We start from the raw sequence: 61858 nt of genomic DNA, 5'->3' as shown, positions 1-61858 counted from the left end.
ACATTTTGTTGTTTCCTGCACCCCAGGTCCCCAGGATGGAGGACAGCAGCATTGCTCAGCCCTTGCTGGGACTTGGGGTGGCTGTAATGAACATCCAGCACTGGGGATGGGAAAAGACTTTGCTTGAACCTGCTGGAGTCAGGAGTGTGGCTGGTTTGCTGGTGACCAGAAAGAGTCTGCTGGATTACTTGAGTTTGATCCTGATTTTAGGGATGTTACATGGACCTACCTGCAATGGCTGTGAGAGATTCACTCACGAGCAGGGCAAGGATGATGTGGAAAAGGCTCAGGCTGCAGGTCCTGGGAGGATGCACACACAGAGCTGAGCTCTGGGGTGATGGCTCCTGTACTGGGTTAGCTGGTGATGGTGATGGTGGGAAGCAGCTGCACAGATGAATTTGACAGCTTGTGCTTCCCTCCTGCCTCAAGAGCTGTGCAGGGCACTTCAGCTCAAGGTTTTACCTTTTCTGTAGATGTGAGACACCTCAGCCATCTCATGCTGTAGTGGAGGCAGAGCACAGATGAATCCTGCCTGTCCTTGGTGTGTCCTTCTCCTGTCATCCAGTTCAGGATCTGCCCCTAAGCTGTGTCCCAAATGGGGACAGGCAGAAAAGCAAGGGGCTTCTGGGGTGTGCAAGCTCCAATTCCCTTCAGCTCCAGTCAAAATTGATCCACCAGTGACTGCTGCCCAGTTAAATGGGCCCGACAGTGTCTTCTTCACTTTTAATAACATGCTGCTGCAGGTGCCAAAGAGTTCCTATTGCACCTGCACCAAACCAAGCTCACAGAGAGAGGGAGGAAAGCAGAGCAAGTGCCTTGCAGGGCTGGACTGAGCTCCTTCGTGGCTGGCTCGTCTGGGAGGCTGCTGGATGCATTTACTTTTAAAGACTGCCTCTGAATATTGTGCCCCAAGAGCAAACCCTGGCATCACCTGCAGCTGAGAAGCTGTGTTCTGGGAAAGGAGTATGGATCCTGCAGAGATGCATCCTGCTGCCAGGGAATCAAACCCTCATCCTAAACCCTCCAACTTTATGCAAACGTGCCCATCAGCCACACCCTCCTTGCCCTGTGCCCCACTCCCCAGCTCGCCTAGACCCGAGTTTAACACATGTGTAAGAAAGGCCAGAAGCGTTTCCCTCACTGGGGCTGTCCCGCTGCCAAACAATCGCAGACGTTTCAGCGAGGCCAGAGCATCACACATCTCATCCCCGGGGAGCGACACGTCACCGTGCCCGGAAGGGAACCGCGGTGTCAGGGCCACGCTGTGCCTGTCCCTGCCGCGACACCCGCGGGGTGCCCAGCGCCGCTCCTGCCCCACCCGGGACTCCGACCCCACGGCAGATCCCGGCTCCTGCCAAGCCATCCCACGCTGCCTGGCCGCTCCTGCCGGCGCCGAGCGTGCTGGCTCGGGCTTGCCTTTGCCGAGCAGCATTTAAATACCGCAGCGCGCTTCACAACTCACCCCACCTCCGACAGAAAGGGAAAGTAAGTGCTCTGTGCAGAGAAAGTTTTTCTCTTTCTTTCTTTTCCCCTCTCCGGCATTTCTGTTTTGGATGGCATCCAGCTTGGCCTGGCATGGAAACCCCCGGCTGTTTGTGTGTGTGTGTGCAGAGCGGGGAAGGATGAAGGGAGAGGGATTGTGAAAAGATGGGGGGAGGAGGGGAAAACACTCCGAGATTTCATCTCCTTTCCCCAGCTCCGTGCTGTCCGGTGAAAGCCGGAGCCAGCCGGGGCACGGCGCTGCCCGCCAAGAAGGATCTCAGCGCCCAGGAATGGAGCGTGGGCGCGGCTGGGAGTGAGCGCCCACCCGGGAGCCTGCGAGCCCACGGCGGCGGATGCTGGGGCTGGCAGGCCCGCTTCCAAGCGGGTTTTCCAGGGACAGCTGGAGCTGCCGGCAGGGTCAGGATGTGACATCACTGACCGGAGAAAAACCCTCGGCCCCGGCTTCTCTAACGAAACCCCCGTGAGCGCTGGGGCGAGGCGGTTCTGCCTGCCGCTGCTGCTGCTGCGATCCCCAAACCGCCAGCAGTCCCGACAGAGAGCCTGCCTTGGACTTTGTATCTTTTAATTTTTTTTTTTTCCTTTTCCTGAATAAGAGCACAAAGTGCAACGGAGGGATTTGAGAGTGGAAGCCGCCGTGCCGGGGGATGAGGTGAGTCCTGGGAGGCAAAAAGCCAGCACCGCACTCCTGAGGATGCTCCTGGGGGGCTTTGGCGAGACCTGGGTCGGCAAAGAGCAATTCTTCACCCAGCCGGGCCATGGACGCCTGCAGAAGGCTCTCCCCCTTCCTCCGGGTGTCCCAGCTCGGCAGCCAGTGTGTAAATACCCACTGTGTGTAAATACCCACTGTGTGTAAATACCAACGGGGATCCCCTGTTTGGGGGATGCTGGGCAGGGATCCGTGCGAATGACCGGCGGTGCGCAGGGAAAGGGGTCCCTGGGGGCAGGGGACAGGCAGGGGAAGGCGGCACACGCCTTTCCCGACCGGGACAGCCCCCGCAGCGGCTTTGCCGGTGTCGGTGTCGGAGCGAGGGTGGAAAGTTGTGGGCGGGGGAACTGGTGAGAGCAAGCGGCGGAGATGGGTTTTCCGCAGCTGGCTTATCTTCTCTCGTCTTCTTCCTTGAGCTCGCAGGCCTGGAGCTCCCCGTTCTTGGAATTACGTCTCTGACAACGGAATAATCACCCTTGGGACTGAACCAGAGCTGTTGGACACCCTGAGGCCATTGGACACTTCTTTTCAGGGCTCACAGCAAGTTACTGCTAGTAGCAGTGAGATCTCAGCTCCCAGGAATGAGGTACTCCCAAAAAGCCCCCAGCCCCACTGGGTATCATGCCTAAAATGAACGGGACATGCTGCCTCTAACCTGGAGAGATGCTGCTGCTTTGCTTTTCTGCTTGGAGGTGTCTTGTGTGATCTGGGAAAAACTTTTTTGGTGCCTTTGTGCCAGAGAGCTGCTGCTCTGTTGGTGGTGCGGCAGGGAGGCAGGCATGGAGCAGGACAGAGCAGGGGGACAGCAGGGGACGTCTGTAGGGCGGGTGTAAGCAGCCCCGCTCCTGGAAGCCATCCAGGTCTGTTTCTCACGAGCTGGGGATTTCCAAGCACCATGTGAGTTGGGGGAAGCACCAGCACAGCTTCCCGCTGGCAGCTGTCCCCAGCTGGAGCGTGGGGCCTGGGTCCTGCTCTGCTCCAGGGATTTGGGCTCATGGATGCTCTCATGGGTCTCTGCAGCACCAGGGGAGTTTGCACAAAGAAGGTTTGGCAGCAGGGAGATGCTGCTGAGAGCCCGGGCCTTCTCTGAAGCTCCCCCAGCCCATGTGCTGGGCCTTGATCCCCCTCCCGGCGTTTTGCCTTGGCTCATTTCCTGGAATGTTCTATCGTTTAGGTTATATTTGGGAGCAGCAGCCAATAACCCCGTTCTCACGGACAGCCCAGCTGGGGCTTGGCTCCAGCAGGAAGCACAAGAGGGAGTGGGACCAGTGCCCCAGGACTCTGCTCCCCAGCACCCTCCTCCTGCAGCCCCCCTGCCTTAGATGATGACAAGGCTGGAAAGGTTTATAGAAAGAGGGAATGTGCTCCCTTCCCTGGAAGTACCATTTGCCCACAGTCCCCCCCTGGATCAGGGATGCAGTGTCTGCAGTTCAGGGTTGCCTGGGAGAAGTCTTTGGGACATGAGTCCCAAGGAGCAGCCCTGGTTGCAGAGACGCTCTAGGACAGGCTGAAGGCCAAACTGCATCTGGACTTCTTTGGGGCTTGAGGGGAAGCTCAGAGACAGGGCTGCTGACTCCTCAGCCAGGTAGTGAGGCTTCCTAGAGCAGTGAAAAGCCAGCTGGGGCCTGCAGGTTTCTGGGCAGACTGTCCATCTGGAGGCTGGTTGTCTGTCTCAGGACTCTGGCACATGGCTGAGCTGATGCTCTCCTTCTCCTCTATCTGGGATGGGGCTGGGTGGGACTTTGACACTGCCTGTGGTGGGGAGAAGGGAATCCCCTAAAGCAGAGAAGCAGTAGGTATCTGGGTGCCCCAAAAGCAAGATCCCCTGGGGAAGCCCGAGGGGGATGTGCAGAGCTGGTGGTAATTAACCTACACTTTGCTCTGAGGTGCCTGGAGCTGGACAGGTCTGTGCTCTGCCTCCTGGGCCTCTTCCCAAAGCAGTGGGAGCTGGAGTCTCCCTGCAGGCTGCCTACAGTGCTGGACTCCTCATTGTGCTCCCCAGTGGTGGCACTGCCCACGAGGGTTGGAGTGTGCTGCTAACACAGCAGTTTCCAGGCAGATGCTTCTGCCAGGGTGCCACTGTCTCAGGATGGATCCAGGGAGGATGCACTTGGCTCTGGAGCATGGGAGGTGCTGGTGTCAGAGCTTTCCTCTCTCCTTACCCTTTGTGGTTGTTAGGGCTTCCCAGAGATACTTGCAAAGCGCTCTTTCCCCTGAAGCCTCTGCTGTTGCAGCCCTTAATATAAAGGGAGCCTGGGGAGGGAGATCAGTTTTGAAACTGGGGACACTGAGGCAGGGAGCAGCACTGTGACCATCCTGGAGTCTGACAGTGCATCTGTCTGATCCTCCCTGCTGGTTTTCTGACTAAAGCTTATTTAGGGTCAAACCCAGAGGTTTTCTTTGGCGACCTTGCCCCCATGCCTGCGGGACTGTGAGGAGGAAGCCACACTCCCACAGCTCTGCCTGCTCTTCCTTTTTGTTTTGTCGTTTCTAAACTGATCCTTCAGAGCTGTTTTTAACTTACAACAAAGCCCTCGCCTTGGTGTGTTCCTCTGTGGTTTTGAAATGATAAAAAAGTAAGAAAGAAAGCAAGCTAGTTTAGATAAAAAACAAAACCAACCCTCAGACCTGAAATTAGCGCCTGAGTCTGCCCCTGAACTTGCATCCCTCCCATCCAGTTAATTTCCTTTCATCTCTGGACTTGCCAGCAATCTAGGACATCAGTTTTTCACGTCTGTGCCTGCAACCTCCCCAGCAGTGGTTCTGCCTTGTCCTTGCACAGCTGAACCCTGTGCTTTTCTGGTTCTTGCTAAACCCCACTGAGTTTTGCTTCTGCTGCTGCTTTTAAAACCAGCAGGACTGAAGCCAGCAGCAAACCAGGGGTAGGACTGAAGCCCAGCAGCCCTCATGGACGGGGATGGGATTTGTGGCCACTCAGCTGGGTTTGTAGCCAAGCTCCTCAAAGCCAAGGCTATTTTGGGAGCGTGGATGGGGGGTGAGCACTAAGGACACCACAGCGTGGATGTCCCATGGGAAATGCCAGTCTCTGTCCTCCCAGAAACTTCACTCATCCTCTTCCAACCATCCTCTGTGGGGACACAGGGTGACAGCAGGGCAAGGCTCCAGCTCCACCTGCTTCACTCCTTGTCCACTCCCAAGTGTATGAGGTTTGATTTGGGGATTTGCAGATGCTTCAGAAAGGGATTTGTGGACCCCTGGCGTGCCAGCAGCAGCCTGTGATGGGAACTGTGGTGTGGGGAAGAGGGTTTGCAGCCTTTGCCAAGGTTCCTCTTGGGAAGCCTTGATTTTGCAGTGGGAACTGAAGGTGGGGAGCTGCAGGCTGCTGCCATGGCACCGGCCAGGGTGGGACCTGTATGATCTTGTTGTAGGAAGTTGCTGCCTAAGCTTGCTGGATAACACTTTGCCCTTAGGATTTCCCAAAACAGGCAGGGTGAGCAGAGATTAGCACTTGGACAGATCTCCTGCCCCACCCCAAGCCCCAGTGCACCACAGCATGATTTCTAGGAACAGACAGCCCTGAACATCAAACTTAGCTGAACTTTGCACCATAAACCTTGGAAGATTTCCCATTTTCCATCTCTTTACATGGATCTGTCCCAAACACTTGGTCAATGATGGAAGAGCACCAGTCAGGTCGTATGCATGAAGGTGGAAACCTGGAAAATCTGATTTTGCATTGGCTGGAGCCCTTTTCCACTAGTTAGATTCAGGATGTGTCTGGGTCCATTTACAAAGGATTTTGGTTTTCTTCCCAGAAAACAGGTGGGTGCTGAGTCTCTGCCTGAGGGGAATCTGAGGCATTGGTGACTTTGCAAAGCCTGTTTGCTCCAAGCTGGTGCGTCCCATATCAGTGCCCCATCTGCAAGGGCCAGAGCTGGGCTCTCATCTCCTGGTCCTGGCCACCACTGTTCCCTCTACATTGATCTCTCTGGGCAGTGAAAGCTCTGAAGTGAGGTAGAGAACAAATGTGTTCTTTGGCTCAGTGCCTCTCTCTGCTTCTTCAGGTCATAAATCCCAGGGTGTATTTTTGGCTTTGTGCTAAATGTAATTTCTGGAGAACATTTTTCTCCAGTAAAGATTAACAAGGTCTTTTAACAACTTGGTGATTTGATAGTGGTGGTGGTGGTGGTGAGGATCCTGAAAAGAAAACTGCTGCCTGGGGAGCAGAGAGGCTGTGCTGCCATGCTGGCATCCTGCAGGCTCAGGGACAGGTCAGCTCCAAGCACTTGGGCAGCAATGGGTTTTGCTCTCCATTCCCACTCGAACAGATGCATGGTAGAAAAATACCTGGCAGATGTTTAACAACCTTGTTGCTCCTTTTTTTTTTTTTTTTTGAACTGGTGTTTTATTCAGATGGTGCTGAACCACAAAGCACATTCCCACCTGCCTGATGAGTGAGAGCAGCCTGCAGGGTAGCACAGAGATCCAGCTGTGGATGATGCAGGGATGCAGTTGTAGATGAGTTACAGGTCTGGCTTCAGCAGATGAAATGTTTATTTCCCAGTGGCTCAATATTTGCAGAGGACTTGCAGCGTGGGCACTAAAAGAGAGCTGATTTCACTGCTGTCAGCCCCTGCAAGTGACATGTTTGATAGGATGTCATCTGCCAGGGTGGCTGCTCATCGCCATGGAACAGCCCAGTCTCTGCACGGAGGAGTCTGCAAACAGCAACAGCTCCTGAAGCAGAGCAGATGGAGCCAAGGCCAGCAGAAATGGTGACACAAAGAAATGTTTGTTGGCATGACTTCCCCTGCTGAAACTCCAGGGAAGCCTGGCTGCAGGGCCAGGCACTGCTCAGCCCCATCGTTCCCACTTTGCACTGTGGGCAAAGCCTGCCGAGTGCCTCATCCTGAGGGGATCCCAGCACTTCCTCCATTACTAAATTAGGAACCTTGTTGCAGTGGTTATGTATAAATATATATGTATGTATGCATACATGCCTTTGAGAGCGTTATGTGTTAGCAAACTCCCCAGAAGGCTTTTTTTAGAGGTGTTATCAACAGGATGCGCTTGAATATGTGGAATCCAGGAAGTCCTGGATAAGGGCTTTTCTTTAGAGCCTCACTGTGCCCAGAGTCCCCTGGCCTCCCATGGGATCCATGGGGACTGCTGTAGCACGGGCCATTCCTGAGGGACAGATAGGAGTCATGACATCATGCTGGCATTTTGGAGAGATTGTGCTCTTTTCTGAAGTGGGAAACAAGCTCTTTGTCATGGTTGGAGCCAGTTGCTTGGAGCAGGGAAGAAAAAGCATCCAAGAAACAGCCCCCAGTCATTGCCCAAAAATAAATGAGGGTGACAGGGATGTGGCTCTTGAAATCCCACCCAGCCACATGAGATGGGGAAGGTCTGCAGATACTTTGGTGTTGAAGTCATACTGCATAACATTGTGTGATGGCTGTGACCCCCTCTGGGGGGCAGAAAGCACCTAAAAACACACAGGTTTTTGTATCTGGGTACAGCAGAACATGGTGGGGCTCACGCTGTGCTGTGAGCTGTGTAAGAGTGGCAAAGCTGTGGCTCCAGCCTGTGGGAAAGGCTGTGGTTGTGCACTAATGGCATTCATGATGGGCTTCCCACCAGCACCAGGGTGTGCATCCATGAGAGGGCTTTGGCAGCGTGTGCTGGCTGCAGTGCAGAAATCCCTGCAGGCTGATGCTGCAGGCATTGGGTTGATCACTAGGTGCTGCTCCCTCCCAGTGATGACCCTGGGGTGAGCCTTAAGGGGAGCAGAGGGTTTCACTTGAGAGATGTTTAGCTGATCACAAAATAGGACCTGCCTTAGACTCAGGACTGAGTTTAGGAAATAGAATTTAAATAACAAGCTTTTGGCTAAAGTTATCTTTTTAATGATGAATGTTCGTCCAAGGTTTGTACCATTCCCTCCTGCTCGTGACTTTGGGTCAGTCACTTCCCTTTTCCATAAATATTTTCCTTCCTTTTTCTTAACTGCTTCTCCATCTCTTCCCATCAGAGGGAGGCTGTTGGAAGACTTTCTCTTCCCTAAGCCTCAGCAAGGCATTTAGCACAAGGAGGCCTTGGTCTCACATTAACACCACTGGTGATTAATGCAGGTAACAAAACACACAATTCCAGCCTGTCCAGGACAGCCTCGGGCGGATGGGATTTCCACTGGATTTCAGGGAGGAAAAGGAAAATACAGCACTCATCTGTGCTGCTACTCTTGGGCAGGAAGGGGTGAGCTCAGCACTTTGCTGAGCCCTGGAGTCACCCAGAGCATCAGCTGCACCACCAAGGGCTGCCGTGTGCATTGTGTGCATGCCGGGAGAGCCGGCGGCATCCTGGCAACGTTGTTCTGCTGTGCTGGGCTGCATTTCCCTCCTTCGGATGTGGGTTTTGTTCTTTTGGACAAACACACCAGGCAGAACAACAGAAATAATCCCCCCTTTTCCCATTGATCCTGGCGCTGGGGCTGTGTGAACCAGCAGCCAGCTGCGGTCGCAGCGCGGTCCCCGGGGCCTCGCTTGCCAGCCGCTGCTGCAGGGTCAGGCGGTGTTTGTACTGACAACTCCCTGGGAAAGAGATGCTTCCCCCTTGCCAGGAGAGGAAAAGGCAGCCAGAGTGGGACTGCCTGAACTGGTGAGCTCTGCTGGTATCATGGCTCTCACTTTATTGCAGCGCTTGTTGGTAAAAGCCTGGAAGGAAGAAGTTGGCTGGAGCCTGGTGAGCTCCTGGGGTTCTCAGGAGGGAGGAGGGCTCTGTCTCTGCCTTGCATGGGGCACATGTGGCAGGAGCTGCTGTGTGAGGTGGCAGCAGCTGCTCCAGCTCACCCTGGTGGGTGTGAAGGGGCCAGAAGCTCACTCCAAATCTGTGTCCCCACGTGCTGTCAGAGCAGTGGGGTCAGCCCTGCGAACCCCTGCAAGTGTGTCCATGCATGCTGCTGTCTTCATGTGTGACTGAAATGTGTCCTTCTCCTCCCAGAAACCTCCATCCCTGAAGACCCCAGCCCTGGGTTTCATGGTGCTCTGAGCCTCTGCCCTCACCCTGGCTGGCCCTGCCCACAATGGCCCTGTGTCTCAAGCAAGTCTTCAACAAAGACAAAACCTTCCGTCCCCGGAAGAAGTTTGAGCCGGGCACGCAGCGCTTTGAGCTGTACAAGAAAGCCCAGGCCTCCCTCAAGTCTGGGCTGGACCTGAAGGCTGTGGTGCAGCTGCCTCCTGGCGAGAGCATCAACGACTGGATCGCCGTGCACGTCGTGGATTTCTTCAACCGCATCAACCTCATCTACGGCACCATGTCCGAGTACTGCACCGAGAGGAGCTGCCCCATCATGTCTGGTGGGCTCAAGTACGAGTACAGGTGGCAGGATGACAGCAAGTACAAGAAGCCCACCAAGCTGTCGGCCCCACAGTACATGTGCATGCTGATGGACTGGATTGAGATGCTCATTAACAATGAGGATGTCTTCCCCACCAGGATAGGTGAGTGGGCTCTGGTTCCCCGCAGGAAATATGGGCTTGTAACCAGTGCAGGTTCCCAAGCTGGTATTGATGAACTTTGTGATTCAAAGTATTTTGCCATTTCCCTTTCCAGGTGTTCCTCACTGTCACACCCTTTTGCTCAAACTGAGTTTGGGATTTCTCACCCTACTACTAGGGGATGTGGAACACAATGTTCTCCCTTTCTGTGCTTGAACTTATTCTGTGTTTGGGAGAAATGAAGGCTGCTAGGTCATTAGCCTCCTTGCCTTTCCTCAAGATGCTGAGCTGCAGAGCTGGTTAGAGGTGGTCATCACATCCCTGCTTTTCTCTCAACTAATCAACTCAGTTTCTTTCTGGTTTTCCATGTAGGTTCATGGTCCCAAGATCCAACCCTTGCTGCTTCACTCCTCAGCCCCTTTCCATCTCAGCCCTGATTAGACCTCACATTTTGCCAGGTAGCTGAGGCACTGCTTGAGCAGAGATGTCCCTAGGATGTGGCCTTGCCGCTGCCAAGGTCCAGGGTGTAAGATACACCTCTTCAAAAAGAGCTGCCTGCAGCAGCTGCCAAAGGTAGCACAGCTTTCAAACTAACCCCTCTGCTGCTGACCTGAATGCTCAGCAGCTGCCAAGGCTGATATTAGCTGCTACTTAGCTGCTTTTTGTCATTTGGAGAGATGAGTTCAAGGGTTGGAGCTGATGGGACTTCCAGAGTCTCAGGTCATGCCTTGGAGAACTTGTTTTTCAGACAGAATGTGAAACTACTTGAGTGTAAAAAAAAAGATTTAAGGAGCTTGGGGTTGGAAAGGCATAGCTTTGCAAGTCTGCTTGACCTTTTTTGTTTGCCAAGCAGACAGAGCTTTATGAAATCAGTGCAGCTTATGGTCAAGATTTTCATTAATGTGCTGGGAAACATTGAGGGAAATGGTCTGTGTGGGATTACTGGCATTACTCACTGTTGTAGCCCCATTTGGCTGGGCTGTACTTGTAGCTGTGTGTCTTTTTAAGGAAAGTCTCTGGCCCTGGGAGCCTGAGAGGGGTTGTGAGTCTCTGCAAGCAAGAGGGCAGGCAGTGCCTGCAGCCTAATTGTGCCAAACTGTTTTGGCTTTGGGATGGGGTGACAGCTCCAGACCCCTGATCTGCTCTGGTTTTGCCTGGAGTGAGGGTAGGACAAGTCCCTGAAACCCAGAGCAGCAGGCACTCACTGCTTCTTCCCCTTGATGGTGATCTGGACAGGCAGGGTGGCACAGTGCCAGCTGCTCATGCTGGAGGACAGGCAGGATGATGCCTTTGGGGTGTGTGGGACAGGCAGTCCCTGGGACTCACCAGGGCATTCCCTGTGGTGTGGAGGCACCTTTCCCTCGTGGGCACAGTGGTCTCCATGCCCTGCAGTGAACAGAGGAGGCTGGAGGTGTGGCTGTCAGTGCAGGATACCCTGGGCCAGCAGTCCCAGCCCTGCTGGGGACAGTCCTTGGTCATTCTGGCTGCTGCTGTGGGGTGAGACAGCAGCCACAGGGAGCAGGGTAGGTGTTCCTCTTCCTGAGGTGGCTTGTCCCCAAGGAGAAGATCTGCGTGCCATTAAAAGCAGAGGCACAGATGTGGATTTACTCTGTTTTCCCTCCAGCCAGAAAGGAGTGTCCTGATCCAATTTCAGGCCTTTCAGGTAGGATTTGGGATGTGATGCTGCTTGACACTGCTCTGGGAAGTAAAGGTGTACAGGGAGTATTAACACCTCAAAAAGCAGCCAGCCATGGGAGGGACATTGCAGCACCCCCTGCTCTCCCACATCTCTCTCTCTGAGGTACAAAAGCCAAATACAGTCATGGTCCTGGTGGTTTTCACTTCATTTCTGGCACTTCTCCCTCTGAGTTGTGCACATGGGAGGGATGGCTTGTTTCCATTTCTCCTTTCATTTCAGTTTAGGGGCAGTTCTGGGTGAGATCCAGGATGACTGTAGATGAACATGGGTCAAATCCATTTTCTTCTCTTCCAAGGCTTTCCTGGGGGCCCTTTTCCAAGCCTTTTTGTTGTGGGGACCCTCATGTCCCCTGACTGACTTCAGGCCCTGTGTCAGCATGTCTTGGTGGTGTTGGCCTCACACAAGTGAAAAGGAGCTCAGGCTGAGGTGGCACTCTAAAACACATGAAAGGCTGTTGGGGGAGGCAGGGGGAGGAGGGAGCTGGTGGCACTTTGTCATCAGTGTGTCCCCAATTATCTGCCTTTCACGGGCCTGCCTTGCTCATTGGTAATTGCTTGACAGCTCTGGCATTTCAGAAGATGGAGTGTTTGGCTGAAAGGAAATGCACTGGATGACAGAGGAGGCTGGCCAGGATGGGGGACTTAGGGACAGTGGCCAGGGTGGCCAAACAGAGGTGCTTAACCTCTCTCCTAAAGAGCAAGCCCTTGGGAAAAGACCCAGGACAAGGAGAATAAGGCACTGAGAGGACACAGAGAAGATGTGAGCTGTTTTAAGGAGAGGAAAAGAGCTTGATGAGGTGATGAGGGGAAATGACAAATGTCATGCTTTGGAGTTGTGGTGAGACTCTTGGATGTTAGCAGCAGAGATGGATTTAGCTTGAAGGTTTGTTTCACTCCTGCCTGTGCTGGAGAGGTTCCTGGGCACAGCTGCCCACTGTCTTAGTGTTTCATGGGCTGTGAGCAGCTCAGCTTCCCCTCCTGGCCCCTCTTTGCCATGTGCAGTAAAGCTGTCCCAGCACAAAGATTTCCCTGGCTAAGGCCACCTGACCGCAGACAAAACAGACTTTTTTCATTTTAAATTTGTTTTTAGAAGCAGCAAGTGTTCCCCAAACTCACAAACATTGCTGGAGGCTAACCTCAGCATCCGCCTGCATCCAAGAGCCTGAAGCAGTTCATGATTGCTGCTAGGCTCCTGACAATTGAGAGGTATCTCATGGGTCAGAGGAGGAAATCTTTCACCCCAGAGTGAGGGGCTCAGCTAGAAATGAGCAGAGATGGTTCATTTGTGGGCTCACAGGGTCCTTAGGCATCACAGGGGACACCTTGGCTGGGGTAAATGGTCACAGCTGCAGCGACCAGAGCAGAGCTGGGCTGATTTGCACATTAAAGCATCTGCTCCTCCAGCACAAGTCAGAGGTGGGAGGGGAGCAGAGTGACAAACACCTTTGGTTTAGCCAAGCTGTGTGATACAGAGCTCTTGGCAGCTCTGCAGTGAGGCCAGAGGGACAGCTGGCACCCCACATGGCAGGAAGGGAGCCTGACACCAGCAGACATTTTGTGACCTGGCAGAGTTAACCAGCACGACTGCAGCCCTGGGATGGCACCAGCAGAAAATCACTGTGGTGGAGATTATTAGCAGGTCTGGGGGGCTGCCAAGCCCCCTGCATTCCACAGCAAGGGTTGGGAGAGATTCTGTGTCTTCCCCATGCCCAGGGAAATCTACCTGCAGGGCTGCATGCCACTGTCTAATCCTTTCTCTGGAGTGGGAACCTGTTTGTCAGCCAGTTAAGATGAGAAAAATCCCTGCATGGCCTGAGCTCTGCCAGCCTGGTGGCTATAAATCTACAGGAGCAGCAGCCTTCCCAGACAACCCATAGCATCTTGTGTGTGCTAGTGCTTTGTTTCCACTCTTCCAACCAATGTAGCTGTCCTGAAAAATACATTTAAACGGACAGTAAGCATTTTCCCCACGCAGGGAGATGAATAAATGATTCTACAGGTGTACTTTCACCAGCTGGCAAAACTATATCAGATTTATTCAGTGAGTGGACATCCATGCACAAATTACCAGCTGGAAAATCTCCTCTCCTCCCAGTAGTCATTGTGCCCCGTGGTGCCTGGTCTCAGGGAGCTGCTGCTGGGCAGTGCCGTGCTGAGGAGGAGGGAGGGATGGCTGGGTGGGTCTCCAGGCTCCATGGCTGTGGCTGCACTGCTCAGGCCAGCACCAGGCCGGCTGCACGAGGCCAGGTGTGCTCCACCAGCACCATGGTGGCTGCTGAAGCCCTGCTGCTGTTGGATGAGTGCAGACACAGGGTTTGGAGCAGCCCCAGTGCTGGAAGCACCCCGCGCTCTCTGCCAGATTTGCCTGTGGCTCGACTGAGCACCGGCCACGGGAGGTTTTGTAACAGTTCTTGGAAAGCTGTTCAAAACTCAAGCCTGTCATTCAAGCACAGTCCCAAAGCAATTATAAAAACCAGAGAAAACCTGGTGCGAAATTATCCGATACTTTCTTGCCATAACAACAGGAGAAAAATGTTCAGAATTCAGCTAATTATTGGTGTTCTCTCAGCTGGCTCTTTTTTACATGATTTGTTGAGTTTTTTTTCCCCTACTTTTTTTCTTCCAAAATTAATACCACACCAGCTTGCAGCTGCCATCATGCCATTAGTTTTAAACAGGGCTTTAAACACTTATTTTTAGGAAAAATGAATCACTGAACACCACGGTGGCCAAAATGAAATTGAGAAATAACAACAACAATTCATCACGAAGTTCACTGAATTACTGCATTTGCAGAGGAAAAAAAATACAATTGCCAAGAAGCAAAATAGCTTCCCAGTACTGATTCACCATGAAAAAATTAAATTGGCTGATGCACAAGTGTTGGGATAGGAGATGGCAGGAAAGATCCAGGACCCTTTGGCACTCCCTTACCCTTTGTTACCTCTCATTTTCATTTCCTTTTACACATGCTTTCCTTATGTTTTGAAGCAATCAGCACAGAGTGGGGAAAACAGATTCCTTGGAGCTTTAAATAATATCTTGGGATTTTCAAGCAAAACGTCCAAGACAAACTAAAGGTGCCAATTCATTTCAGGGCTGTGAGTCACTCTGCTTGGAGTGAAATTGTACCTGCTGTACTTACAGCTTTTTGCCTTGGCTTGGAGCAGAAATTCTTCCTAATATCTAAACCAAACATCATGCAAGAACAGTCAAAGGGTGGCTGCTGCCTGCCAGACTGTGGGCTGCTGCTGCTTTCTCCAAGGTTGATGAAAACTAAATGTAAATGTAATTTCAGTGCTTTTAAATCAGTCCAGGTGGGTTTTGTGATGTTCTGCTCCCCTAGGGCGGTTAGACCACCATCAATGGGATGAGCTGGGATGGTGTTTTTTGGTCTCTGCAGGTGCACAGGGCTGGGGAGGGAGAAGCAAACCCAAGCAGTGTCACCCTGTTGGGGTGATTTGTCCAACATGAAGGTCCATCCTGACTTTTCCCCTGGCCTGCTGTATTTCTGCTAAGAGGACACCTCAGCATGCAGGGCCTGTCCCACCAGACTCATCCCTCTGTCTCATCCATCTGCTACTGTCCCTGGTTTGTGCCACCTTCGAGATGGAGCGAGTTCCCTGAGCAAGGGCCACCAGTCCCCCAGCCCCAAATGTCATTAATGGGTGCATTGGCCACTGGTCAGTCTGTCTGTCCCAGCTGTGAGGCTGATCAGCCTGGCCCAGCCTGGCAGGGAGGTGGGAGCCCTGTGGGGAGCAGCTGCCCCCCTCCATGCATGGGGAAGGGGCCCCATCACTCCATGGTCCCTGTTGCAGTGACCCCTCCCAGGAGCCAGAACAGCCCTGGTGGGAACGGCACCGAGCTCAGTGTGAGGCAGGAAGGGCACGTGTGGCCACAGATCCCTGTGCCATGGCTGTCCCCTGGCTGGGACGTGCTGGCTGCAGGGAGGAGGCACGGCCTGCCCTGGCTGTGTCCCCTCCGTGCTGGGGAGGATGTCACATGTGCTGTCTGCTGGACATCCGCTGGGGCAGCGCTGACCCGGGGCGAGCCGCGTTCATGCCGGATCCTTCTGCTGCTCTCGGATGCAGCCTTTACTGCAGAGCCTCTTCTTTCAGCTCTAGGTGAGGGGATGGGGTGTTTCTCCAGCTCCCCACCAGCATGGCCAGTGCCTGCTGGGGCTGCTGTGAGCTCCTTTCCAAGTCCAAGGCAATCAGCAGCGAGGCACCGCTGCTGGCAGAGGCAATCTGCATGTCGGATATCCGCCCTGCTTCCTTCCCGAGGGGAAGTGCTTTGATCAGCTGGCACGGAGCCCTGTGCCAGATGCAGGGTCCAGTCAAGCATCTCTGGCCTGGATTGAGGATCCTGGCACAGGAGACAGACCTGGCTGCAGCATGGGGACAGGAAACAGGACCCTGCTGTGCCTCCCTGGGCAGGTGTGCAAGAGAGAGTGTTGTGGGGAGAAAGAATCAGAGCCGGACCCGAGCCATCCCAAAGGACCATGGTGAGGGGGATGTCCTGGCATGGGACCTGTAGAAATTAGTGACATTAGTGACAGGCAGCCGCCGCTGCAGCCTGGCCGTGCCTGGAGGGGAGGGACACCTGGTGATGGACACAAAGAAGGGCAGCTCAGCCTCAGCTCCGGGGAGCTTCAGATGATCCTGGTTCATGTGAAACACAGTGGCTGAGTAGTTCAGAAGTGAGCTTGGAGGTCCTGGCAGCCTGATGGTATCTTTCCATACATCACTAGGTTAAGGAGTTCAACAACTCCCATAGTTGCTGGTGACTGTGAGATTTTAATTGGCTAACCTCTAAAGATTCTTTGTAACTCAAACTATTCTCTGATTTTGTGATTTAAGCTAAATCTTTGCTCCCTGATACAAAAGCTGCTTCTGGAGAACCCAGAATGAAGCTGGAGATGTCTCTTCTCTAAGTCTCTCAGCTGCCAGCATGTCCATGAGGACTTGCTGGTGACAGATGTATAAGACAAGACAATTTCTGGCTAACCTCAGGACAAAAGCTGTGGAAAGCCACTTGTCACCATCTGCCATGTCTGGAGGTGGCCCATCTGACAGCAGGATTTGCACCACAGGTGCTGTCAGCCCTGGGAGCCTGAGATCTGTTTGATCTGCTGTTCACTCTCTGAGCTTATTTCCTTCTCAGCTCAGGACTGGGTTGAGGGTTGCTGCTTTCCTTCACTATCACTGTTTGCAGTTTGACAATAAATTCCCAGTGATGGTCAGCTCGGATTTCTCCCTCACTGCCTGCTTTGACTGGGGAGGCAGTTGGTGACTGGGACAGGTGACAAACTGAAGGCAGCAAATGCCTTCCTGCATGCTCCTGGGCATTGCTGAGATCCCGGCTTCATCTGGTCCTAGAGAGATGACAGACTGTCTAGGACAGGGTGTCCAGTTCCCCAGCCACTGCCCAGAAAGGCGCATTCGCCAACAATTATTTGCTGTGATCAGCTTTATTTAAAAAAAAAAGTTTCTTAACCAGTTCTTCAAAGCTGGTCTGCAGGGCCACCCTAATGGCATGTCTGAGTCCCCAGCTGGGTGATTCCAGCTTTTATTTGCTCAGCAAATCCTCACTCAGGGCAGAAAGCTCAAGGGGAGCCATTGATAAAGCGCTGTGTCCCTCCTTCCTGCAGGGGAACCTGCAGAGCTCTCTGACCCCTGCCTGTGTCAGACTAGCAGGCAAGGAGAGCTCTGTAGCCAAGGGTGCTGGGCACAGGCAGATCTGCAGTCACATCCCTGAGGTGTTGGCATAGGGGCAGCCTGGTTGTACTTTGCCAGATGTGAACACCTTTCCTGAAAAGTCCTAATGGGATCTACCAGAGCTGGTGGTGAAACAGGTCATGCTGAGGTCCCTGCTGCAGGAGCAGCCCTGGGGCTGCAGTGTGCTCGTGGTTATGCAGAGCAGTGGCCACAAATCAGTCTCAAAACCACCTCTGTGTGATGCTGATCCAAGGTCTGTGTCCTTCTCCAAGGGGTGGCTGGGACATCCAGATGTGGGATGAGCAGAGATGCTTTAACCTTACCCTCTGCTCCAACAGTGTGCATGTAGGAAAGGGAGACTGGGCTGTGCTCAGGGTGACTCTGCTTTAGACCAAAAATAATATTATTTTATGAGTTCCAAACCCAACACCTGCCCAGCCCTGGTGACTGAAAACAGGCTCCACACGTGAAGGAAGGACGAACCTTTGTGTTTGCCACCCACAGAGGAGAGGGGCTCGGCACTGCTGCTGGGAAACAAAACTGCCAGGAGCCTTTGAGAAAAAAAAACAGCTTTAATTGCCTAGCAAGGCTGGTGAGAAAGATTCAAAGATAAAATTACCATTTTTAATTTTTTAGCTAAGAGATTTGCTGATGCTTTCCTGTGCACAGAATGTGTGAGCTGGCTATGGTTGAGCAGAGTTTGTTTGGAAGGATTTTCGAGAGGTTATGTGCTGCATTAATAAGAAGCTGAGGGAGGAGGCTGGTATAACCGTGGGAAGGAAGGTTTTTATTTTGTTCTTTGTGTATTTGCATTGAATTGCTCTGGGGAGAGGAAGAAGCCTCAGGAAAACAAATATCAGTTGTTTCATTCTCCTCCTCACAAAAAAACCCCCACAAAACAACAACCCAAAAAGTTTAGTGTTTCAAAGCCATGTTTCCTTTAGAGATTTACCCCAAGGTTGCTGGCACTGATGGTATCACACCCTGAGATTTTCCTTGTGATAGCAGTGTGTTTTGAAAAGGATGAAAATATCCCACACTGTGTCCTTGTGAGGGACAAAGCTGAAAGTACAGAGCCAGATGTGGTGGGTCCCAGCCTATGAGGATATCTCAGGATTATACAGACACAATGAAATTAAAACCTAAACATCATTAAGATGGGCTGTTTTCTTCCTGATTTAATGAGACATTTTATTGAAATAAGGATCAGGAAAAAGGTAGAAACTCCACCCATTTCTGCTGATGCATCAGAAGTGATGTCTGAGGGTGTGAGGAGGAAGGAAAACAGTAGGAGCCATGCTTTTGGGTTCAGGGGAAGGTATCTTTTCTGATGGCAGATGGTTTGGCTTTGTTCACGGACCTGGGTAAATACAGTTTGACTTACATTGTGCCTGTGCAGGCTTGTAGGGGAAAGGCAGGGAGAAGGGGCAGAAGGATCTTCTGCCAGATTGCTCTGGATTGAGCCAGATGTGGAGAGTTGCAGCCTCCTCAAAAAAAACCCACTCTTTTTTCTCTCCTATGGCAACTCTCCACATCCTGAGCCCATGCCTGTGTGAAGTTGCTAGTTGGGCAGTGAGGGGATATGTGAGAAGAGCTCAATGGCACACTGCCCAGTGTCACTCTTGGCATTAATCAAGGGTCTCCTTCCTTGTCATCTATGACTGCCTGTCAAGTATGCCTGTCAAGAAACTTTAAATGCTGACTGGTTTCTTTTTAAAAAAATGTTCATATGGCTTCCAATTTTCTTCTGCTTTGCAGGTGTTCCCTTCCCCAAGCAGTTCCAGCAAGTTTGTACCAAGATCCTCACCCGCCTCTTCCGTGTCTTCGTCCATGTCTACATCCACCACTTTGACAGCATCATCAACATGGGTGCTGAGGCTCACGTCAACACCTGCTACAAGCACTTCTACTATTTCATCAGGGAGTTCAGCCTCATTGACCACAGGGAGCTGGAGCCTTTGGTAAGGATGGCCCTGCCATGGGGAGGTGGAGGGTGAGTGGTGTGGGCTGGACAAAGGCTGTGGCTGGACTCTGAGCAGTGCTGACCCTCTCTGGACTCTCTTGGCCACCCTACGTCAGACACACAGTCATATTTTCTGTCCTGGGACCATCAGCCTTGGTGCTCTGAGAGAGAAATTCCCAGCAGCACCAAGGAAACCACTGATCCTTTCTTAACCTTTGCCTCTGCTGTTATGTCTGTGAATTGAACTTCAGTACCCTTAGGACCACCACAGAGTAGTGTGCCCATAGTGACTTGGTAGCTCTAATGCAATTTGCATATCAAACCGTTTCCAGCCACTTGTGCCCAAGTGGCTTCCAGGAGTCAGTTTTGAGCCAAAGACTCTTCTCCATAGTTTTTCTTTCAGCATTCCCTGCTTGAGATCCTAGTGTGAATTACACTGAGGCTGCAGGGAAGGCAAGCCCCGATAAGACACACAGCTTCAGACAACAGCTGTCCAGGCCATGCTGGAGAGGCCTCACTGGATCTCCCAGCTTCCCTACAGCCTCCCTTGGGAAGCAATTAGCCAGGCAGAAGGTGAGAGCCCTTGACAACAGCAGGATTTGTGGGAAGCAGAGGCCAGACAGCCCAGGGCTCATAAAGCAGAAAATGCACATAGTTGGTTTTGTAAGAGAAGCAGGTTTGTCGCAGACAAGGTTGAGTGTAGTCTGACCTAGGGAGGACATGTTGCAGTGGGGAAAGAATTAATATGGAAAGCTTTTTTATTTTTTTGGCATGTGGTGATAGGGGCTGGGTTTCAGAAAAGGCTATATTCAGCAGCAGAGAGTCAGGGAAGACCAAGAGGATATAATAATCCAAGAAAGAGCTGAGTGGAGTCCCAGCTGCTTGCAAGCCCCTGTCCCTAACTGCTAAGCACTTTGCTCCTCTGCTTTCATTAGTCTCAGTCAATTTTCGGCCTATCTGCTCTAATTATGATTTAAGGGGATGGAGAGGTGATGGTTTAATTAGGGGAGACTTGAATGACAAGTATCGACTTTAATTATTTTGTAGAACTCAGTTGTAACACATATTCTCACAATGGCCCTCAGCTCCATAAAATGGCAGCTCAGCATCAGCCTGTCCTCTGTCAGTGTTCCTCATGACAAACCTCTTCAGCATTGCTATACAGTCCAAGAGGTGTCATCTCCTTGGACTGCTGCTTGCTAATGTAAATAATTAACACCTGGCAGCCAAGGCAGAGGCTGACTTTGCTAAAAAGGCTTTCAATGCCACTGACTCACATGCAACATGAGATGACTGACGGGTCTCCATAAATCTCAGGTGAGCAGATTCTTTCCCTGTGATGCAACCACTGCTAAACTACAAGGAAATGAGACACATTTGCCCCTGGTCTATCTGTGTCTCATTGCCTGCCATCCAAGCCTCAAGCAGAACCAACCACAAGGTTGAGAGGAAGGACCAGGGGGGAGGAAAGGCCTCCTCCCCTCAGGCACTGAGCTGCTTTAGGTGTGTATGAGTGTCCTGCAACCAGGCTGCCTCATCAGCCCAGACAGCTGTCCTAACCTTGCATTTAGTTAGTCCCCATGAATCCTATGACAGACTTCTAAGCTCTCTCCTGGCTGAACCTCCCTTTGCAGCTTCAATTTCCCTTTTGTCAAACTTCTGTGGGATGTGATTTCTTAGCTGCAAATCTTGGGAACTGAGAATGAGATCCTTTGTACAGCAGAACTAGCAAACGGCAGTGAACCACTCTGTCAGTAAATCAGGGAAGATGGGGCCAGAGGGAAGCCATGCACTTGCTTCCTTGATGAGGGCAGCTCGTGGTGTTGGGCTGCAGAGCTGGCAAGGCTCCACTGGTTGTGCTCTAAAGCAGAGCTGTGGGGATTTCCTGGGTGTGAGGAAAGCCTTGGATATTTGGGGCTGGTCTGAGGAGCTCACTGGTGACTTATCAGCCCACTGGTCACTGCAGTCCCCCCTATTCATGGCTGCTTTTGTGCCTGGTGCTGTGCTAGTGGGGTGGGTGCAATGCTGCTGCAAGAGGACGTGCACAGTCCTCTCACCGTCTTCTTTTCCTTTCAAGATGTTTGCAAACATTTCCTGTTTGCAATGTGATTTTGTGACAGAGCACCAACTTTTCATTTGATGGCCAGGCTCTGGACTTAAGTGATTTTGTATGTTACTCCTACAGGAAAACCCTCTTTGTCACCATCCCTGATGGATTTGAAAAACAAAGTTCTCAGCACTGAAAATCAGAGTTTGCTGCTTCTGTCTCCCTTGGTTATATAACTAAAGGAACTTTTATGGGGTTATTCAAGGTTCATCATCCTTTCCTAGTTCCTCTTTATCAGAGTTGCAATCTTCCTTCTCCACAGATCAGTCCTACTTCCAATCTATTTTTAATGTGCAAACCTTCCCCTGGGGTGCATGAGGAAGACCAATCTGTGGGCACACAGATTCACAAGCCACGAACCCAGTGAACCAGAATCACACTTTCCTCACTTCAGGATTTACAAGATGATAGTTGAGCTTTTCAAGGCAAGGACAAACACCATCTTCCACCAGCTGAAAGCTGGGCGCCTTCCCAATGTGGCTGGCATGATGCCATTCTGGCTAAAGAAAAGTCTGTAATCCTAAACAGAGCTGGAGGTTTCCTGTGGCCCTGTTATTAGCACTCATTTGCGTTGCAGTGTGACTGTGGGATCCCTTGCTGAAACCACAGGGCCTGTGGGTGAGCTGTGGTCAGCTCCTGGAGTGACAGCAGGGAGCTGCTCCGTGTCCCATCTCCTAAGGCTGCAAAGAGGGCTCTGAGAGTGTCATCACCTTGTCTGGCTGCTCTGCAGCTGAGCCAGGAGCAGGACCTTCATCTTTCAATATCTCAGCCAAAGCTCTTTCCTTGGACTGCTCCCAAGGCTAGGGCACAGCCAAAATAACCTTGTGCCACAGGGACGGGGGTGAGGGCCAGGATGGAGCTGCTGAGGCAGCTGAGTTCCCAGGAGGGCTCTCATGGGAAACACAAGAAGGCTCCCCAGGACTCCCACGGTTGTTTCCCTGAGTTGGTTTTGGACACCTCCCAAACTGCCTGACACGTCACACTACTCCAACTTGTCTTTTGCACTTACTGTTTCTTTCTTTTCTCTCCCCCTTCAATGCAGAAAGAAATGACAGAACGAATTTGCCACTGAAGTCTCCTGGCAGATGAACTCAGCTGGCTCAGAGTCTGGTGGGACAAGACACCCTGTGGTGGGAGACCTCCTCCCAAAGACTTGCCCTGGACATTCCAGCTCACTGACCTATGAACACTGCAGAAGTGCCTCTTCAGGCCAGGACTGAGTCCTAAGTTTTTCAAGAACCTCTGGACAGATTTTTCTTCTTTTAATAGATACCAATCCCTGTTGTATGGTTCCTGTTTTAGAAAGCTACTGACTTACTGGAGAATGAAGCAAGTTGGTTTACTTTTGCACACTCTGATTTCTAAGACTCAATCTGACATCAAATTTTCAGCAACTTTCCCCTCTTGTTTTGTCCTCAGTTACATTGATCTCCAGATATTTCGTTATCAATTCCTGCCCTGTGAGCAGGTGTGACCTTGGCTACCAGGTGTTACCTTTCCCACAGGCAGTGGGTTGGTGGAAACACCTGAGATCAGCCCTGCAAAGCTGCTGGCATTTCATCCCACTGCCTTCACATGGTTAGCTGTTGATGTGCTGTTTTTAACCATGAGCTGTGAATGTCTCCTTCTGCCCTAATTCATGCTTTACCAAAGGGACCATTTTTCCCTTCAAGGGATTTTTCACATTTGAAAAAGGGACTTGATGATGTTCTAAGCTGCATCCAATAGTGCTTGGACTAATGGCAAGTGCCCCCATGACTGAGGAGGTGAGCGAGGTCACTATTCAGTGTGATCAGCACACACTACCTGAGAAAGTCTCAAAAACTGGTGGGAAGAGACTCTTGCCAGAAAACAACATTTTCAACACGTCAGCATTTCCTGAGGTGTTGTCTTGGCTCAAGACGGGCAAATGCTGGTTATAGAAACTGTTGGTTTTCCATAACTGAACCTTCCAGAGGTGAAGAAGGACTCATAAGAGATATCTCCACTACTCTGCACTCAAGGTCCCCTTCCAACCCAATATTCTGTGATTCTTAAAACTTTTTGACCATCTGCAAGCATACTATTGCTTCCTGGTCTGTGCCATTACTCCCCTGAAAGGTATCATGTCTCAAAATTTCCTCCTCTTCTGCTTGCAGTGTCTGATAAGTAGTGTTGTGTTCCCTGTGCCATTTTAATTTTGACAAAAATATTTCTATTTTTCCTTTTTTATTGTTTTGGGGGAGTGAAAATCAATTCGTCTGAGCCACAGAATTGTTATGTTTGTGTTTCCTGTTCTTTTTCTGGGAAAGTTTTCTATATCTGACACAGATAATATTTATAGTCTGGGGTTTGCCCACTTTTGGGGTAGGGAGGGGATGTGGCTAGAAAATGTAAATGTTTAGGCCAACATTAATGTGCACAAGTGAATTTTTAGTGCTCAAAGCACTTATTTTGTGAAAATATTTTTTTAATATTGTGTACCAGATGTATATTTTTACATGGTAATAAAACAGAGCAAAATGGACACAAAACCACCTGATGCATCATTCCAATATTCTCTGTGTAAAAGAATCAAAGTCCAAACATATTTTTTCTGTTACTAATTAAAGAAACATTAATTAGCCTGCTGTACTTCATTCTTCCCTGGTCCATCTGTATTAAACAGGCCTAATGAACAAGGATCACTTGCACGGTGGTTTTCCCCTGAGAGCACTGATGGATCTCAGTGCCACGCTGAGACCTTAGCTTGCATCTCTGAGAGTGGCTTAACCCAGGTCAGTGCTGCTGGCCAGCATCCTCCCCCTGCAGGCTTTGCACCAGAATTCCCCTGAAAGCATTTTCCCAGCTATCCATGGTGGTGAGCTTCACTATTTTTTGCAAAGCTGTGTATCCTGGAATCCGTGTTCCTGCCTCTTCACATAAATCAGAACTGCAGGCACAAATTGTTTGTGTAGCATGAGTTGACAACAGCTTGGTCAAGAAGCTTCTGCTTTCCTGAGGAGTGAAGCCTGGCTGGGCTCAATGCACAGCACCCTCTGGGAGCTGGGAATGTTGGAATTATGGAGAAGCTGTTTCAACAACAGGTCTAAGGCATGAACTGATAGCAGCCTATGGCTACTTCCAGCTGAGGTACAAGGATGACAAAGTCCAGCTCTTCTCAGCAGTGGAATATTGTGAGACAGTGACCAAGAGCAACAATTTGCAGCTTGGGAGGTTCAAAGTAGACTGTGGAAAACAAAATCCAAGGGAATGGTGGAGTCAGCAAACAGGTACCCAGAGAGAAAGTGTTAACCTTCTTTGGTTAGACAAGACTTGGTGTAAATAATTTCCATAAATAAATGAAGCACAGAAGCCAGCTTTTATTTTTGTCCTCCCCATAGTCCTGAGGCAATGAGCTCCACCAAGTAATTTATTCACTATGAATTGCAAAAGCGAAGTGTGCTTCAAACCCATGCCTGAGGAGTTCAACCTGGCGGCTTTGGGACTGCTTCCTGTTTATCTCTTCCACACCATGGAGCTCCCATGGATTCCTGGAGAACAGAAAACACTATTTTTGAAAGATCACCTCACAGCCTCATCTCAAGCACTAATTTACAAAGAATTTCAAAGGTCTTGTTGTGGTGTTTTTGGGGATTTTTTTTTCATTTCTCTCCCTTTTTAATCTGGTTTACCCAAGGAAATAAAGCTCATGATTATGCTGTGACAACTGTCCTCCATAACTCTGGAAGCAGTTTAAAAAGGAGACAGGGAGATCATTCACTGCCAGAAAGATCTTTTTGTTTCTTCCCAAAACACTGAACTATTCCCCAGATCCTCATCCATCTGAGTGCCTCCCAGCCTGGAGACTTTAAGGCCTGAGATATTTATGAAGCAGAAAGTGCTGAGATAAGTATCAGAGTCAAACTGCTCCTTTCATGAGTCTCAAGTGTGCCTGTGAAGCTCCAAATCCCCAGAGCCTCAACAAACATCCCTGAGCCATTTGAAAGCAGACAGGAATCCTGGGATGCATTAAATATGCACATATCACTTGTCAGCCTCAGCTCCTCAAATGACTCATCTGCTCAGCTGCCTGCCAGGTGCTTGGACTCGTCTGTCCCTGTGCAGAATTCCTGGATTCCTCTGATGAAGGGCAGATGTGCTACTGCCAGGATTTTGGTCTTCGTCTCTGCAGCCAACATTTCCTTTGGAACTGATCAAAAGTCTGTGGTGCTGGTCACCAGGTCGGGTAGAGGCTGGCATGGGACAGGCTGTGCTAGACAATACCTGCAGACATTGAGGAATTTAGGAATAGCTTTGGATGGGAGAAAAAGGGCTTTGTGGAACATAATGGCAGCTGTCCCTGTTGCCACAGGGATGTGGCATGGAGAGGGCTCGGGCTCAGCCAGTGAAGCAAACTGTCTTTGCCCAGTTTATGGGAGGGATCAAGGCTAGGATCAAGGCTGACCTACCCTGGCAGGACATGGGGTGGTGGTGGAGGGTTTGCTGCTCTGAGTGGTGGCTCCTGAGTTTAAACCTGCCCAAGATAAGGCTGGACAGTCCTGGATAAATGCTGACAATAAGCATGACATGATCTAGGCTGAGATATTCCTCTCTTGGTAAAAGTTTGTCAAATGTAAGAAAAGTCTGGAGAAGAGCAAAAAAGAAGACAATTAGAATCTGTTGTTTCCAAGGGTTCAAAATCTGTCCATGCTGAAGATGACCAGGAATCCATTCAGGATCAGAAAGGGATAAGATTAGTTAATAACAATAGGTAAGGTTAATTCCACTTACTACACTGCTAATTCCTTGCTCACTGTTTTGGAACTGAGACAACATGACTCAAAAGACTTTCACAACTAGCTACAAGAGTTCTTCTCTTGAATGTGTGCAACTTTTACTTTCTGGGGAGTGATGGCTTTGATAACACAGCCTTGTTGGCCAGGTTCCCTCATGCAGGTCAGGGAAGGACAAACAACTCATAAATGTCAGGAAAACCCTGAAGCAAGAGTGCAGTGTTCAGGTCCCTGTTGTGAAGAGACCCTGAAACGTCATGTCTGTATGGAGAACAGAACACCATGAGGTCTTTCACACAAGAGAATTTCTTGCTGTAGAGGTGACTGTGAGGAAAACAAAAGCTGGTCCGCCTGCAAATTTCTTGAAGGTTTCAGTGGAGGACAATCCATTCATCTCCAATGAGACACCTTATGTTTATCCACTGGGGATTCCAGGTGATGTCACCTGCTACTGACCCCACAGGGCAGGACTCACTGCCTGTGTGGTCACTCAGAGCTGGCCACACTTTGGCTGCCCCATCACCTCCAGCCTCTCCCAACGCCTGAGCTCACCCAACCTTTCACCTATCCAAGCTGGCTCACCAGTGGGGCCAGCCACAGGTTCCTCTGCAGCAGCAGGATAACTGGGATAGCACTGTTCAGGCAATACCCACTGGATACTGAGTACAGCAGCTCCACAACTGCTGCTTTTAAATGGATTTGGCACTTGTTCTCCTGAATCATGTCTTTTGCAGAAAACTCAAAGAAATTTTGGGACTTTGTAGGAATCCTGGATTGTAGGGCTTTTCTTACAGAACAGCTGGGTCCAGGTGCTGTCTGCTGGACACAGGTTACTCCATATTTAGCAGGTGATAGTATGCATTTAACAATCTGCTGCCAGGAACAATAATCATGAGGAGAGAGGATCCATATTTTCAGGATTCTTCAACTTTTACGACTCTTCAGCCTGTGTTAGAAGGAGAAGCTTCACTATTATTTGGGTAATCCTCCAGCAGCAATCTGCTGGGTATTATGGCTCTCTGATGCAAAACTAAACACCTAAATAGATGAGGAACATGAGACAAAACTGGGATTCTGCATTTGAAAATGTCAGCACTCAGAGGGAAAATCAACTTCCCACTTCTGTTTCCAGCAGTGACAACAATCTTCTCCCCAAGACACCCTTTTTGTGCTATGACTTACAAATTCATTAAAACTCACAGACACTTTTATATTACACTATCTTGTAACAAGCCCATAGCAATAGGAGGATTAAAGAAGCTCCTTCTCCTGCACAAGCACAAAAAAGGAGACTCTGAAGGCCTCCCTCTTCAGTGCCAATCACTTGTACAGCAGCATCTCTCCCATCTGAGGAACCCAGTTGGGTAGGATGAAGTTATCAACCCTCCCTTATCAAATGGACTTTCTGGACTGTTGGTCATTTCTGGCCCCAAGACTTCTATCTATGTACAAATACTGCCTAAACCTCTGGACAGCTCAGAGAGATGTGGCATGTACAGTGTCATGGGATAAAACTGCGGCATCCAAAAAAATTGGCCAAAGAAGTTGTTACTCATCTGCGTAATATCCAAGGAGCCCAAGGACATGAGACAGCCTAGCCCTGCTCATTCTAATGGGAATATATCATCAAAACACCATGTGGAACATCACCAGATCTCAACCCTTTTGTCCAGTGAGGAACTGTTGGGGGTGAAATGCACTCTGGACTGGTGGAAGTCCCTGCTGCTGCTGCTGAGAAGCTGCTGGGGGTAGATGGGGCCGTTCAGGCTGCACAGTAACAGCTTCTAATGACCAGTTTGTACAATGGGTACAAGCTTTTTGCTGCTTGTGTCCAAAAGGTTTGAGCTGTTGCTGTCCAGAAGGCCACATGTTTTCCAGATCCCATTAAACAGTCAGTTCAGGATCTCTGTCCCAGAGGGCAGTCGGGTGGCAGTGTGTGGAGCTGTGAGTTCTCCTCATGGAGCAGGAAAAGCAGGTTTCAGCCTGGCGTTCACATCCACATGGACATTTTTAGTGCCCATTTTGAGAATTTTACCATGTCCCCTGATGTGGAGAGCTTTGCCACATAGAACACTGAAACCTGGTCTCTAGGGGTAGAGATATCCCAGGCTATTGATCCACTACATGTGAATCATAAGGTTTACTGTGAGGAACAGTGCTTTCTCTCTTTTCCTGGTGTTTTTTTTAGGGGGTGGAGTTCAAGAAGGGACATCCACAACAAAGGAATGACCCAGAAGCTTGATCCTGGCAAGTGTGATTGCATAAGCCTCTCTCTGGGTTGAACTGCCTAAATTTTCAGAGAAGTTGAGCCTGTACAGATTCCCTGAACAGCAGAGAGAACAGTACATGCTGTGTGTCCTGAAAATCAGAAGAGATTGCAGGTGCTTAAATATAGATTCAGGTGCTTGGCTGTGGGCAGATAAGAGCAGAATAATTCTAGTCAGGGCTTGAAATAATTTCAGCAGTAAAACATAGGCCAGAGTACTGTGATCCATTTGTAAGATTACTAAATCAAAAGTAGCTTTGGTAATTACTTTTTATTTTGCCAAACAGCCAACACAGATGGCTCCTTCACTTCTCTGCTGCATATGCTGCATGGGTAAATAGCAGCCATGCACTTGAAAAGCTATTAAAAAATAAAAGGAAAAGTCACGTGGAAGAACAATTTATTGTAGTTAATAAGTTAATTATACCATTTGAGGAGGAGCTTTCGTCTTCACTTTACATGGGACTTACCCCTAAAATATTAGCATAAACATTTCCCAGAAATACCATGCCTATTCTATTAAAAACAACAAAATGAAAACCAAAACACTTTTTATTTTTTATTTTATTTCCCCCTCCTGCTTTATAACAGACTAGATTGAAACAAGATTTGCCCTCTGGTTAAGTGTGTTGTGCAGCTGGGTTATCTTTCAAAGAACAAAAGGGACAGGAAAGCAAAAACTCAAGTATATACACCTTGCTTTGAGAACAGACATCTGCTCCCACAGTAAGAAGATGCTGTTTTATGTAAGAGCCCTTTAACCCAGCAGAAAAAGGTGGAATAAGAAGCAATGAATGGGAATTAAAACCCACAATTAATTAAATTTGAAAATACTCTTCACAAGTTTGGCATTACTTCCCCTGAATTGATACAGTTCTAGATGTTGAGAGTCTGAATGTGGTTGCTTGGATTTGAGCTATTTCCACAGTCTTACCACAGTCTACCCTTTACTTCTGTTCACGTGGGGATTAACATGAGGAGTTGCACAGACTTGATCCTGACCTGTTCAAGGATAAAAGGTTTAGAGGTGTTGTGGAAATAGTGGGCAGCTAGTGGAGAGCAAAGACCACTAATCCCTTCCCTGAGGGGAGAGAGGGAAACAGGAGCATCCTCAGCCTGGATGGGCAACCAGAGATTCCTGTGGGGAACAGCTGCTGGGGCTGGCATTGCTGTGCATAAATATTCCTGGGCTGGCACATTCTTAGACATCAGATACTGCACCAACTTGCATGAGTGCATCCTTCAGAAAACAGGCTTCAATGTTTCTGCTGTTTATACTGCCAGCTTGGTGGCAAGAACAAAGCATGCTTTCATCCTGGGAGAGGATCCCACAGAGGAACCACTGATGGCACTGACCCCATCCCATCCTGGGACCTGTGGGCTGTGGCTGTCTCAGGCACTGCTCTGCTTCTGAGCTGTGTCCTTCGAACCCAGGGCAGGAACTGGCAGCTCTCTCAAACTGTGCTGCCTCTTCCTGGCCCCTTGGCAGAGAAGGCAGCAAGAGGAGGTAACACATGGCTCAACTTGCCTTGGATCTGCCTTACAGTGGGAAATAGCACTGACAACTCTCTCTTCCTGAGCCTTTTAAACTTTTACTTTCTGTGCTTTTTACTTCCTGCGTAGTAAATCAGAACTCCTCTTTGTAGGACTGAAAGACTGGACTCATCTGTAAACTCCAAAGTAAGGTTTCTGCTATTATTTTTTCTCTTGGAGCTATTATACAAAGCAGGTGCCTTGTGTCTCTGCTGAGAAGAAAACCTGATTGTTTTTCCAATCAAATCTATTTTCTGGCAATAATAACAACATAAAAAGGGATAAAACTGACAGATTAAAAGCCTAATTCAATCGTAGTTGTTAAAAAATATTTTTGAAGTATTTGAGTGGCATGTTTGTCTTTCCTTCACTGCTCTTACATTGCCGCATCTCTTCGTAGCTGTATGGGACACAAAGGGAACATATGTTTCCCTCTAATCAGTTGTGGAGAGGTAAGGAATTAGCTGGAGGAAAATAGGCTGCATCTAAAGTATTCAAGGAAGAGTTGAAAAAATGCAGAAGGATTTTGATTATCCCAAAGGGGATGGGAGCAAGTGAGGGTGGAACACAGCGCTGCTGCTGAGGTGGTTTCCAGCACCACCGTCTCGGAGTCCTTCGGACTCTTTGTCCAGCAGCGGGGTTTCCATCCTGTGCCTCCCCAACTTTATCTAAGCCCTTGGTTGTTGTCACTTTACTCTTCCTTTCCGTTCTTAGTCTGTCCTGCCTGAAGGTGTTTAAGGAAAGACGGCGAGGCGTTTAAGGAAGGACGGGACGCGGCACTCCCTTGACACAGCGGTGCTCGCTCATCGACCGGACGCGGCGATCTTCGGTTCTCCAGCCGAAGTGATGCTGTGATATCGCTCATGGGGGAAGGAGAACACGGCAAGCAGCCAGCCCAGCCTGGGGAGCAGGACCCCGCTATACTCCATTAATTTGCCCCATTGATTTGATTTGCCCCATTGCTGTTCCCCGTCCCGTCCCCTCAGAGGAGCCGCCGTGAGGGGGCGCGGAGGGGGCGGTGCCGCGCGCAGGCGCGCTCCCGCCGCTGCTCAGGCTCAGGGCGGGGGCGGGCGGTGCCGCCCCGCCAAGGAGGGACCCGCGGCCGCCATGGAGGTGAGGGTAGGGGGGGCTGCGGTCGCGGCGCTTCCCGGCCCGGCCAGCTGAGGGGAGGCCAGGGAGGGCAGTCCCCAGGGGCTCGGTCCGTACCCGCGGGAGCTCCTGCGGCTCGTCCGGAGTGTGGCGGGCTGAGCGCTCGGACGCGGGAGCGCCGGCAGCCCCCGGATGGAAGGTGCCACAGCTCTCCGGCCGGCAGCTCTTGGTCTGGGGGCTCTCCCCTGGGAATGCGGGAGTTTCCTCGTGTCTGGAGCTGGGAATATGTTCCCCGAAGGTTTAAAGTGCTGTGTTTCATACCTAGTGCGTTTTTCAATAAAGAGTGGTAAGTGTGTACGCTCCTACTGCAGCTGCTTTCTATTGACATTGCTGGAGTGGGAAAACAGGCGAAGGCGAACGGAGCAACTTCTAGGTGTGATCACGAGAAATCTTTTCGTTCTTGTGCTTTTCCTTCGGCATAAAACGAGAGCTGTGAGCCCCGAGGAGCACTGAAAATCTGCCTGATGAGTACTTTGTGGCATTAGCTCGGGCAGGGTGACCTTTTGAGGCGAGGGAGGCAGCGGGACAGCCCTGGGTGACAGCTCGGCTGCTGGCATCAGCAGGACTTGTGATAGCCAAAAATCAGCCCATTCCCTGACACCACTGGCACTTGTCAGTGAAGTGTCAGATCTGTTGGGAAATAAGCCACTGCCTTTTTTTTTTTTTTTTTTTTTTGCCATTTACAAGCTGATCTCTTCTACAACCCTCTATCATCCAATGTTATGACTCACAATTGGGCTTGGGAAGGTTGATGTATATTCTGATAACTTCAAAGAACCATTGTTTGCTTTTTTTTTTTTTTTTACCTAAACAGAGCTCCTCTTCATGCCTCCCAGGTGCTGGATGGAAGCAAGAGAAAACACTCCTGTGGAGCTGAACCTCTATCTCTTCAGTTCTAAAGGTGTTTTGTATTGGCAGCCCTCCAGGTAAAGTGGGGTGCCTTGTGCATTTGAAACTTTCTTGGCTCTTTAAAGGTCTTTTTCAACCAATATGCTTCTATGATATTATTTCATGGTACAGTCCTCTGTAATGCTTTCAAACAAAGTATTTACTGCTGTGAGCGGTGTCCTCTCTCCTTCTAGTACCTTCCTGGTAACAAATGTTAGAACACTGGTACAAATCTTACGTGACATCAAATGTGACAATACAGTGGAGTTTAATGACTTAATTTTAGAGTTGAAAGCACAGAAAGGGGAAGATAAAGAAAAATCAATTTGCTTCAAGGTTTAGAAAAACATTAATTTAGATTAGCTTCTCCAAACAAGGCTGCTTGCTGATGTAGGTGTATGTTGTGTAGCTTTTTTCTCCAGTGACAGATGTGATTATCTGATTGATCATTTATGGGTGTGGAGCAAGAGCAGGAAATGTTTGTCTTGTATCTGTATGAAAAGAAAAGTTGTCTTCAAAGAAGTTTTTCTCCTTGGTTTACAGTAACAAGGGAGTTGAGGGGGATTAGAGGAGCTACTTGGTGATGCAGAGACAATCTTCTGAGAGTTGTTCATGCCATCAGATGTAGAAGAGAATAAACAGCTTGCTGTTTAGTAAAGGGCCCTCAGAACCTACTTACATTGGATATCTCCTTAATTTAAAAGTGCTCTAGGGGTTGGAGAGCCTTTAAGTAGTTGAGTCTACCCACTATTGCTAGGAGTTTTCTCATTTAGAATGTGTGTGATGGAGTTTAAAATAACTTTGCTGCTAAGTTCTTACTGCCCTGTGATGGCAGGTGTTAAGCATGAGCTACCTGCCAGTGATCAGGAGCAGTAAATATTCTGTTTGCCTGTTCTGCTGGCTGTGGAAGGACAGAGGATGTTCTTTAGTGCAATAACCAGCGTGTGAGCCATGTTGTTCCCAGCAGAGCTCACCATTCACAGTTATTTGTTAGCCCTGTGAAATACACCCTGTTATATCCTCCCAACTATGTGGCTGCCTTGGAGACACATTGTCCTTGAACCAGAAATTAAAAAGATTACAATGTTTTTAAGCCATGCTCAGTCTAAGTTGTTCTCCTTACTTGTTATGTCTTAGCTGGATCAGGACACTTCTCTTGTTTGCCTCTGTCTTTCCAGTGGGGATGATAACCGTTCTTTTGCTGCCATTGTGAGTGATAACTGCTGCTTTTAGAGACATGCATGTGTGCCTGGGGAAACACAGGCTGATTTCAGCAAGTCTCATGTCTGCAGCACGTGTGTCAAAATGTGCTGTTCCCGAGCTGTGTGCTCTCCTCTCCATCAAGGTTCTCCCTGCTTCCCCAGCAGTAATCCTGGTGAAGTAAGAAAATGGGATGAGAGGAATCTATCTGAAATAACTTGATGTGCTATCCTGGAAAGTGAGATCCACCCATGGCTGGAGGGTTTGACTGGGAACCTCAGAAAACCACTCTTAGTTTGCAAGGGAAGTGTTAGCTGAAAGTACCAAAGAGTTACTCTGCAAATTGCTCAAGCAGGAGATGATGTGACACTGATCTCCTGGAAGTGCGACAGAGGGAATGGCAGGGGGAAGCAGGGACATAAAGGGAAAGGTTGCTGTAACCTTTTCCCCAGTGTGAAGGGTTTCAGGCAGGTGGTGTCAGCTGTGACACTGTGGGTTGTTACAGCAATGCTGTGATAAGGCTGGATCAATAATTTTTGTCAGACTTGCTCTTTGATGAAATTGGATTGCTTGGGCTTCCTGTGAACTTTCAGGTGTTCATTTGGAAATGTTAATGCTCTTGTATATTATTGAGAAGATGATGGAATGTTTTTAAGTTCCTGTCCCTTCATGGATAACTCAGATTAAACAAAATTAAAAGTTGTGCTGTAGGTGGAATGAGAAGGTAACTCAGACAGCTAAGAATGAATTGTGAAAAACTAGTGCAAAAATCAAGTAAGAGTATTCACTTCTTACAATTTGAAATTAATGTACTTAATACAGAACAAGTACAAAATAATCTGATTTGACACAGGACTGTCATACATCATTGAACATGCTTCCTCTCCAAATTGTATCTCTTGATGTGTAACATTACACACACAGTTAATCACTGTAGCTGCTTTATAAAGGCAGCTTGGGTTGTTCTGAGCTTCCTGCAGCTGGATGGTTTTTGCAGAATCAGCACCTGCTGAGTGTGTCCAGTTTCATTCTGAGCCACATCTGTAGGAATCAGTGTTGATGGAGGAGGAAGGGTCCAGGAACAATGTGAGACACTGAGCTGGGAGGAAAACTGGACTGGAGTCTGTTTTCATTTTGTTCCAGTGAAATTGTAGGGGTGTGCTTTTGCTGTGTGTTCATGTGAAGCCCAGCAAAACAAGTCCTTGCAATGTCTTCAGGCTCTGAGCACTACCTAAATGTGTGGGAAAACATTTTCATGATTTCTGAATGGTAATGTGATGGTGTTTCTTTTCAGCTCCAGAACAACTTGGCTCAGGCAAGACCCAGTTTTGGAGCAGGTGGTGGTACCCAGACTCTGCTTTCTTCCACTGAGTTCAAACACACAAACAAGGTATTTTCTTCTAAACAGAAAAAGGCATCTCTTCTGTGTTCCCAAGTGCTTCCTGTTACACACATGTGCTTGTTTCCAAATATCCTCTTCCTTCCTTTGGGAAGCAGATTAGAATGAGAGGGGAGTTAGGTCTGGGTAGTGGATTTTGGCATGTTCATATATGGAGTGTCAGGAAGCAAGATGAAAGATTACTTAAGGTCTGAATGAAGTGAAACTTGTGGTAATTGTTCCCTTTCTTCTTCTCTTGGCTTTGTTTGCAAGTTTCCTTTACAGCAAAGGAGAAAGGCTGTAACTATCTTCCCACACAGGCTCTGAATAGTGTGTGTGTGTTAAATATTGCCTCAACACTGAGTTATGATGATAATAAAATTCAGGGCCTTCAACAAAACTGCAGCTAAGACAGAAACTTGCTCTCATCTCTCTGTGGATTTTCCTGGTGATATTAGCCTGTGAGTAATAATCCTAACCTGACTGTAGAAGGACAGATCAGAATTTGAAGACACCCACCTTAGACCTGACGTGTCTGTGGCCATTTCCCTCCAGAGCAGTCCATGCAGTCCCTGAGCTCTGTCTGGCAGGGTGAGCTGCCTCAGAGCCCACAGTGTGCCTGTCACCAGGAGCACTCCTGCAGTAGGCAGGACACCTCAGCATTGCTTGGATGCTTGAGGCACCCTGTCCTTCAGTGTCTCCAGAAACTCTTTTGGTTGTAGAGTTGCAGGAAAAAAAAAGCATTTCTTGGAAAGCTTGAAAAATCTCTAAAATGTTTGGCTGGACTAAAGGCATTTTCTTGTAGTACCAGCTGTTAATTAAGTACTGGCTCATTAGAACAAATGAGTAATGGGAGTGAGGCTGTGATACCTTTAAAGGATGAGCTGTGTTGACAGAAGTCAGATATGAAATAGCAGACCAGAGCAGTAATAAGAATCTAACACAACTAACACTTCATGCTTTAATGTGATGGCAAATTTAGTCAAGACTATAGGTTAAAAATGTCAACTTTTCAGCAATTCGGTTTCTGTATACATAACTAGTGAACTTCCTGTTTTCAGGGAAGTAATTCTCTGTAATTTAGGAATAGAGTCAGACTAAAGGGAATTGAAATAATGTAGTGAGTTAATAAACAGCTGACTGTAAATATCAGAGCCAGCTGGTAGAGTGCAGGAGCTGGTTGTGAAGCTGTCAGCCGTGCTGAGAGACAGGATTCACATTCTGGAGTTTTTGATGATTTTTAATCAAAGGTAGATTTTTAGTTTCAAGCTCTGAAGCTGTGATATTTGAAATGGAATAGAATCTGCCTAGCTATGGCTTGTGGAAGGTCAGGCCATTAAAGTTACTTGTTTGACACCTTGTGGAAATCAAGCACCACCTTCAAGCAGAGCAGACCTATCTCTGAGCAGCTTCAGGTGTGTCATTTTAGTCCCAGTTCTGAATAACTCTTGAGGAAAGTTGGATTGAAATTGAGGAGAGCTGGAATTTGCTGCCAAAGGCTCACCTTCTTTTTATGTTAAAATTTGAAGCTGTATGTGTGTCAGTTTGAGTTAAAAGGAAGCTGTTTCTTCAGAAACTGGTAAAACTTGCTTTATATTACTGTATTTAGGAAGTCATCTAGAACATCCATCATGATGATTTCTGAACACATTCTGCCTAAGACTTGAAAATGAGGGTTTATTGTTGTTTTGAGGCTTTGAGTGATATATGTTTAAGTGTTTCACAAAGTGGTTAACAAGAAAGGACTTTTATAATAACACTTACCCTGAATTTTCAGACATGTGGGTTCTAAGTGACATTCACAGTAGCTGTTACTGACAGATAAGAACAAGAAAAATGTAATGGGGCAAAGAAAAAGTATTTAATGCATTGGTAGATTGTTGTGGAATGTTTTCTGCCTTGGAGCTTCTCCCATGTTTTGAGTACTTTAGAAATAGTGAAAGGCAGAAAAACTGCTCATCACAATCTCTGTTAAAAGAGAATCGACAGAAGTTTTTGGCACTTGTCTTTCACTGCCAGTGTTCTCATAATTCTACTAGTGATTTAGGTTTTTCTGTAGTACAAGATGATTAAAAGTGAATTTAGTCAGAATTCCTCATGGCTGTAAAATGTCTTAGGTGCACTTTGCTACTGCCTTGAAGACTTTCAGCTGAGATTTTAAGCTGTTGAGGCAAACTTAGCTGGATGTGATCGGTGTGAAGTGCTCCTGCCTAGAACCTCAGTGTGGAATCATTTAACTTTTTGGAGCTAGGTTAGCTGTACAAATATGGCCATGTTTTTATTTAAGCTTCAAAAACAATATGCAGGTGTTTTTTCTGCCATACTATCTTGCATCAGTGAATTGTTACCCCTGACTAAGCTCTTGTAGTATCTGCAGCTAGTAATGTAGGAAAAAACAATATAAATGCCATTAACACTTCTTGGTTTGGAGCATAAATTACCCACTGATCTGTGGTTTAGAAAGGTACATTATGGTTCTGTGAGAAATGGTTTTCTTTGTGGCCTTTTGGCAGCATTAACTGACCTAGATCTCTCTTGTGATACTTTAACTCCTGTGGTTGCTTTGTTTCACTGAGTGATTTGAAACTTCCCCACACCTTCCTGCCCCTTTGGAGGCTCATTTCCTTGAGCTGATTTGAAAAAAATCTCTTTGTAAAACAGCAGAATAGCTCAGAGGAGTGCCCTTGTGAGGGCTGCAAGCGTTGTCTGGTATCAGGGCATGTGTTGTGTTCTGGGTTATTTCTGTGCTTTGCCTTACTGTGCTATGAGATAAGGATTCAGTATAGATGCTTTATTGTTCCCTCCTGTTTTTACATTTATTTATCAACCCCCCAAACTATTAATTGGCACCCGAATTGCCTTTTTAGGTTTCCTCTGATATTTGAAAAAGAGGTGACAACCTATGATGAAGCAAAGCAGAGAAACTTTTGGATAGATAGGACCATAAACACACAAGAGCATGTGCATTTTCTCCTGAAGTAATTGATTGTTAAAGTCACCTCTGTGTTCTGTCACACAGAGATGGTCAGCAGCCAGCCTGTCCCCATAGCAGACAGTGGGAAAAGGAAAAAGAAGAAAAGAACCAGAGCCACAGATCAGGTCCCTGGGAAGTTTGAAGGTTGGTGACAATTGAAAAGCTTTTAGCTGTTACAGTCTGCTTTGCTTCTGATATTTTTCTGTTTTCTTAGCTAGACATTGTATTTTCTGGTAGGAACAGTGCTGATGTCAAAAGGTTTTGGTTGAATAGATGTGTGCACAAATGCTGTGAAATTTTGTAAGTAAAATATAGTTCAGTGAGAAAACTGAGCAGTATAAAACTTCTTAGTGAGCAAGTAGCAATGGAAGATACATTTCAAATAAAAATGGTAGCAGCAACAAACTCCAGGTTTAAATGTTCAAGTTTGTAATACTTAAAACACCATCTCTGCAAGTAGATTATGTATGGCAGCATTTTCTGATCAAATAATTAATTGTCTTCCATCTGAAAAAAGGTTTCTGAGTTTTACATGAAGACAGGGAAAGTGGCTGAGATCCTAGAGATTACACATTTGTTCATACTACAAATGTTTTATATCTCAGCAATTTTGATGCTGTGATAAAGTTTACTTCTAATTTTTCTTGAACTTGAAAGAGGGAGGTGAAAAAGGAAGCATAGTTAAGACTGGCATGTCTGTTTTAATACTACATAAATTTGAGGGAAGCTTAGCAGATAAAGAGCTTGTCTTGATGTTATTCATTAAAATAACTTTCACTTTCAAAATTCACTTGGATGGATGTGTCCTTTCTTCTGGGTTTCTTTGGCAGACTTGTACAAGCTGACTGCTGAGCTGCTTGGTGAGGGAGCATATGCTAAAGTTCAGGGTGCTGTCAGTCTCCAGACTGGGAAAGAATATGCAGTCAAAGTAAGTAGAGAGTAAAAGCAGCATCACTTCTGTCTGTGATGTGTCTACTCCCTCTGAGTATCTCAGGGAAAACCTGCAATAGAGTGGGTAATAGCAAATCCTTCTAGGAAATTTTTGATGCTTGAAATGAGCTTGTTTTATAACTGTTGAGAAAACCTGTCCTCTGAAGTGTTGTGCCTCCAGAGTGAACTGGTTTATCAGCTGCAGGTAGAAATCACAACCAGTAAATCACTGTGACTGGATCTCAGGGCAAGCTTTCCTCTCATGCCCTGCTTTAGTTGTAGCCTACCTTTGTCTCTTCTTATGAAAGAAGAGGCTGAGTCATTATCCAGCATGGCCTCCCAAACAGTGCAAGATTTTGGGTGCTGTTCAGAGAGCATCAGGTGCTCCCAATGGTTCATGTAAAGCTGTCTTTAATTTTTGATAGAGGCCAATCTTCTTTCTGTAATATCACTGAAAAGCTGGGCTCATTTACAAATTTGTTGTTATCCTGAGTCCTCCATTTAATTACAAACACAAATAACAGCAATAGGGAAGATTTGTGCTTGATTCTATTCAAAAATGGGCACAAAATTTTAAGTCCCTTTGAAAATGTAGTTCCATAGATGCTGGATTTTTTTCTGTACTTTGTAAAATTGTTGAAGTTTAAAGGTTGAAATAAACAAAGCTCTGCATTAGGAATTTGATGTGATCAGATGCAGAGACCCATGTAGTACTGGTGGATGGTTGCCTGTCCTGCACCAGAGAGCTCAGGCTGCAGGAATAAGAAACCAGTCCTGGATACAGGTGATGGTGATGTCTTGGTAATGTCATGAGCTTTCAGTTTATGCAGCAATCATTGAGGATCAGCCTCTTGTCCTCTTTCAACCTAAGGATGGTGTGAAGGAGACTTCTGATGGCTCTGAGATTGAATGTATGTTTTCTTTAGGTTCTATTATTGGGTCTCTATAAAGTTTACACTATGAACTTTTATTTTGTGGTGAATTCGGTATTTGTTGCTTAAATGCCTCTAATGACAAATCTCTTCTTTTTGACTGTTCAGTGTCTGATGTGACTCAAATCTATTCTTGGTAGATCTCAGGAGGATATCCTGTTCTGCACATTGCAAAGTTAAAATTATGCAAGAAAAAGCTTGTGGTAACTGGTCACTGGCTGTGTAATGTGTGGATTTAGTTCCTTTCTTCTCTTCCTGCCCTAATTTCTCTTGTCCTCTGAATGCCTTCCAGAGCTCTGCTGACACTGCTCTGTAAACAAATGCCAGATGAGAAATTGAACAAACAAACAAAGGTGGAGCGTTGTTCTCCAGTGGGCATGCCCTAGATTCAAACCTTGGAACAGTTACCTAATTCCAGAGCTATATGCATGGTTCCTGCAGTAATTTTTTTCAAATATGAGTTCTTAAAACTCCTTTTCACAGATCATTGAAAAAAATGCTGGGCATAGTCGGAGTCGGGTTTTTCGTGAGATAGAAACTCTGTACCAGTGCCAGGGTAACAAGTAAGTATGGTCTTGTCTTTGTTTATTTAAAGTGTTTTGATTATTTGTTTTCAAATTTTTATACGTGACAAAGTTAGAAACTTTGCATCAGTCTCCTTAAAACCACTTTGAAATTTAGATTTGACTTACTCAGATTAAGAATTTCCCCTTCTTTACCTGTGAAATATTTACAGATTAATAGTTACACAACTCAATCAGCAGCCAGGTCAATGTAGCTTGATTGTGCTTCAATGATGCATGGCTTTTGTCCAGATGAGAAATTAACATTTTGACACTTTCCCCTGTGATTTCACCATCAGCAAAAACTGACATGATACCAGCTGCTGTGGAAAGGAAATCTCACCATTCCTTTCCCTGGTGTGTGGTTTGCCCTCCTCCTTGTGTCAGCCTTCCTGCTTTTGCACTGGAACTCTTAGGTCAGCAAAAAGCTAACATAGTTCTCATTTGGATGTGTGCTGACTTCATGCAGCCACAGGATGAGGCAACTGCAAAGCTGCTGCTCATGGCTGAAGAGGAAGAAAAGCTGTGCAGGCCCTGGGAACTTTGTGATGGGTTTGAGGCAGTTCTGAAGCTACTTCAGATGTCTCTGTTAATCTAGAATGTATATACAACAGATGGTATATATATTACAATTGTGCTGCTTATATTGAATTTTTCAAACAAATGCCTAATATAACATACAGAAATAATTTCAAAACCAGCTTTTTTACCAAATTCATGGGTTTATGTTGTGCTGTAGAGAAGCAGACCATGAGTTTCCTCTTTTGTGAGGTTAAGAGTAAATGGTCATCCAGTGCACAACTGATGAAGAACTCAAGCTCACATGACCACATGCAGAATTTTGGGGGTTGAGTGTACCATTAAATGTAAAAAATTCTGACTTACTTACACATTTGACATTCTCAAAGCAATGTGGGGTATTTGTGCTGCAAAGAATTTGCATGAGCTAAACAGGAGTTGGTCTAAAAATGGCAACTAAGGAGCTGGATTTAATATCTTGTTGACAGATGCCTGTCTCCTTTGAGTCCTCTGTGTTTTGCTTTGTGATTTCCAGAGAGAAAGAATGCCAGTTTAATTATTTTTTCTTTATTTCTGCCTTCAGCACAAATGCAGTGTTTTAAATTATTAAATACAACCTACAACCAGTTATCTTCCTGTCAATTGAGCAGTAGCAGAGCTCTCACAATCTTGTCTGAGTGTGCTGTTTGGCCTCTTTCCCATGCTTAAATTTCAGTGGGTGTTGGAAATGTGGTTTTAATGCCACAGGCAACCAAAGCAACTTGATTAACTAGAACTTGTATTTTTGGTTACTTCTGGCACTTCCTAGTTATGCACCCTGGGCTGAAACTCTTCATTGCTGTGTGTACACTCTATGCTTGTTTCCTTTATTCCCTTTTTTGTTTCTTTTTTTAAAGGAACATTTTGGAGTTAATAGAATTTTTTGAAGATGACACAAGATACTACCTGGTCTTTGAGAAGCTGCGAGGAGGTACTGTGCAGAAACTGTGCCTTTGCTCATTGAATCATTTTGGCTCCTATTTGCCTCTGTTTTAAAGTAGTAATTGAAGAACTCACTTTAAATGCTTGAGAATTTAGTGCAGCATCTCTGTACTCTGGCAGAATTTCCCTTTGATGTAGAATTGACTTCATTGCCTGGAGCTCTGTTATGAAAATCATCTTGCCCGTGCCTGGGGTTGCTGTTATGGAGAACCAGTTGTGCTTGTGGGTGTTTGAGAGCCCATCAAGTGAGCCTGAGTGGTCACTGGGCTCCTGCACTTCCCACTCACCTGGGCAATGAGAAAGCTGCAGCAAGCACTTCATGGGCTTTCTCACATTTGTCCGCATGGAGTATAATTACAGTACCTGCTAATTGCATGGCTGTGCAAAACCAGGAGTTAGTCTGGCCAACCCTTCAAAGGAGAACTTCTGGAGTATCCTGCTGCCCAGAGAACATCATCTATTGCTTCTGGTCAAGAAGGTTTCCAGGAGCAAACTGTATGTGCAAGAAATAAAAATTCTTTATGCACAGATGCAGAACTATTTTTGAAAGGGAGGGATGTGTACATTTCTTGAGTAAAAGCTTCTGTTTAACTTTTCTCAAAATTCTGCATATTTTTATTGTATTTTCCCATAACACTTTTTCTTAATGCACAGATGTCTCTGATAAATTAGCTGTAATGGGGCTTGTTTGAGATGAATCTGAATTTCTTTTTTTTCATCTCCACATTCTTCCATTAGTTAACCCTCTTTTTTGTGAGTTTCTGGTTGTCATTGTACCTGCATGGCTGCAGAGAGGATAATAATGCTACTCCCCTCTTAGCTACTGATTTTACAGGCTCAGCTAGGGCTGAGGTTAGTTTTCTCTTAAATCAGTATTATATCTCTTAAAAATCAGTATTTAAAGGGTTAGGTATGTAGTTTGAAGACAAAGAATGAGAATTGGGGTCAGATCTGATGCACTACAGATACTGATGTGAGTAGCAAGGCTGGCAAGAATGAGAACATTAATCTTCAATGCAAGTCTTACTTCAGTAACTCCAGTCTCAGAGGCTGCTCTCACAGTGTTGGAGCATAATTTGGGCTTTCCATTTTCAACTTTGCCTTCGAGTAGCTGTGGTAACTGAAGGAGCTCTGTTCCTGTTTTATCTGTTTTCAGTTCACTGTGATATGCAGAGTCCCTTTAGTATCCTTGTCTGACAGCGTTTTATAATTGAGTGAGTTAAAATTGAGCTGATTAGATTGAACTTGTATGATTTAAGAGTTTTTTTCTCTTTTTTTCTCCTCTGAAATGCATTTTGAGAGGTGCTGTATGATGCTTTCTCTGAGTACTGGAGAGGCAGGAACAACTGGTGCCCTGCTATTCTTTCTTCATGAGAATTCTCTATGTGGGCTGAATACAAAGTCAGTAAAGTGTGTTTTTATTGATATTGATATAATTCTTATCTGAGAGAGTTTGAACATCAGCTCTATTCAGAAGGGAAATTTCACATAAACCTGCTGAGTGAAATGAGCCCTTCAGGTAGCTCAGTATTGTTTCCTGCAAAGTGTGGGGTCTTTTCCACAGGGCTGGAAACGTTGAAGAACTTTCACTGCTTTCTAAAAGTGCAAAGAACAACTACATCAGGAAACCCCTTTGAACTTTGTGCACTCAAGAAATCTGTAGCAAACCAGGTGGTGTTGGTTTTAGTAAGGGAAAATGTCTGTGCTTGAAATCTGACAGCCTGGTCCAAAGTGGCCTTCCTCCACCCAGCTGACACAGCTTGGCTGTGCATATCTGAGCATCTCCCTCTTCTTTTTGAACGTCCTTTCTCTTCCCTCTCTGAATGCTCACTGTGCAGGAGTGCCAGTAGCATTGATGGTATTAGAATAGGAATTACCCAGTAGGAGATTTCCTTCCACATTTAGAACTAGAGCATAAAAGTGAAATCACCTGAGATAGAAAACATTGAGTGTACTGGGGCTAATAACAAATGGCAGTCACTACTTGAGTTTCTTTGATTGCTTTTACAGATACACCTCTCTGAATAAGAAAATAGAAGGCAATAGTAAGGCTGCTTAGGGAGCTGGGATCTCTGTGGACTACATGGTTTTTTAAAGACATTTTTAACCTTTTGAGATGAATGGTTGAATTCACTTTATGAAAATGAGGAATCAAACCTCCCTTTATTCTTTGTTAAAGGGATACCAGTGAGGCTCTGCCTGCAAGCTACCAGCCCTTCAGTATGTTTTAATTTAGAGGACTTTTGTCAGATTTTATATCCCTGGGTAAATTTTGCCTTAAGTCAGTGCAGAAGCCTTGCCTTGATGCCTGTGGGGAATTTGATGTGTATTTAAAGGTCAAATCTCTTTTTACTTTGATGGTGTTGAGGCACAAAACATGCATCCTTGACTTTCAGTGCAGGGTTTCAGTGGTGACATTTTAGCAAATGAGGGGAATTTGAGTATGACCATCCCTGACCTGGGGTGGGTTGGGTTTGCTGAAGTGTTTATGGATCTCCTTAGCTGATGTTTGAGTTTTACTGGTACTGTTGGCAAATCTCCACTGTCCCAGTGTGTGGAAAACAGGCCAGTCATGTCCTGGGGCAGTAAAAAGTGATTGCCTCTCATGCTGTGCTTAACCTAGAAGCTGCACTGTCTGAAAATTATGTTCTAGCACACTTAAGTGGTGAAGCTGCTCAGTTGTGCCTTTTCTGCTTAGTCATTCCCCTCTTTGCTCCACAGAAGTTGCCTGCTGTGAAAGGCTGCTATGAAGTGTGAAAATGAGATGATGGGTTCATGATGCTTGGAACTAGCTCAGCATTCATGCTGAGGTTTTCCCTTTCACCTGTTACCCTGACAGGTTCAATCCTGGCCCATATTCAAAAGAGGAAGCACTTCAATGAACGAGAAGCAAGCAAAGTGGTGAGAGACATTGCCTCTGCTCTGGACTTTCTTCATACAAAAGGTGAGAGAGGGCTGCCTCCATCTTTACCAGTTAATACTGTACACTCAGGTTATAAAGCACATTTATCTCTAAGTAGCCACCTTTTGCTAGTGTTCCCATTTACAGCAATGCCAGATGACTTAAGCTGCTTTCCTCTATGATTCTATTTTCATACTGTAGTATTTTCAGTAATTGGGAGTGTTAGGATGGTACAGGCTTTCCAAGAAGAAAACTTGAATCATCACCCAGAGAGATTTAACATTAGGGTTGAGTCTATTTGTTCCTGTTACACAAGCCACCATATAAAGGTTACTCAAAAGGGTTCTAATAAAATTTTAATTTCCTCATCTTTTCAGGTCAACAGAGTTTCTATTTTGTAATTACTCAGAATTTCTGCTGGTCACAAGACCTGTTGGTTTGCAGTAGCTTTTGGCTGCCCACATTTAGACTCTCACTGTTAAATTGAGAGATCTAAGTGAAGCATAGTCTTTATTTGAAGATGTCCTCAATTCCTTTGGAATTTGCTTACATTTAAAGCAGTTATGTTTACAGAGATTTTTATTATGTTAGTGTATTTCTGCTGCTTTTTTGACTTGGGAATACTTTGGTCTAAATTCAAAAATTTCTGTGCATTATGGACATCCCAGAGTATATTTTTGGGCTGAATATGATGGATACTTTTGAAGTTTTTCCTAGGTTGTGATTTTCTGGCCTTGCAGCTTCAGTTACTCTTACAGTGACTAGCTCTGAACAGAATGGCATGAGATTGGATACTGTTTGTGGGATATTTATTTTGATACATATTTTCTTTCCTTTTTGCTATTCTGATTAGCCTGGTAGATCTCATCAGATTTGGTTTGCTGCCTAAATTGCTTAGTACTGGCCCTGGATCAATAAATGTTTAGTTGTAGTCCATACTTTCAAGTCACAGGACTGTTTATATGTTGACTTGGAATCACAGCACTGGTACCTCAACAAGTTGAACCCATTAAAAAGAAAATTGTAGCAATGCTTGGAGTAAAAGGGGTAAACCTGAGGAATGTGGATCTTGTCACATGTTGTGACTGTTGCAAAAAGTGAATTTGAATGTAAAACCAAACTTAGTTTGGATCAAGAGGTTTTTATGTGATAATTCAACATTAAACCTTCAGAGAATGTGCTTCTTGAATACCTGTGTTTAGAAGATTTTGATTTTGAGATATGGAACATATAAAAAGCAGTGAATTTAGCCACAAATATGTAGAAAAAATCTTTTTTGATGTGCAAGGCTGTAGTGGGTTTCTTAACAGCTGCAAGTCCAGGTACCCCACTCAAGAGGTTTAACATCAGCTGAGCTAATACCTTTCTGTAGTTCTCTCTCAACTTTTAGCTTTAATTCCCCTTTTCCCAAACAAGAGGAGGGTGATTGATTAAAATAGCTGTAGAGCAGCAGTCTGCTTTCTTGTTGTTTGCTGTGAGCTGGGACAGCAGGGATATAGCTTGCAGAATCAGCTACATCCCCTTTTCATTTTATTGTTCTCTTTATGGTTCTTCCGTGTGACATTAAAATAATTAGTAAGTAGGGTACAGAGCACTAAAGTAAACAGGAAATTAAAGCAGTTTCATTGCACAGCTTAATGGTGAAGTCCTATAGCTAAATGCTTTTAAAAAAATTTGAATGAGGACAACTAATTCTTTTGACAGGAGTAGTTTAAAACTCAGCTGGATGATAATCCTGCCTTACACCCACTTGGGATGTGTGTGCTTTATTGCTGATAATCTACTGGAGAGGTGTTTAAAGGCGGCTGTTTTCTCAGTGCTTTGTGGAACTGCAAAATCAAATGTTACATAATCAGACATTTGAATTCACACAACAATACAAAAAGACACTGTTGGCTTTCCCATTGTGAGCCAAGCCAACTGCTGGGAGTTTGGTCAGCCTTGTTGCAAATGTCAGCTCAGGCCACCTCAGTGGGTTCATTGTGTCATCATTTGTACCAAAGCCATGTGCACTGTGTCAGTATGAACACTGATTCCTTTAGTTTGGGGCTCTGCTGTTATGTTTTAAGCCACATCTTGTGAAATGTGCTGAAGAATTGACATTAAAAGCTCCCTTGCCAAGAGTTTGGTGGATTTTTCCTTCCTGTACTCTGAAGTAATGTAAGGTGTTCTTGGAGTGTAAGTTTCTAAATCAAGACTAGACTGCAGTTAAATTACAGCCAAGCTGCTCATTTGATTTGATTCTTTTGCCTCTCATTTTCTACCTTCCATTTGAGTTTGATCATATTAAGAACTTCCAGAAATTGTGGTTTTAGGCATTTGAAGAACTTTGACAGAGAACCACCTTGCATGTGGATTGCACAGATAACTTTGTGCTTCCCTGTTAGGTTTGCCTATTCTGATAGGAGTCGAATGAAGAAGCCTTTTGGCTGTTTTCCTTTAGCTTTTCTTCACCATCTCTAACTGAAACTTTTTCATTTGCTTCAGCAATGAGTATGTACCTGAAAGGGATATTTTCATCTGGGGGATTTTTTGCTGAGGAGAGTGCCTCAAGTACTGTCTGTGCTGGTAGGAGTTCAGCAAGCCAATTGATCCACCTGGAAAGAACAGCTTCACTGTAAAAGGCACCAAAATAATTTCATTAAACTGTGTAAAGCACTAAACTTTCCTACAGGTCAGTCATCTCAATAAGCTGGTTTTAAGGAACAGAATTAATTTGGGCTAACAAAATGTTCTGATGTTAGATTCTTACTTGCTTGACAGACTCTCCTGTCTAGTTAAGGATGATAAAGGTATAGCAGGATGCAACAGTAACATTTAACAGTTGCACTTTACAGTTAAATGATTATATTTAAGAGGGGCAGGTGTGTGTAGCAGGCTCAGACCTAGAATATTTCCCAGGCCACCTTCTAAAAAAAGAGAAGTTATGAGAAATAAAACAGCAGAGTATCCTTTCTAATGAACATTTGTACTCTCTTTTTAGGTATTGCTCACAGGGACCTGAAGCCTGAAAACATCCTGTGTGAATCTCCAGAAAAGGTGCTGCTCTGGTCTCTCAACTCTCCTAACTGAATTTTTTTAACTTGGTTCCCAAAAACAGTTCTTGTGTTTTTTCTCTTCTTGAAAACTTTTGAACCCATTAGTGAACTTCAACTAAATTTAACAGAACTGATGCTTGAAAGAGATTAAATTAATCTTTGAGCTGTGAAAATGTGAACATCTGGCTAAGAGATAAAAAACCAACTGGCCTTATGGAGGGACAGCAGTGACACCCTCATGCCTCATCTGTTCTGAGCCAGTACCCAGATGGACAAGCAGCATTTAGAGGCCAGCTGGTCACTTTATATGACCAGTTTTCAAAGTGCCCTGATGTGTACTGGCACTTGCCTAACCAAATAAAAGAATAGTGTAGCAGGATCAGGTGCAGGTGGTGAGGTGCAGCTGGGGCAGGGCAGGTGAATGCCTGAAGGTGGCTGTGAGGGACTGGGTCTCTCTAGGGATTTGTGCTCTGTCCTGGGGTTTTCTACTTCACATATATACATATTCATAGATTTTGCATTAATCCCAGTCTTCCTGACCTCTTATATTTTTTAGATATCACCAGTAAAAATATGTGACTTTGATCTTGGCAGTGGGGTGAAGCTCAACAGTGCATGTACTCCCATAACTACTCCTGAGTTAACAACGCCGGTGAGAGACCTGTTGTGGCTTTGTGCTGTCTTTGTTCTACTACAAACAAATCAGTTTTTCTTATCTCCAGAGGAGACCTTCCAAAGGGCTTACTGCCACTACACCCAGTGCTGGGCAGCTCATTTCAAGCAAGTGTATGTGTGGTGAATGCTGTCTTGCTTTCCCAGTTACAGAACAAATACACAAAAGCACAGGAGCTCAGTGTTAATTCTCCTCTTGGCCTGCATGAGACACATTGGTCCTGCTTATCTCTTACACAGTCAAATGGAGAAACTTTTTGTGCCCATTTTTGTGTGCTTATGGACAGACTTTGAACCTTAGTTTTGTGTTCATTTCCCCATCTTTTGGTTCTGTAGCCAAGCCAATGAGCTATGGAGAATGCAAGCTCTCTTATCAGTGTGTAGCTTTATAATACACATTGGTTTGAAAAACTACAGTCCTATGTTTTTGCCATTTACTGTGAAAGAAAAATCTGACAGTGTTGCAGAAGTCTTACAGAAATCTATTCCCCTGATACACTTGTCTGATAACTAATGGATAAGACTTAAAAACCTGAAAGATGTAAGTTAATGTTTTGACCTTGGATTAAAGGTTCACAGCTGTGTAGAACAGCTTGTGGTGCTGCTAAATAACTATAGGAACTTCACTATTCACTGATGCCTAAATTTCTGCTTTTCCACCAAGCCACTTGGTATAAAGAGTGGAAAGTTATAAACCTGAGTCTTGTTTTGATGTGACCCTCCCTTTGAAAGCTTGATGGAATTTGGTTTCTTAGTGTGGCTCTGCAGAATACATGGCACCTGAAGTGGTGGAAGTCTTCATGGAGGAGGCCACGTTCTATGACAAGAGGTGTGATCTGTGGAGCCTGGGGGTGATCCTGTACATCATGCTCAGTGGTTACCCCCCTTTTGTGGGCAACTGTGGCACAGACTGTGGCTGGGACAGAGGAGAAGTCTGCAGGGTTTGCCAGGTGAGTGTGCATGTCCTGGCTGCGTGGGGAGAGCAGAGTTCTCCCCTGGGCCTTGGGTGCAGAACTTGCTGCAGTGTCAGCAGTGGGGAGCTGTGCCTGATGCTGGCAGGTGGCTGGGAGGGTGAGCTGTCACTGCAAAGTGAGGGTGGCAATAGAGAAGTTGAGTGATGCCAGTTTCTAAAGTAAGCATGAGCAACAGCCTCTCCTTCCTCCTGCTGTGAGATCTCAGAGCTTCTCCTCACCCTCTTCCCCACTCTGGGATCCTCCCTTGGTCTGTAATCCTTGATCTGGTTAATTTTAGTCACTGCAATTCCTCAGATAAAAGCTGAGCCCTGGGAGGGTTGCTATGCAGGGCCTGCATTTGTTTTCTAAAAATGGAGTATTTTAGCTGCCCTCTTAGGGGTGGGGGGAAGTGTTTTCAGCAGACAGTGTATTGTGTCCATCTTAGGCTGCACTGAGCCACTCTGTGCAGCTGCCTGTCACTCCCCATTGACTGCATAAGGACACTGGATGGTTTCAGTTGTTGCCCTCCACATCAGGTGGTTAAAAGTGAGTGGGAAGTCTCACCTGAGAAACCTTCTGGTTGCAGTGTATTTCAATTAAATATTTTTTTTCCTTTACCAGAACAAGCTTTTTGAGAGCATTCAGGAGGGCAAATATGAATTTCCTGACAAGGACTGGTCACATATTTCCTCTGAGGCCAAAGATCTCATCTCAAAGCTTCTGGTTTGTGATGCCAAAGAACGACTTAGTGCTGCTCAAGTCTTGCAACATTCATGGCTTCAAGGAGTATGTATCCCCCTTTATATAAAGTTATTCTTCTTCCAGAGTGACAAATAAGCTGTTCCCTGTCTCTGAACTTTTATTTGAGTCCTTGTGTGTTTCAGTGCTTGTATCTTGATTAATTAAATAATACACAGTGGCTTTATTTTTTTCTGCATGGTAAATATTTGGATGAATATGTCAGCCTTTAAGTGTTTGCTTTGTTTTGTTTAATTATTGCTTTGTGCATTTTAAATGGCTTTCTTGTGAATAGCAAGTACTGCAGTACACAAATTATTGTGCTAATACAGTAATGCAGAATGCTGGTAAATATGGTTATAAAAGAACAGCAGTGTCCTCTTATGTTTCAGTTCCCTGTTCAGGAAAGAAGGAATAGACCCTCTGGAGAGCTTCCAAAGCTGTAGTCTTATACCTGCAAGCTGTGAAAACTTCTTGTGAGGGGTGACAAATTATGAAAAACGCTTTGCCCACAGTGAATTAGTTTATTTCCAATATCTGTAAAGATTTGGGGGAGTCTCTTATTTTTTGTAACTCTTGGGAAAGCTTGGTTCCCAGCTGCTAATGTGTAACTAACTTCTCTTCAATGCTTCTTCTAGCAGGCTCCTGAAAGGGGATTGCCCACCCCTCAAGTTCTTCAAAGGTAGGGTTTATTTTCTAAACATCTATAAACTTGGCCAAGAATAATTCCTGAAAGAGTGGGTGGGAGAGAGGAGTTGACAAATTAGGAGGTAACATCCCTGCCTGAGAATGGAGCTTCATAAATGTGCCACACTCATTTTGTTAAGAACATCAGAAATATTAAAGCTCTGAATTTTCTTTATGATCTAATCTTGCTTGTTTGTGAGAAAAGCATTAGAGGGAATTCCTGCAGTGCAGTGTTCATCTTAGACAGGAAATAATGATGGTTTTGTCAGCTTGCTGCCCAGGAGGGGCAGAAAAAGGCATAAAGGCGTGTGTTACCCAAAGAGACTGCTTTCTGATGGGTGTATAATCACCATAAACACAGACTTGGATCTGACTTGCCTTGTAGTTGGTGGCACCCACAATATCCATTTACTGTGAGCAGGGCGAGCCTCATTGCAGGTGATTGGATGGGAGAACCTGTGTGCCAGAGAGCCTGAGTCACACATCTGTTTTTATCTCTGTCTGCTGGTGATTTCAGATGGTTCTCCCATCAGAAAAGCAATTCCTTAAGCCACAGGTGCAGTTGTAGAAGGACTGCAGTTCTCTGGAGAAGGACAGCAGAATGGCCCCATATGTCCATTATTTGAGAACAGGTAGAAATTAAGGATGACATCTCAGGTGGCTTCCTGGGTTTATAATGAGAAATCCTTGGCAGAAGGAATCGTAGAACTATGGCTGTTTCCAAAATCCCAGAGTGCTTTTCTCATGCATTGCTGGTCCTCTGAGTGAGGATAAATGCAAATATTACCTGGTCATTTTCCCTGCTGTCTCTATGATTTGCCAGAGGAAATAAACACGCCTGGAAATAGATACTGTGCTGTGAGGGTGATTGGGTGAAGTGCCTGTGTTGAAACTGCTTCCTCCTTCTCTTCCCCTGGCCAGGAACAGCAGCACAAAGGACCTGACGCTGTTTGCAGCCGAGGCCATCGCCCTGAACCGGCAGCTGTCCCAGCACGAGAGCGAGCTGAGCGCGGAGCAGGACAGCGCCGCCCACGCCACCGTGTGCTCCATGAAGCTGTCCCCTCCCTCCAAGTCCCGCCTGGCCCGGCGCAGGGCCCTGGCACACGCCACCAAAACCAGCGACTTCCAGCCAGCTCCCCGTAAAGCCTTCTGAAGCCCTGTGCTGCTGTGGCGGGGGCAGGATGAGTCTGTGTTCTTATTTGGATTTTCAGCGCTGATAAAAGCTGCTCTGCTTCCGACACTTTGATTAGGAGCTTGCTCTTGTGATGTGACTTGTAACTTAAAGGGGACAGCTTTTTATGGGAATGTTTTTTGCCTGTCAGATTTAGTGCATTAAGATAATTCAACTGGTTTTTTTTTTTTTCCAAACTGCAGAAGACGAGTTTGCTGCTGTGTTATTATCTGAGGTGATAAATCACTAAGCTTTCCTCATTTTCTCCTTAGAAGAGCACAGTTTAAAATGCAAACTTGAAAACATCAGGAAAAACCCACACTTTGCCAGGCAGAGCATCAAGCCTCTCCCTGCTGATGGCTGCTCTCCTTGGTGGCACATCTTGAAGGTGCTGCTGTTATTGCCAGCAGTAGGGACTGTTCCCAACCAGCAGTGCCCTCCTCTCTTTCTGTAGACTCAGGAATGAAGGTGGTGACTGGGTGGATCTCTGTCTCCATTGCATTCATTGGGCTTAAATGGAATGAGAAGGGACTGTAAAGGTGCTCATATTTCTAGAGGTGGAGAGAGCTCTGCAGTTTTTTTATGATGTTGATAATTTGTGTGTCAGCATGTGGAGTGAAAACTGGGAGGGGTGGGGTTTTTATCTGGCATATCTTTGCCCTTAACTCTAATGTACTCCATCCCATCTCTTTTTTTAATTTTCTGGAGTTTGATGTCCATTATGTCCCCTTGGAACAGTTACATTCTTAAATCTCATATCTGCAGTGTAACAGACTGTTTATGTAACAGTTTACTGTTAGGCTTTTTAATACTAATGTGGGGTTTTATTATATTAATGCTATCCTCAGCTAAACCTACCTTTCTGTAAAATGGTATTTCTCCCATGACCTTTTGTGTGTCCTACCTGGACTTCCTAATGTGAACAGACAGACATCAGTGAATTTTGGTGTGTGAATAATTTAGAAATGCCACAAGTAGAGTACAGCTGTACAAAAATGGTGCTGCAGCCGCAGAATTCTGCCTCCTGTAGAAATCTCAGGCTGGGTGTCTAGATTTTTCCTTTCAGTTTCAATACTGTGGTGTAACAGAGCCAAGAATAATTTGGAAGGGTTTTGGCTGAAAAGCTGAAGATTTTAAGTGACCAAAGGGAGGTCCGTGGAGAAGGACACAGATGTTGAGCACTTTGTGAAACATAAGCTGTGAAAATTGGGCCACTGAGATGCCCGTGATGCACCTTAACTTGTCAGCCCTTTTTGAAACCTTTTTCCAGGGCTTTGTGTGCAGGGGGGAAGGAGGAGGCCCCCAAGTGCCAGTACAAAACCCTCCCAAGCAGATTGAGAAGGAATAAAGTAGCAGATGCAACAAGCACTTGGAAGTTGAAAGGTCAAAGCTGAATGTCTTTGCATGGCCTCTTCAGAGTGGTTTTACATTATCAGTCATATCAGTGCATATAGCTATTTTTATAAAACCTGCTGTATTTTGTGACTAATATTAAAGTTGTTATTTAAAAGTTTTTATACATCGTGCCAGCCGATGAATGATGAAATGTATTTTGCTTTTTTAAATTAAATTGCCCTGAATTATGTATTTAACACATTTGGCAGCTCTGTGTGTTTTTTTCCCCTCTTTATTTTTGACACAGTAAAGAGAATTACTTCTTTGTGTGACGCTGGATTTAAGACAGTTGAAGTCTCTGAGGACTAGGCATACCTCCCTCTTCTATTGATTTATTTTATTTATCAGTCTTTGGTCTCAGATTTCTTTTTGGGAACTGAGAAAAGCGCCCCAAGCAGGGAAGAGGTGTTAACTTAAGCCAATTGTTCTGCTCTCATGTGTAGTCTAGTTCTGAGTGCCTCTTGCAGAGTCATGTTTTAGTTTCTTTGGAGGTCTGTGGCTCTGGGGTGGGGAAGGCTGTTTTTTCCTGGAGGCGTGGGATGCAGCACTCCCCAGTGCTCTGTGCAGCTCATGCCCTGAGTGAAATCTGAGCAGAGCAGGAATCCCAAACCAGGTGCCAGGCCCTTTATTTGTACTTGCCTTTCTTTTAAAAGAAATGCTTGTAGTTGAGGTGTGCTTTAACATGATCTTCTCCTTCCCTTTTCCTCCTGGACAAGAGAGGTAGCAGAGAGCACAGGAGACCTTTTGGCAGGGGTACAGGAGTGATGTTTCAGTAGGGCAGGTCTTGGATCTTTCTTTGCCCTGAAATGAGGAGTCAGATTCAGCTGATGATCCAACAGGTGCCTCTTTCCCTCTGATCTTTACCTTTCACTGAGAGTTCAGCTTTCTTCAGGTGAGTTATCCCCAGAGGGCCTCATTTGGAAGGTTTTCACAGGGCTTTTTTCATGTCAGTGAGGGAGAGGTTCTTGCTTCTAGGTGGAAGGTCACTAAATCAGGCACTTTGATCTGTGCTTTTGAGGTAGTGCTGGGTCTGCTTGTGTTGCCTGTGAATCTCTTGTTTGGCAGCCTGTGGAACCTGAATGCTTCATCCCCGAATCCCTGTGCCTTCCCTTTGGGGAGGGCTGAATCTGTGCCATGTTTTTCCACTTACATGTGATAAACTACACCAGGCAGCTTGTGTGGGCTCCCTGGCTTCTGAAAAATGATGGAAAAGTGTCTTCTTGTGGGGAAACTGGGTTGGGAAGGCACAAGGTGACCTTCAAGAATTCAAAAAGATATTCTGACCAGCAAGGAGAGCATCAGAGCAGCTAAGCTGATCTTTAATATTGATTAGGCAACCCACAAGAAAATTTTGCTTTCCATCCCCAAGGTTTTTCTGGGAGGTGGGTGAGCAAACTGGGGGAAAGCCATCAGCATGATTTATGGGAAAATAATTTCAAACAAATGGCAACCAAGCAGCTCTAGTCTCAAAGCAGTCCCCTCAGGAGTCAATCCTACAGGATGTTCTGTAGGATTTTGCTGACCTTTATGTGCAATATTTCACAAAGTGCACTCAGCCTTGTGCTTACCAGGGTGGTTTCTGCATTGTTGGTTGCATAAAAGGAAGCTCCCATTTTTCATTGTGTGGAATTTTTTCTGCTCTCTCTTCCTTCCCCACATGTTTATTGAATCCTTTGTCAGGGATGCAAAGATGCCTTTGTTATTTGGAGGGCTGTGGGTGGGCTGGCTTTCAAGATACTGAGTAGCTTTGTTAATTTTCAAAACTAATAATTTTCTTCAGGCCACTCCAGTGGCAGCAACAGGCTTCAAATCATCATCATTTGGCTTCCATGGAAACATACTGCCATGGTAACTGAAAGGCTTCCCTTCCTTTCCCTTCCTTTCCCTTCCTTTCCCTTCCTTTCCCTTCCTTTCCCTTCCTCATGTGTGTTTAGTTACCCCTGCCAAATTCCATCAGCACTTTTAAAATTCTCCAACCATAGAAATTCACTTCTCTGGGAAGAACAAAAAAAAAGTTGTAAAACCAATGGTGCCATTTCACTGCCATTGTTTTGGGGGAAAAAAGAAAACTCAAGTCTGGAGGGAGATGTCACTGAGACACAAATTCCCTTCCAGTGTAGGAAAAAAAACCCAACTCCAGAAGAAATGCTTCATCTTTATATTGCCTTGTGGGAGCTTGCTGTCATGGGCTGCTTTGGGAAATTGGGCTCTGCACCCAGCCCAACATCTGTAACACTGAGGAGGGTGAGAATTGACTCATCCAGTGGTTGTGAGCCTCAGTACCAGTGTTTGGCTGGGTCCCTTCCAGCTAATTAATTTGACACCAGATTTTCTGTTGCTGTCTGTCACAGCTGCTTTCACACTAAGATTGGTTAGCAAAGTTTGGCAGGCTGACAAGCAGCCCCAGTCCAGCAACTTTGCTGTGATTCAGCCTGGAGTGGGAGGGAATGGGGAATTGGGCCTCCTGGAATGTTTTGCTAAGCAAGAAACAGGGCAAGGGCAAGGACTCTGCAGAGCAGAGGAGCCTGGAGTCAGATGCTTCATGGTTTTGCTTTCTCTTTGATCCAGAACAAAGCTAACTGGCACCACATCTGATTAGAGTCCTGTGGCCAGTTCTGAGGCAGCACTGTGTGTGTATATGGGTGGCAATCTTGCTTCTCTCATTGTTCCCTTGCCCAAAATCATCACCCTCAGGACTTGAGAGCTTTTCTTGTCAGCTGCCTTTGTAAGTGCAATGCCTGCACCCAGCTCCAGACTACTTGTGGGGAAGGCAGAGCTGCCTCATCTATTTCCTGCTCCTTTTTTCATTCCTATTTTTCACCCTGATGTTCTTGCAGCAGCTCCAGATCCACTTGCTTAGCCAGGGGATGCTCCAGCAGCCTGCCTTGGCCTCTGCAGCCTGCTGTGGAATGAGGTGAAGAAACAACCCCTGGAGCCACATAGCTGTTTGCTGGAGACCTGTGGGGCTGCTCCTGCTGGTCACCAAGCTTTGCTGAGGGATTTTGTGGGTGACAGTGACAATCCAGGGACTTCTGGTGGTGATGAATGAAGCAGATTGGCTTTTGTTCTCTAGCAGAGGGGTTGAGGCAAGTAGTGCTGGGGAGGGGAGGGCAGAATGGGCTGCACTCAGCACTGCTGGGATGAACAGGGGTGGGCTCCATTGGATAATTCAAAAGTGAGTGGTGTGCTCTGTGTGACATTATCCACAGGCACATGCTGCTTTCAGAGGAAAATGCATTTCCCTGCCATGGAAAACTTTTGTGGAGCAAATGCTTTCTGTGCTCAGCCTAAGCACCAAGCTCTGGTACAAAGCTTCCAACTGGCTTCAGCAAGGGTTGCTCCCACGCTGGCTGATTTCCTCTTGGGTTGAGCTGCGTCAGGTCCTTGCTGTTCTACAGGGAACTCTTAACCTAGTCTGGGTATTTTGTATTTTCAAGCTGAGTTTACAGCACTCTCCTAAGTGTCTCCATGCTAAGTGGAGTATGTCATCCAGAACTTCTTTCTGTATTTTGTGAAAAGTTCATGCCACCCCTGGCTTGGCAAGGTGACATGAACTTTATCCCCCACATGTTCTTCCAGCAGCATCAGGATGCAGCTTTTCCTCGTGCAACTGTCCCACAGTGCTCTGATGCCCTGCAAAGCCATTTTGGGGTGTTTCATCAGCACAGAGTGTTTTCCCTCCCATCCCTGCACCTGTTCTCAGATCCATTGCAATGCAGGGAAGGGCAGCTGTAAAACTGCCCTGTTCTGAGCAATTTACTTGAAACTAGAGCAGGTTCTACTCCTGCAGGAAACACCATGAGGTTCCTTAAGGTTTGACAATCCCATTTCTTTTCACTTTAGGTCTAAACAGCTTGGACAGCTTTGAAGGCCTTCATCCCACTATTTTTCACCAAATGTGCTGCTGGAGCAGCTGATTTCCCCATTGCAGGAAGCCAGCCGTGGTATCTGTGCTGGTGGCATGAACACAGTCCTGAGGCTTGGGCTGGAAATGCCAGAACAGTCTGTCTGATCCTCACTGGAAACCTTGCTGGCATATCAATGAGCTCTGCTGCAGTCACAGGCTGCAGTTGGGGATTTATAGGGGGAGTGATCAGATTAATTGAGCAGCAGTGGGAGTGTTCAATTACACTGGCTCCTGATTAATCACCCTTGGCTGGAACATGTCAGCACACTTCCTCCTGCCAGGAGCACTGCCCGAGGTGTGTGCAGCAGCAGGGCCTCCACTGCAATCCATGGCAAAGCCATGCACTCCTCAGCACCAGCAGCTCCTCTCCTGCTTTGTTGGTTCCGTGGAGAAATTTGCAAAAGTCTCAGCCAAGTATCTGAATTCAAATTTTGCTTTTAATTCTAAAAAAACCTGGAGTGATGAGGAAGATCTTTAGGAAAGATGGTCTTTAGGATCTGATGGTGACTTGGGCTCGTCTCCTTGATGTGGAGACATCAGCTATCCTCAGTGTAACAGTGCAAACACTGTCACCTGAAAGTGATCCTGCTGGTGTTGGGGTGCTTTCCTTCCACACCCATCACCCCAAAGGATGGTGATTTTAGGGGATCTCTGGGGAAGACACTAAGCTGGCACCAGAGATTCTCCAAGATGCTCCATCTTTTCAGCCTGTTTCTCATGGCATCCCTTCCCCTTTTTACAGGGTTTGTGTGTTGGGAGTAAGGGCTGCTTGCCTTTCCCACCTTCAAAACCATGTCCAGATGCCAGTTGTGAAGGTTCCATAAATTTTGTGCTGTGAAGGTTGGAGGAGAGCCTGAAGGGAACACCAATACACATTTGTAGCCTCTCCACCCCTTAGTTCATGCAATAACCTCATCTTCCAGTGTAAATATCTCTACATTTCTGAATGTTACTCCTTGTAATCACATTCCTTCTGAGCCCTGACATGTCCAGGTAAATACCCTGAGCCCTTTGGGTGGGAACCCCCCCAATCTGGTTCCAGCTGTGTGCACCAAGGCAAGTCATTGCCTTGCACAGTGTCCTGGTGCCTCCCTGCTCACAGAAATCTCTCAGCACACTGTGTGAGATTTCTCTGGTATCTCGGTATCTGCAGCCACTTGCTTGCTTCTGTTTATCCAATCCTTTCCTCCCCTCTGGGAGCAATAGACCAGAGGTCAAGTTTTCCCAGCAAAAATTCTAATTGCTCCCTAAGAGCAGGGCTGTCTGCTGTTCTCTTTCAGCCCTGTTACATTGCTGAGGTGCTCTTTAATATCATGCTTGTGATATTCGGGTTCTCTTCTAAATGAGGGCTCATTGTCATCACCAGATGTCACTGCCTGGCTTCCCTTTCTGTCTGGGTCATCAGCTAAAATGGTTTAATTGTTTCCATTCCAATAGAATTCTATGAATTCCATTGTTCCTGCTTTCTCCTCATTTGTTAGATCCTGTCCTGTCGGCATGACCATGGCATGGAATTCTGGCTTCTGTGCAGATTCCTCTCAGGGGCTCACATCACTGAAGTTACTTTAGCACAAAATGTATGTATGACCAATCTCCTCACAAAAATATACACAAATCTATTTGTACAGTGTTTCTGGGTGAAAGGAACAACCTGCCTGGGAATGAGTGTGTGGGTGGCAGCCTGATGCATAAGCAGAGCTGCTCCTTCAGGCTCTGCAGTAGCTAAAGGATGTGCTTTCATGTCCTCTAGACTCAGGTTTTACCTTCCTAATATCACATGCCAATTAAAATAAGCAGATGTCTATAACTTATGAAATATTATAAAACTCAATGCCTTTTGTTTTATTACAGGAAATTCTATAAGCTGTAAGAAAAGTCAGAGATCTCATCTGTGTTTTTCCTGTTTTCTTCCCAATATTTGAGTATTTTTGCTTTGAGAAATCCAAATTTCTTCTCCTTTTGATTGCCAGTTGATATCTAAGTCACACAGTCCCTATTTATGCTTTAACACACACCCTTCTCCCTGTCCATGTTTCTGGAGTATGGACAGTGCTCCATGCTCTTCTGTGCTCTCCAGTCTCAGTACTGACTTCTGCAGGGGAGTTCTTGGTCCATGATCTGGGGGCATCTCCAGGTTACCAGCTCTGTTTTACCTCTCATCTCCCTCGAGAGATGAGATGGAGACCCCAGGTTTTCCCACTTCCATGCAGCTTCCCAGCAACACGAGGATCCTCAGGGTCTTCACCACCCTGCTTAATTCTGTGCCTGAACCAAGCACTTTCTCTTTTTAGGTTGCACAAGGACAGATGCTGGGCAATCTCGACTTTCTCATCAGTTTGTGGTCCAGTTCACAGCCTTGTTGTGGCCCAAGATGTCACACGTCATCTCCTCTTGCCACTGGCACATGCGAGGCAGCCTCTCCTCTGCCATGGGTGGTTAAGCTCCCCTGAATTACCCAGTATTTTTTGCACAATAAGAACACAGACTATTACTGTGACTCCTCATGGTGAGTTGTTTCAATGCTTAAAGCCTGTGGCTGGATATGGAAGATTTCCAATGCCACCAGTTACTCACAAACTGCACACAAACAGATCCCTTACATTATGGTTTTGGAAATATTTCCCCCTTGGGCTTCTTCATTATCAGTCCAAGACAGCAACAATACAGGCCTATATCTGAGTTATGAATGCCAGCCTCTGTCTGCTGCTGTGCAGCCACTCAGCCTTGCCCGAGCTCCTTCCATGGGTTTAATCCCAAAATGAGTTTTGAGGAATGCTGCCAAACTTTCACAGCAGCACCAAAGTCAGTGAACTGCCCTTCCCTCCCTACTCTTGTAGCTTTTTATTATTTTTTATTTGTCGTGTGTTTTTTCTTCTGTTGAATAATTCAGCTAATGGGCTGGCACTGGAGCGCCTGAGAGCTGCTCCCTAATGAGGGAAGCAGCTTGCCAGCTTTTTATCTTTCCAGTCCTTTGACTGCAAACCCAACATTATTAACAAATCACCATGGAAGAGCCGTGGCAATACAGAACAAAATGTTGTTGTCTTAACTTAAGCGGGCGAGCAAGAAAAGATAAACAAAATAAAAGAAAGCTAAGCCCTGCCTGGAAGAACAAAGTGTGAAAGCGAAGCGTGCATGGAAGGAAGTGATGGCAATAGAAATCTTTTTGCAACCTCATTCTGTCTCAATATCTGCAAGCAGGAAAGCTGGATGGGAGAAAGGATGTTAACTTGCTGAAGAGACCTAATTCAGAGGATGAGTGTAGGTGTAGCTGTTGGCAGCTCTGTTTCTTGCCATGTTTTAATGAATAAAGGTTTGTGTAGAAAGCCTTTTTTTTTTTTCTTTGCCAACTTTATTATTTTTTAAAAAGCTGGATGATTTATGGTCCATGTGATGGAGATGGGACTTTAAAAAAAACAAGTACGTGATGCCTTTTTGCACATTGCTGAATCCCCTTTAAAATGACATCGACATCACTTTGCCTTGAGTTTGTTCAGATACAGATGCACACTGACATATTTCAGATAAGCAGTTTAAGCTGTGGTCCTCTCTGCATTTGTCCTTCCCTGGATGCCCAGGGTTCAGCAGCTCTGGGTGCCTGAGGAGCCCCTCTAGGGAGGGCATCTGCAAGGTCCCTCCTCTTCTTTACAGGACAATAATGCCACAAGTGGGGAGCAGGCAGAAAGTCGAGCTGATGTGGCTCAGTTGAGTCCTCTCCCAAGCCAGTAGCTTGTCTGACACCAAAACTCTCATCTCAGATTCCTGCCCAGTGAAATTCTGCAGCTGAACTTAAATTACACTGAGTGCTGCATCCGAGTCTGACATTATTAATGTTGTGATGTTTTCTGCCACACAGGGAAGATACCCATCTGTGGTCTTGGGGTCAAATTCTCACCCGTGCATGTAGCATGAGATGCTTAATTTGATAAGGGGATTTTATCACAAATACTGACCTAAAAATATGCATCTAAAAATCTCATACGTGGCAGGATCCCAGTTGTACTGTACAAACATGGGTCCAAAAGAGTCTGCTCTCAGGAAGTGTTGTTTTCTCATCTCTTTCCTGTTATGTTACCAGCATTTGCACAAAATGCAGAACTCTGAGCTGAATGGCACAGCTGGGCAAAATTTGGCACTTCTGAATTGAGCTAACCTGGCTTGATTGGAAAATAAAATCCCACTCATCTGGCCTGTAATTGCTATTAAAGGCTCCTTTGAAGACACACGGCTGAATTAAATCAACCTTGCTATATGGACATCCAGGGAATTGTATCAAATTGGAACAGTTAAAGATCTGACTTGTTGTGTTTGCACCCAAAGCAAGGAGAACGGAAATTGAGATGAGCAAAAATGATGATGGTAAGGAAAAACAGGGGAAAACAGACAAAAAGAGTGATTGAGAGCTCACAGAGCATTGTTCAAAATGGGCCCTTGGGGAGTGCAAACTCACAATTGTTGCTTGTGGAAGACAGAGCCCCTTTTGTTTGCATGGATGTATTGCTGAGCTCGGTTATAATGTCTCTGTTTCACATCAGCCCTGCTCCTGTCTGAGTCCATCCCTCAGCTGCTGGAGGCAGGAGATGGAGCACCCTTTGCTTTGCCTGGCAGGGATGTGTGTGATGTGGGGCCAGATGGCTGCCAAGAGGAGCATTTGAGAGTGTCTCCACATCATTGAGTTGCAGCTGCTGTTTCTGCCATCAGAGGTGATGGGAGGGCTCCCAGCAGCAACCAGGAGCAGATGGGCAAAGAGGGATTGGGGTGGGATTGGTGGGGTGGGATTAAAATCCACTGGGATGGGGTGTGCTCAGTCCCACTCCAGGCTTTGGCTTTCTGTTGGACAGTGGGATCACAGGAATGGGTTTATTCTGCCTGCCCATAAAGGTGGTGACCAGGAGCTTGCTTTGAGGCACCAGTGTGATCCCACGGTAGCTGGTTGAAGCCAAACTGATTTCTGTTATTTCTTGTTCTTTTTTCTTTGTTTTCCTCTTACTGCTGCATTACCTTACTAAAAATACCTAAAATCATATCATTTTCTGAGCTGCTTCCTCTGCTTGTTCTTGTTGCAGGCACAAACATCCATCTCTCTCTCTAAACACCTCTCTCCTCTGCCCAAATTAAGTCACTGCTCCAAAGCAGAACTTCATCTTTAGGGAACCTGTTATTGCATAGTCCTG

At 46.5% G+C, this 61858-nt stretch overlaps 2 protein-coding genes across 3 annotated transcripts; both read left to right on the top strand.

Annotated features, from left to right (window-relative positions):
* The first annotated feature begins 1432 nt into the window (after positions 1 to 1432).
* MOB3C (MOB kinase activator 3C) lies at positions 1433 to 22253 on the top strand. Its single transcript, XM_054285987.1, has 6 exons — positions 1433 to 1485; positions 2097 to 2152; positions 2626 to 2795; positions 9173 to 9672; positions 18843 to 19045; positions 22197 to 22253. Exons 4-6 carry the CDS (start codon positions 9255 to 9257, stop codon positions 22224 to 22226), a joined length of 651 nt encoding a protein of 216 aa, XP_054141962.1. The 5' UTR covers positions 1433 to 1485; positions 2097 to 2152; positions 2626 to 2795; positions 9173 to 9254; the 3' UTR covers positions 22227 to 22253.
* Positions 22254 to 30777: 8524 nt separating this feature from the next.
* MKNK1 (MAPK interacting serine/threonine kinase 1) lies at positions 30778 to 51406 on the top strand. Of its 2 annotated transcripts, none has more exons than XM_054285738.1 (14): positions 30778 to 30820; positions 31671 to 31782; positions 34239 to 34334; positions 37342 to 37440; positions 38127 to 38224; positions 39642 to 39721; positions 41137 to 41210; positions 44061 to 44165; positions 47107 to 47162; positions 47718 to 47813; positions 48589 to 48783; positions 49408 to 49572; positions 50166 to 50206; positions 51133 to 51406. In XM_054285738.1, the coding sequence occupies exons 4-14, from the start codon at positions 37344 to 37346 to the stop codon at positions 51362 to 51364; spliced, it is 1239 nt and encodes a 412-aa protein (XP_054141713.1). In that variant the 5' UTR covers positions 30778 to 30820; positions 31671 to 31782; positions 34239 to 34334; positions 37342 to 37343; the 3' UTR covers positions 51365 to 51406. The 2 variants fall into 2 exon arrangements, with proteins under 2 accessions (XP_054141713.1, XP_054141712.1); XM_054285737.1 differs by having other exon boundaries at positions 50163 to 50206.
* Positions 51407 to 61858: the final 10452 nt, after the last annotated feature.

The sequence above is a fragment of the Melozone crissalis genome, unplaced genomic scaffold (assembly GCF_028551555.1).
Source record: "Melozone crissalis strain CALT ecotype California unplaced genomic scaffold, PUWL_Pcris_2 ptg000045l_1, whole genome shotgun sequence".
In the NCBI taxonomy this organism is placed as follows: Eukaryota; Metazoa; Chordata; class Aves; order Passeriformes; family Passerellidae; genus Melozone; species Melozone crissalis.
This window is presented reverse-complemented; position numbering and strand designations above follow the sequence as displayed.

What these genes read in the sequence shown, in the direction of transcription:
- MOB3C (XM_054285987.1), top strand. Translation starts at nt 9,255, where the DNA reads ATGGCCCTGTGTCTCAAGCAAGTCTTCAACAAAGACAAAACCTTCCGT. An exon ending in TGTCTTCCCCACCAGGATAG is followed by an intron (nt 9,673 to 18,842) that starts GTGAGTGGGCTC and finishes TCTGCTTTGCAG; the next exon opens with GTGTTCCCTTCCCCAAGCAG. An exon ending in ACAGGGAGCTGGAGCCTTTG is followed by an intron (nt 19,046 to 22,196) that starts GTAAGGATGGCC and finishes CCTTCAATGCAG; the next exon opens with AAAGAAATGACAGAACGAAT.
- MKNK1 (XM_054285737.1), top strand. Translation starts at nt 37,344, where the DNA reads ATGGTCAGCAGCCAGCCTGTCCCCATAGCAGACAGTGGGAAAAGGAAA. An exon ending in GGTCCCTGGGAAGTTTGAAG is followed by an intron (nt 37,441 to 38,126) that starts GTTGGTGACAAT and finishes TTTCTTTGGCAG; the next exon opens with ACTTGTACAAGCTGACTGCT. An exon ending in GGACTTTCTTCATACAAAAG is followed by an intron (nt 44,166 to 47,106) that starts GTGAGAGAGGGC and finishes CTCTCTTTTTAG; the next exon opens with GTATTGCTCACAGGGACCTG.